At 34.4% G+C, this 72,089-nt stretch overlaps 4 protein-coding genes and 1 non-coding gene across 6 annotated transcripts; 1 reads left to right on the top strand and 4 right to left on the bottom strand.

The window, feature by feature from the left end:
* Positions 1-24,816: 24,816 nt before the first annotated feature.
* On the bottom strand, positions 24,817-30,697 carry LOC127082843 (long chain acyl-CoA synthetase 9, chloroplastic). The gene is made up of 11 exons (XM_051023078.1): positions 30,129-30,697; positions 29,937-30,017; positions 28,889-29,152; positions 28,606-28,737; positions 28,315-28,488; positions 27,980-28,209; positions 27,582-27,699; positions 26,565-26,696; positions 25,785-25,919; positions 25,513-25,719; positions 24,817-25,417 (listed from the first exon to the last, which is right to left on the bottom strand). The coding sequence occupies exons 1-11, from the start codon at positions 30,570-30,572 to the stop codon at positions 25,250-25,252; spliced, it is 2,085 nt and encodes a 694-aa protein (XP_050879035.1). The 5' UTR covers positions 30,573-30,697; the 3' UTR covers positions 24,817-25,249.
* A 10,881-nt stretch (positions 30,698-41,578) lies between these two features.
* On the bottom strand, positions 41,579-42,069 carry LOC127079706 (uncharacterized). The gene is made up of 2 exons (XM_051020085.1): positions 41,921-42,069; positions 41,579-41,804 (listed from the first exon to the last, which is right to left on the bottom strand). Exons 1-2 carry the CDS (start codon positions 42,067-42,069, stop codon positions 41,579-41,581), a joined length of 375 nt encoding a protein of 124 aa, XP_050876042.1.
* A 4,896-nt stretch (positions 42,070-46,965) lies between these two features.
* Positions 46,966-49,938, top strand: LOC127082844 (glutathione hydrolase 1). Its single transcript, XM_051023079.1, has 7 exons — positions 46,966-47,196; positions 47,499-47,833; positions 47,952-48,467; positions 48,537-48,772; positions 48,858-49,122; positions 49,197-49,334; positions 49,463-49,938. Exons 1-7 carry the CDS (start codon positions 47,172-47,174, stop codon positions 49,703-49,705), a joined length of 1,758 nt encoding a protein of 585 aa, XP_050879036.1. The 5' UTR covers positions 46,966-47,171; the 3' UTR covers positions 49,706-49,938.
* Positions 49,860-52,647, bottom strand: LOC127082845 (transcription factor TGA1). 2 transcript variants are annotated; one of them, XM_051023081.1, is made up of 9 exons: positions 52,265-52,647; positions 51,802-52,024; positions 51,631-51,705; positions 51,452-51,511; positions 51,288-51,365; positions 51,122-51,185; positions 50,760-51,022; positions 50,451-50,678; positions 49,860-50,353 (listed from the first exon to the last, which is right to left on the bottom strand). In XM_051023081.1, exons 2-9 carry the CDS (start codon positions 51,955-51,957, stop codon positions 50,201-50,203), a joined length of 1,077 nt encoding a protein of 358 aa, XP_050879038.1. In that variant the 5' UTR covers positions 51,958-52,024; positions 52,265-52,647; the 3' UTR covers positions 49,860-50,200. The 2 variants fall into 2 exon arrangements, with proteins under 2 accessions (XP_050879038.1, XP_050879037.1); XM_051023080.1 differs by having other exon boundaries at positions 50,760-51,031.
* A 16,870-nt stretch (positions 52,648-69,517) lies between these two features.
* Positions 69,518-69,624, bottom strand: LOC127088847 (small nucleolar RNA R71). Its single transcript, XR_007790661.1, has one exon. It is a non-coding gene; the product is annotated as a small nucleolar RNA R71 (small nucleolar RNA).
* Positions 69,625-72,089: the final 2,465 nt, after the last annotated feature.

Genomic DNA, 72,089 nt, shown 5'->3' on the forward strand with positions numbered 1-72,089 from the left:
ATAATATATATATATATATATATATATATATATATATAGGTTGTTTCATCCAAATCCTTCATATGATTTTTTATACGTGTTGCAAGGTATGGGCATCGTTTCCAATGTGTAATATGTCACCTACATATAAATCAGAAAAACAATCATGCTCCCACTAACCTTCTTGTAGACATAAAACTCATCTTTTTTAATGAATCCATATTGTTTCACAGTTTCATGAAAAGGAAGATTCAGCCTTTTAGAAGCTTGCTTCAATCCATAGATTGATCGCTAAAATTTGCATATCTTTTTGGCTTCTTATGGTATGTCAAATAACTATGTTTGTGTCATATACACATCCTCAAGGAGATTCCAGTTAAGGAAAGTATTCTTGACATCTAATATCCATATTTTCACAATCGTGATATGCATCGATAGCAAGTAAAATTCGAATAGATTTGAACATTACAACTGGTGTAAATGTTTCATCATAATCAACCCCGTAAAATTTACTAAAGCCTTAGAAAAAACTTATGCCTTATAGGTCTGTACCTTACCATCCATATCAATATTATTTTTGAATATTCACTTGCATCCTATAGGATTAACACCTACATGAGGCTCTACCAAGGTCTAAATATTTTGACTCACTCTATTGTACAACAACTAAAGACCTTCAATGGCTACTTGTACCTTTGGTAGTTTCAATCTTCAATAGATATATTCCAGAATCTATTTATAGATGAATATTGAAAACATTCAAAGAAGTTTGTTCTGACTAAGATGATTGTGAGTTGAAGAATATATGACTGTGTTCACAAAGATGTGATACCAGTTCACTGTATTGGTTGAGCGAGAGACTGTGTTTTATTCAAAAAACACATATCTAAGAAACACACACTAAATATAAAATATAACAACAAGTGTTAAGTGTGTAAGGGCAGAGCGAAAATGATCAAGGAAAACCATCAGCACGTAAAAGCACAACAAGAGAAAATATATGCAAGGAGAGAAGAAGAATGACCACTTCATTCTTTCACACTCAGGAGTAAATAAGTCACATCCTCTCAAGAGTGTAAACCTTTGTGTATCTGCTTATCCAAGAAGCACGCACATAAACACAAGGTTATTCAAGACTCTTATGGTTAAGAGATTCTAAAGACTCTAGCCATTGTGCTCAGAGTAAAGTCCTAATATGATTAATTAGGAAAAGAAGTCTCTTTATATGTGGTTTAGAAAAACTTCTTAACACGAGCTTAAGGTGGGAAAGTCCTAAGCACGTGCTTTAGGAAAGGAAGTATCAAGCTGGGTGCTTGAGCATTGAAGTCTCATGCTTGCGGGCAGGAAGTCTCGGTTTGGGTGACTGAGCAGAAAGTCCCTAACATGAGGTTAAGGCAAGGAAGTCCTGAACAGAGTGATTAGGCAAGGAAGTCTCGATCAGGTGTGATTAAGCAGGAAGTCTCGAGCTGGGTGCTTGAGCGAGTAAGTCTCGATGAGGTGTGGTAAAGCAGGAAATCTTTAGTTGTTGGCTTAAGCAATTGTAATCAATCTTATTATAGTTAAAAGCTCTTGTGCTGCAAGGGGACTGGACTATTCTCGGTTTGAGAGGAACCAAGATATATTGTGTGTCTATTATTTACTTCTGCATTTATATTCTGTTGTGCAAACAAACTCAGAAGTCATACTTAGTTATGATTCAGCCTCTTACTTGTTTTAAAATATAATTTCATTTAGTGTTCGTCGTATATTATTCGTTCCTGAGAAACAACGTGAAATCTATTGAACTTGTTAACTTCCAATTCCTAGCTCAACTAATTGATTTAATATCATTAACAATTTGATAATATACTATGATTGTAAATCTAACTCTAGTTCTACAAATTGTCTTTTACAAGTGAAATTCTACTAGACTCGTTCATTAGAGTCTGTCACACTGTGTTTTTAGTATTCAATTCTGTTGTTTTTAAGTAATTTTATAATTAAAGCACTTTATTTTATAGTTTTTTAATATAAATTTAACTTGAAAAATATGTTTTATTCTTATTGTTTTGATGACACATGACATGCCTTTATATATAGGCTGATGATCTATCTTTTAGAGCTTGAAAATAGGATCAACCCTAACAAACTAATAACAAACCTAACAAGTCCTAAAAAACTAATAACAAACTATTAAATTCATCTCTACTACCCCCTCAAGTTGGAGGGTGAGTATTATGAACACCCAACTTGAACATGAAGTCTTGAAAAACATTCACGCCTAAGGACTTGGTAAAAATGTCAGCATTTTGTTGTTTGGTGGGTAGGTAGTTGTGCTTATGGCACCTGACTATATCTGTTCCCTGATAAAATGACAGTCAATTTCAATGTGCTTTGTTCTTTCATGGAAGACCGAGTTTGCATCTAAATGAAGACCTACTTGATTGTCACAATGCAGAAGCGTGGGTTTGATGCATGGAACTTACAGAGGTTCTAACAAATTACGTAGCCATAGTATTTCACTTGTGGCATGTGCCATTGCATGATATTCAGCCTCACTTGAAGATCGAGATATTGTGGGTTGTTTCTTTATTTTCCATGATATTTGAGCATTTCCAAGTTTCATTAGATAACCTGAGTGGACTTTCTATTAATGGGACACAATGCCTAATATGAGTCACAGTAGCCAACTAGTTGTAGATCATTATGTTGTGGAAGAATGATACCTTGGCCAGTGGAATATTTGAGATATCGTAAGACTCACATAGCAACATCCCAATGGTCTTGGAGTGGAGTTTACATGAATTGACTTAGAATATGAACCGAGTAGGTTAATTTAGGCCTAATGATAGTTTAGTAAATTAGACGTCTAACTAATCTCCTATACTTTGACGGTTCTAAGAGTGGAGGTCCCTTGGCCAAAACAAGTTTGTGATTTTGTTCCATTGGAAACAAAGAAGGCTTACAACCAAGAATTCCATATTCTTGTAGAATGTCTAAGGTGTATTTTCTTTGACAAAGGGATATCCCTTCTGACCCTTGTGCTAGTTCCAGGCCTAGGAAGTATTTAAGCGAAACAAGATCCTTCATGTGAAAACATTAACTGAGATATTGCTTGAACTGGTCACTGGCCTCAAGGTCATTATTAGTAATGATCAAGTCATCAACATGTATCAAAACAACAAGAAAAATTGATCCATGTGAATAAGTAAATAGGCTATGATCAAAATGGTTATCTTGGAAACCATATTTTATCAAAGATTGAGATAGCTTGTTTCAAGCCATACAATGACTTCTTTAATTTGTATACCAAATATTTGTTTGGAATTTTATATCCCTATGGAGGACTCATATATACTTATTCTATAAATTCTACATGCAAGAATCTATTGCCAACATCCATTTGATGTAATTTACATCCTTTCGCCACTGCAACTGTTAACTAGCATCTGACTGTGGTCATTTTGGCCAATGGTGCAAAAGTTTCATTGAAGTCTTCACCTTCTATTTGTGAGTAGCCTTTGGCAACTAATGTGGCCTTGTACTTTTCAATCTCACATGTAGCTTTATGTTTGATTTTGTACATCCATCTACATCCTATCAATTTCTTCCTTGCGGTAAATGAGTTAGTTCCCATGTCTCATTGTTTTCTAGAGCCTTGATTTCTTGAGCCATGTCCTCCCTCCAAACTGTGTGCTTGACACTTTGGGTATATGATTGAGGTTCTTTGTCATTAGTGATGGCTGCAAGTTAAGCTCTATGCTTTTATGAAAACTTATCATAATTTTAAAAAATTGAGATAGGATATGTGATACTTGAAGAGGATTCTAGAATTGATGCCATGCACTTGAGGTTTATATTTAATTTTCCATAATCATAGTATTTTAGATAATTGGGGGTCGTCTTATGTGTGGCATGTTCTGAGGCTCCCCCTCATTTGAGACTCCTCATTCACTTTCACTTGATGATTCTTTTTTAGAATCATTGGTGACTTCCTCATTCACATCATCTATGGATACATGTTCTTGCTCTATAGGCTCACCCTCAGTTTGACTTGTGTATTTAGGCTTCTTAATGGGTAAACTTTCTATAGGACATAATGTTTGGTAATTATGAGGAACTTTCCCAAGGCTTGGTACTTCCAATTATGCATCATTATAGAGTGAAGATTCATCATTGAGGTTATCACTTGATGATTTATTTCTAAAATATGTTCCCACACGTCCATTCTGATGAGGTGTGGCACCACAAGAAGTTTCATGTGATCCCTTATCTTTTAGTGAAGCACTTGAAATAAGAGTTAGTAAACTTTGTCCCATCATCACTCTTAATCCTCTTGATATGCATATTAAACTGCCTTTTAATTAGATTGCTAAAATTAATCAAATATTATAAAGTCCATGTCTTGTGCTTCATTAAAAATACTCATGTGCCACGAGTTTAGTCATCTACAATGAATAGAGAGTAATGTGATCCATTGTTTGTGGAAGTATGGTATTTCCTCCATAAGTCATACTGAATCAATTCAAAAGGTGTTTCAGCTTAATTAATACTTAAAAGGAAAGGGTTCTACATTGTTTTGCCTTGTGGCATACATCACAACAGTTTGCTATATCAAAATTGCATTTGACTAAATATGAAATATGATGAAGGACTTAATTTGAGGAATGTCCCATTCTGATGTGCCATAAGGCTCTCATGCCCTTCTTAGCTGCACCCATGAAGTCTTATTGATGTTGCTTTGTGAACATATAAACCCCTTCATTCAGGTCACCTAATCCAATCTTCCTCTTCGAGGCTTGGTCATGTATTTATGAAAGAATTTTGATTATAAGTCACATAACAATTTAAATCATATGTTTATTTATAAATTGAAATCAGATTGCACTTAAAGTCGGTGTCATGGTGAAGAATCAGAGATCAAGCTATTGATTAGACTTGACTCATGAATCAAAATATCACCACCGAACTTTAATTTATCCAAGGGAAGGGGAAAAGATTAAAAAAATAACCCAATATGTATATGCAAAGCTAGAAGATTAAACTTAAGCTAAGCAAAAAGGGGGGAGATTCTACGGTATGGGTGTGTGTTATGAAAATGGAAGGTATTAGCACCCTAATCATATGTAATACTCTACAGGAACCTTTTAAATATATGTGTTTGATTTAAAATTGTTTGCTATTTGATTGGGGAGATGAGAAAAATACCATTTTTTTATTCTTTGATGATTTGGAAAGACATTGAGTCTTATGCCTACGTACCCGTGAAGGAGCAAAACCTCGTAGTTCGGGTTCAAAAGTAAGAAGGGATTTATTGGGGTTTATTTTATGAGAACGAGACAAATTGTCATCTTAAGGAGAAAACTCACTTTTAAACCACCACAAACATGTGGAAGATAGATCTTTGCATCAAATTAAAAGAAGGGCTCTCACTTGGATATAGAATCAACAAGTATGCCACATACCTCTTTCAAATGGAAAAGAATCAATATCAATCTCAACAATGTTATGGGGTAGGAGATTTAAATCTCAACTAGGGATGACTCATGTCTAATCCTTTTATAAAAAGGTTTTAAACATGGAAAAGCCAAAGTGGCGAAAGGGGTTGAATTAAATTTTTATTTTTTAGATCTTTCAATATGATTAAGTGTTTTGAAGCATTTGATTAAGAAATAAAAGGTAAAACAATGACCTAAGTCAAACTTTATTATGAAAGTGGTTATAAGAAAGAAAGAGAGAGAGAGAGAGAGAGAGAGAGAGAGAGAGAGAGAGATAAAATCCTAAGGTTTACATTGAGGGGAATCTAATATTGTATCTAGGAGTTTTTGGATTAAGGGGAAGCAAAGTTGTATAGAATGCAGATGAACACACACATGCAAAATGATAAGAATGTCATGATTCCTTTCCCTTGGATATAAACAATAACAAGGTTGAACATGCATTAACATTAAGACGCAAAATATGGCTAAATACAATGACAATCACAAGGTGAGTGAGGTATGGATGCCAATATTAATCATAATTTTTACGCATTGAGTTAAACATAAACAAGACATGACGAAGTTTCACATAACATCATAAGACACAACATATTGATGGTGAAGACAAAATCATATTTGACATGGTAAAAGCATCCATTGGTACATGGTAAACATAACATGAATCAATTTAGGTCAAACATGTATCACATTATAAGTCTTCACAAAATAAATATTAAACTTGAATTAAAGTTCATGATAAGACCAAGCTTAAGTGGAAACCTAATCACCTCCTAACCATTCATTCAAACATGTTTTCAAGGTGAATCAATTGATACATTGTATGAAGATAATCAAGTTCAAACATGTTAAGGATAACAATCAATATTTAAAAGAGTGTGCTTTAATCATACAAACTTTCAACATCAAGAACAAACAAGACATAAGCCAAAAGAATCAATTACAAGCCTTAAAAGAACACTTAAAAGCACATGTTTTCCATCCAATCAAAAGTGGTGAAATAAATAATATTTTTGGGAATTTTTTGGTGTCATCGTAAAATAAACATTATCATGAATACATGGCAAAAAGAATGGGTCAAAAATGTTAAGGGATCATGAAGTTATGGATATTTGAAGTTATGAAGAAAAATGAACATTTAACAAGTGAGAAAAAATAAAAATTACACTGGCCAGGTTCGAACTCACATCAAGAGACTTAACAAACCAGTGAGCCATGAGGATTGATGATTACTTCCCCAATACGATTACCATAAGCATTAACTGCTCCATCAAATATTAAACCTCATTCAGAACCCGGCTATGGCCCTTCATTTGGCAGTGGTTCATTGCAATCTTTGGATTTTAAGTAAATCACATCTTCATCTGGGAATTCAAAATTTATAGACTCATAATCGTCGATTGGCTGATGAGCTAAATCGTCGGCCAAGACACTTCCTTTGATAGCTTTCAGGGTGTGATACTCAATGTCATATTCGGACAAGAGCATCTGCCAACGAGCAATTCTTCCGCTCAATGCAGGCTTTTCAAAGATATACTTAATCGGATCCATCTTGGATATCAACCAAGTTGTGTGGTTCATCATATATTGACGAAGACGCTTGGCAGCCCAAGTTAGAGCACAACAAGTTTTCTCTAGCATGGAATATCGGGACTCACAGTCAATGAATTTCTTGCTCAAATAATAGATGGCATACTTTTTTCTTCATGTTTCATCCTGTTGACCCAAGACACAACCCATAGATTCCTCTAGCACAGTCAGGTACATAATCAATGGTCTTCCCTCAACTGATGGGGACAAGGTAAGAGGTTCTAGCAAATACTCTTTGATACCGTTAGGCTTTTTGACAATCATTCGTCCAAACACAACCCTGATTCTTTCGGATGAGCTTAAAAATGGGAGCACTAGTAGCAGTCATATGAGATATGAACCTTGAAATGTAGTTCAAACGTCCAAGGAATCCCCTCACCTGCTTTTCTGTTTGAGGGGCTGGCATTTCCTGAATGGCTTTAACCTTGTCGGGATCAACTTCAATACCCTTTTGACTGATGATGAAGCCTAAGATCTTTCCTAATCGAACCCCAAAGGTGCATTTGTTTGGGTTCAAGAGGAGTTTGTATTTTCTCAAATGCTGAAACAGTTTCGAAAGATACTCAACATGATCTTCCTCAGTCTTTGATTTTGTTATCATATCATCTACATAGACTTCAATCTCTTTATGCATCATGTCATAAAAAAGAGTAGTCATAGCTCGTTGATAGGTGGCACCAACATTCTTCAAGCCGAAAGGCATTACTTTGTAGCAAAATGTGCCCTAAGGTGTAATAAAAGTTGTTTTCTCCATATCTTTGGGCGCCATTTTGAGTTGATTGTAACCGGAAAATCTATCCATGAAAGAGAAGACCTTGAACTTGGCGGTGTTGTCGACCAACATGTCAATGTGTGGCAGAGGAAAGTCATCCTTAGGACTAGCTTTGTTTAGATCTCTATTGTCAACGCACATGTGAACCTTCCTGTCCTTCTTGGGAACTGGCATAATATTGGCCAACCACTGTGGACACTCTGATATGACAAGGAAGCCTGCATCAATTTGCTTTTGCACTTCCTCTTTGATTTTGATCGCCATATCTGGACGAGTTCTTCTTAACTTTTGCTTGATCGGTGGGAACTCCAGCCTCAACGGTAAACGATGCTCCACAATATCGATGTCCAACCCTGGCATGTCTTGGTATGACCAAGCAAACACATCGATATATTCTCGGAGAAGCTCTATCATCCTCTCTTTGACCTCTGGCACGAGCAGTGCTCCAACTTTGACTTCTTTTCTATCCTCTTCAGACCTCAAGTTGATTACTTCCACAAGCTCTTTGAATGGCTGAATGGTCTTTTCTTAATTTTTGAGCAGTCTAGAGATTTCATCTAGAATTTCTTCCTCTTCTTGTTTATTTTAGATTACCATTTTCCAGGAAAAACAGTAAAACAATAAAAACAACAATATGGAAACAAAATAACATTTTCATTTATTTAATTCTTGAAACACAAGCCCAAACATTGTCACTTTCACCTTAGGCATAACGAAAGGATTTTTTTTGAAAAGAAAACAAACAATAAAATATTACTTTGAAATGTGAACAACAACAGGAACATCAACAGAGATCCAGTTTTGGCGAATCACTCAGCGAGCTATGAAATTGGCCGGAACATCTTTAGGATTGTCTTCCACAACGTCATAGGCTTCAACTGCTTCGTCTTCTGACCCCGGGATATACAAGTTCTCTATGATGAGGAAAGTAGAAAGGCACATATGCATCTTCTGCCTAAAGATCATATTCAGGATCGTCGCAGTAGGGTTCCCATGCTGAATCATCATCCCCAGTGAAGTCGTCATTTCTGTCGTGGTGAAGAATCGGAGATCAAGTATTGATTAGACTTGACTCATGAATCAAAATATCACCACCGAACTTTAATTTACCCAAGGGAAGGGGAAAGTATTAAAAAATAACCCAATATGTATATTCAAAGCTAGAAGATTAAACTTAAGTTAAGCAAGGGGGGAGTCTAAGGTACGGGGGTGTGTTATGAAAAGGGAAGGTATTAACACCATAATCATTTGTAGTACTCTACATGAACCTTTTAAATATAAGTGTTTGATTTAAAATTGTTTGCTATTTGATTGGGGAGATGAATAAAAGAACATATTTTTATTGTTTGATGATTTGGAAAGACATTGAGTCTTATGCATACGTACCCGTGGATAATCAAAACCTCGTAGTTCGGGTTCAAAAGTAAGAAGAGATTTGTTGGGGTTGATTTTATGAGAAAGAGACAAATTGCCATCTTAAGGAGAAAACTCACTTTTAAACCACCACAAACATGTGGAAGATAGATCTTTGCATCAAATTGAAATAAGGACTCTCACTTGGATATAGAATCAACAAGTATGACACATACCTCTTTCAAATGGAAAAGAATCAATATCAATCTCAACAATGTTATGGGGTAGGAGATTTAAATCTCAACTAGGGATGACTCATGTCTAATCCTTTTATAAAAAGGTTTTAAACATGGAAAAGTCAAAGTGGCAAAAGGGGTTGAATTAAGTTTGTGTTCTTTAGGTCTTATGAAAAGATCTTTGAATATACTTAAGTGTTTTGAAGCATTTGATTAAGAAATAAAAGTGAAAACAATGACCTAAGTCAAAGTTTATTATGAAAATGGTTATAAGAAGGAGAGAGAGGGGGAGAGAGAGAGAGAGAGAGAGAGAGAGAGAGAGAGATAAAATCCTAAGGTTTACATTGAGGGGAACCTAAGATTGTATCTAGAAGTTTTTGGATTAAGGGGAAGCAAAGTTGTATAGAATGCAGATGAACACACACATGCAAAATGACAAGAATGTCATAATTCCTTTCCCTTGGATATAAACAATAACAAGGTTGAACATGCATTAACATTAAGGCACAAAATATGGCTAAATACAATGGAAATCACAAGGTGAGTGAGGTATGGATGACAATATTAATCATAGTTTTTAGGCATTGAGATAAACATAAACAAGACATGACGAAGTTTCACATAACATCACAAGACACAACATATTGATGGTGAAGACAAAATCATATTTGACATGGTAAAAGCATTCATTGGTACATGGTAAACATAACATGAATCAATTTAGGTCAAACATGTATCACATTATAAGTCTTCACAAAATAAACATTAAACTTGAATCAAAGTTCATGATAAGAACAAGCTTCAGTGGAAACCTAATCACCTCCTAACCATTCATTCAAACATGTTTTCAAGGTGAATCAATTGATACATTGTATGAAGATAATCAAGTTCAAACATGTTAAGGATAACGATCAACATTTAAAAGAGTGTTCTTTAATCATACAAACTTTCAACATCAAGAACAAGCAAGATATAAGCCAAAAGAGCCTTAAAAAAACACTTAAAAGCACATGCTTTCCATCCAATCAAAAGTGGTGAAATAAATAATATTTTTGGGATTTTTTTGGTGTGATAATAAAATAGACATTCTCATGAACACATGGCAAAAAGAATGGGTCAAAAATGATTAGGGATCATGATGTTATGAAGAAAAATGAACATTTAACAAGTGAGAAAACATAAACATTACACTGACCAGGTTCAAACCCACATCAAGAGACTTAACAAACCAGTGTTTAACCACTAGGGTGAAATGTCAATTCATGTATTAAGTTACATCAATTAACGTATATATTAAAGTCACTTTTAAATTTAAAAATGGCTTCAAACTTCATCTTCCTCATTCATCCCGTAGTCCATAATTTCCACCATTTTCATAACTTCTCAAAACTCTAACTCTCTCAATTATTAACGAAATCAAAAGTTGTAAAGACCAAAATTGCTTAGAATTTAGCAAGGAATCTAATGGTATTAACCAATTTCACTTATTTTTCATAAATCTCTAGAAATAAAAAAAATACATATGAACCCTAAAAATTGAATTTAAAATTAAATTCCAAACATCATCGATTAAGATCAATGATCATAGGGGTTTTGTTCCTCATATATTGGCAAGTGAAATGGTAACAAGAATGATGAAAAATGGTGCCTGAAATCATAAATTGCAGAAATGAATACATACCTCAAAAATGAAAATTGTGTTTTGAAACAGGGGTGTTCCAGATGTGATTTTATGATTTGAACAACTTCCTTACACCTCAAGGAAGGTGTTTGAATGTCTGGCTTGAGCTGAGAGTGCTTGGTTCTTTCTTTCCAAATCAAGTTGCAAGCTATGAAAATGTGATTTGGAAGATGATGGTAGGTCTGTTACAAAAGTTGTTCAAGTATTTGGGCAACTTCTAATGGATGTTTAGAAGTTGTTTGAAGTGTTGGTTTGGAGAAAACACAAGCACAATGGAATTTGGAAGTTTGAGGTTTGGAGAATTTGCTACAATGGAGTTTTTGTGCCAATTCTGGTATGTTGAGTTATGAGGCTTGGCTCTCTATTTATAGAGGCTCCATATGGTTCATGTAACTGCAGAAATCAATCTTGGTTCAATTGGAATGCTAGTTTGGTGACTTGGTTTCATTTTGCACAAAAATGCATAATGGATCATGATGAAAACGTGGAGTGAAAGGAGGAGTTTAGAGGTACTTTTATCGAGGTTTAGGATGTTGCTTTCTAGTTTAAAGGTTAAGTGTGATCAGAAGAAACAAGTTGGAAGCTCAATGCAAGAGTGGCTGGAAAAGTTGGCCTTTATCAAAATGGTTATGAAGCTTTTTGCAAAACCTTCCAAATATGGCATCAAGACTTGGTCAATGGCTCAATCCCTTGGGTAATTCATCAAGGGTTTGTTTAATCTTCTGATTAATGTGATATTTAGAAGCAAGATAACCTGGAAAGTAAGATTATGTAGCTTTGGCTCAAGGTTGCATGATGAACTTGCCATGAAAATGACCAAAAATTCAGATTTGGAGAGTCAACTTCATCTCTTCGAAACTCCTAGCTAAAATATGATAATTTCTTGCTATTGAACTTTTTGGAAAGCTAAGACCATCCTCTACAACTTTCATGTTGGGGGGTTTCCTTGAATCAATATGCATCATGGTGGAAAATGATGATCAAGTAAGTCACTTTTTGAAGGCAGATTTGGTTGAAAAATTTTATGTGTTTCAATTTTATGGTACCAACTTCATGGCTTGATAACTTGAAATCCTTGCATTTTTCGGGAATCAATCATTAAGGAAAAAGTTGAAGTATGAACTAAATCTTGTCCTTTTTGCATGTAACCTCCAATTTCTTGTTTTCTCTTGATCAAATGCATCCATCAACCATATTTTTATGATCCTTGAGTTGAGAAGTCCATGGTTGACCAAAAATGTCAAAAATCAAACTTTGACTTTGCCTCGGTTGACTTTGTATCAGATGAATCCAATTCTTACAATCTTTAATGAATGAGATCTCTTGGACACATTGGATGATTTGAATGGATCACTTATGATGTATTTGAAGTCTTTGAACCATACTTCAAGTTTTGGGATCATGCCTTGGCTAAAAAGTCAATCAGTTGACTTTGGGTCAAAACCCTAGTTGAGGGTATCAGATGAACTCTGGACTTGATGAATTTGAGATGGAATGATCTTGAAATTGATTCTTGTTGATGGAAGTCACTTGATCACTTGGGAAGGATGAGGAGTTTGAAATGTTGAAACTCATGCCAAGTCTTGATTAATCAATCTTTGAAAGCTCTTGGTACAAAACCCTAGCTTAAGACAAACAAAGTAGAAAATCTTTTTGTATTTTCAATAGGTTAGTAATGCAAAGATGCTAGATGTCATACAAATGATACAAATGCTGGTAGTATCTTAGGGTTGAAAATGAGGGTATGACAGTCGGGAACCAATAACACATCTTTTAACGTAAGGGAACTTGATAAATTCACATCTCTCATATTTTCAACTAAGGTTGAAATCCCTGTTGGTGTAGTTATGTAGAAAGGTTTATCTAATTTCTAATTTTCTTCAATATTAAGGTCAAAGGAGTCATATGGTGTGAAGCACCCGTATCAAGTATCCAATTAAAACAATATTCAAATTTACCAGTCATGTTTTCAGGTTTGGGGGTATTTTTCTTCTCCAGTATCTCTTATGAATCAGAACTGCACTCTGATGCCATAATAGAAAGTTAACTTGAAAAATATGTTGTATTCTTATTATTTTTATGACACATGACATACCTTTATATATAGCCTGAAGATCTATCTTTCAGAATTTGAAAATAGAATCAACTCTAAGAAACCCTAGCAAACTAATAACAAACCCTAACAAACTATTACATTTATCTCTAATAATTATACTTTATCATATTCTTTGGAAATGAAAAACAAATTCGAAATCATCCTAACCAGAAATAATTTATAATATTTTATTGTGAAAGTTACATTGACGAAGCAGTGAGAGGACTAGAACACAAAAAACATAAGAAAACAGATAAAAATTACAAATGGAAGTCAATATTGACACACCTATACAACACATCAACGTTTTCCAACTTTAAATTACCAAAGCGATACTTCCAATAGCACAACGACGCCAAACATTCTGCTAGAGAATTAATATTTTTCCAAAATAGAGAAATCGTTGAATAGCATCGGGATTAAGTAGAACACTCGTGCAATCTGCTGTTTTAAAAAAATCTATAAATTGTAAAACGTGTTTAGTCGTTAGGGTTATGATTTTTTTAGAAAGAGATAGACATATTTTGGTACCAAGGAGTACGGAAAATAAAATCTACCATTAGAGATTCATCCCGAATCATTGTAAGTTTTATTTCTTGTATTTCAATTATAATAGCCATGAATTCATTAAGAATGGGTGACTAATTTTATTAGATTAGGTTCCTCTTAGATGATTTTACACTTACAATATGAAACCATATGATCTTTTTTTATTGTTTGTGTAATGAACCTCTGTTTGAAAAATTATACAATTTTAGTTTAGTTTAATTATCTCTCATAAATGGAATTGAGAGAATTGATTTAGATGACAATTGAGACCTAATCGGAGATTATCACTTCTGATTAATAAAATTGTGGAATTTTTATGATTGTTTGAAACTTTACATGAATATTTTCAACCATTAGTCTAGTTTTACGTGCTATAAGACCTTCGTCTGTTGCGATTGTATTCTCCCGTAATTTTTGGGAGGTAGCTTCAGACGAAGCGGGTTACTCAACTGTCGATTCGTTGGGTAGTCATGTTTCGTAAAATAGTCTTCTTATTTATGCACTACAAAACCTTCCTCTACTGCGATTATATTCCCCCAAAACCTCTAAGAGACACTCATATGTTTCTCACGGGAAAACAAACTACTTTGCAACTTATCAATTGTTAAGGTTGTTACATCATTTGATTATCCTATAAAACACACAACATAATTGAATCTTGAGGTCAAAAACTTAAGAATATTTTTAATATGTAATATGGCTACTTGAGTCAAAGTTTCACCAAGGGCATTCATTTTTCCATCAAAGCCAAGTTTCTTGCAAAATACTCATTCACATATATCTAATTTTCATGATGAGACTTTCAAATTCCTTGTATGGCGCATGTACTTTAGCTCACTTTACCTTAGTAGAGCCTTAACATCGCATAAATTCCCAAATATCTTTGGCCTTGTCACGAACAAGAATGGTCTTAGGAACTTATCGAACAATTGCTTGAAACATAAATTTTTTGGTCTTCAATTCCTTCAACTTTTTATATGTAACAACTCTTCGTTGTTCTTAAGTTGCTCCTGCTGTTGATACAAGTAATATTCCTTTCTTGACGAGATTCCAATATTCTTTGAATATTAGGTTTTCCATTGACATGAACCGGCGATCGTAGATACCTTCAAATTTTAAAATTGTTGGTTGTGAAAAATTGCTTGAAATCATCCCTTGTCAACTTTGTCTTTCTTCGGAATTGTAACAAACTTGAAAAACTATACTGCAGATTAAAGTTTGTAACAATTGTGAGAGTAAAAACTCAATTATGTGTTTTCTCATCAGTCACAAGGCCCTTTAATAGATTGCAATGCAATTGTCAAAGTGTAAAGGACAGCAAAAACAAAAAATTAACAACTCTAGTTGTTTTGCTTGCAATACAAGTAATCTGACTAACTAGCTTTGTTAGTTAAGTCCTAACAATAAATTTGGTTAAAATTTTATGTCTATAATATCGTAATTTTGTTGAAAGTTTAAAAAGGTAATATTTGTTAAATTTTGGTGAGTATGATACAATCAAATTCAGTGTATCAATCTAAATACTCAAGTAGACCATTTGCTTCCTCCAACATCACAATATATACACACTAGTATTTTTATATCTAATATTTTTATATCATTATTATTGTACTACTACTATATTAACAAATGAATATAAAACAAAGTTTCAAACTAATCATATTTTTCATTTTCTCCAATAAAATATGTACAAATAATGTAACATGTAGTGGGTAAACAAACGTAACCCTTTTTTATCGATACTTTGTGGAAAGGAGGAAAAAGTATACGCATTAAGTTACATAGAAGAAAAGGGAAAGTAGCATTGGAAAACATTATATGGAGTCTCCATGAAACATCCGAAAAGGCTTAAAGGTGATGGAAACAAACAAACTAATGTTCACATGGGAAGAGGTGGGGACTGTTTCTGATTTGGTTGGCTTCATCTTCAAGTCATACTCACATCATGGACCAAAATTAGATGTCGGTCTCCTTCATTCTTTCATTTGCCTCATTCATTTTAAGTCTAGTCCAATTTGAAAATGTCTCACAACTAACTATAAGGTATAACACTTTGAATTCCAACACTAGTGTGTAAGCATATACTTATCCAAATTGGAAAAAAAAATAGTGAATGATATTATTATGTTTTCTATTTAAAAAGTTAGTTTGAATAGAGAGAATAAAATTAATATTTATTATTAAATTAATGATTTTTTTTTATAAATAAAATAGAAATAAAATAAAAACAAAAAGTTTTTTCGAGAGAGAATCACAATAATCTCAAACACTTTCTGCAAGTTGGTGTATAAATATATATCTTGTTTAATATTTTTTTAATGGTTAAATAATATATTAATAAAGAAAGACAAAAGATCCACACAAAAAGATTATGAACACAAAAAGTATTAGGCTAAGAAACTAAATAAGGAAGTAAGAAAGAAAACAAATATAATAAAACAATCATTATAAGAGAAGGAACAACAACATAAAACAAGAAAGAAAGAAAAAAAGAAAATCAGTAGCTAAACAACCAGCAAACCAACATTGGACAAGCTAGAGCTCTGACATCAATAGAATTTTAAAGTCAATCAATGGAGAAGAGAGAGTTTAACGGGGATTTGTTAATTAACCAACTTCATGCCAAAAAATACTCTTATTTTCTACCTCTTTCACATTTGTTGACAAACTGATAAATTTTTTATCATTAAGAACAAACCGAGTAGTTCACACCATTGCATACCAAATCATAATAAACCTACCTTTAAACTTAGTTCTAGACCCTAGAGAGAGGAAAAACTCAAAAAATGATCTAATATCTCTAGGAAGAGACAAATGAATCCCTACCAAACTGTACAAGACAAAAAAAAATGAGAAGACGATTCGACCATATCCCCATAAAGAGCACATAGGGTCCCCTCTGGAGCAATAATAACTTTCCACTTGAATAAACTTTTCTTTGACTGAAACCTATCTGACAAAAACTGCCAAGAAAAAATCACCACCTTAGCAAGAGTTCGGCTCTCTCAAATCAATGGAAGAGTCGAGAAGAAATTCTCCACATGCCCCTCAAAATGCCCCTCAAAAGGGGGAGAAGACCTACTTGAACTTGATAAGCTGATGCCACGTAAAAGGAGTCATCTCTAGCATGTATCCAAACCCACTTGTCCATCTCCACATTAAGCTGGACCTCTTGGAGAGCAAAGAAGAAGTCTACAACCAGAGGTTCTTCATGCACGAAGAATGGTATATGTCATTTAAGATCTCAAGTCACACTCCCCTTATCAGAACTCCCAATCTCACCTACAATACCTTTAGGAATTTGGGAAATATAGAAAAGATTATGCAACATAATCTCGAGAGGAATCCTACAAGTCAAGGGTCTCCCCAGAAGGAAGTCAAAAGATGACATTCAACTTTCTTAATCAACTCCGACTCAAACCAATTCAGAGGATCATATTTATTGGAACCGGGGAGAGATACTCCTTTCCACCTGGTGGAAACATTACAACTATGCAAGGACCTACCCCTACACCAAGAAGAGACAATACAAGCTCCATAACATGCAAAAAGGAAGTTAAACCAAATACCAAAAGAACCCGTCAAAAGTCTTCATCTCCATTAAACCCATGACTTCTTAGGCTTACGAATATCAGACCATCTAACCCATGGGATTTTAGAAAATCCTTTCACCCACCCCAAAGAAAACTCCTTTAAATCCTATAACTTCCACCACACAGTCATAGATATCTTAAGAAATGAGAGAAAGAAAACAGGAATAACATTAATCACCAAGTTAAGAAGAATAACACTTCCCCCTAAGTTAACATACCTATGTAACCAAGAGTTAATTCTCTTCTAGATCATGTTTAACAAAGGATCACATGTAGACTCCAATTGCACGTTAGCTCCAACTGGAAACCCGGATACTAAAACAGTAGAGACTCAATCTTGCAATGCACATAATCCTAAAAAAACTAGAGAAAATAGGGGTCAACAATTATCCCAATCAAACAACTCTTATCAAAATTAACCCTTAGACTTGAGGCAGGCTCAAACCCCCTTAGGATTGCTCTGATAGCCAATAAATACTTGAATGATGGTTTGACCAAGATTAAGGTATTATCAACATACTAGAGGTTAGATACCTCTTAATTGGAGGGGCCAACTTTAAACCCAAAAAAGAGACTAAGATTAGAGGACCGCTTAATCAAACCACTAAGCCCTTCATCCACAAGGAGAAAAAGGAAATGGGCTAGAGGATATCCCTGCTTCAACCCTCTTTGAATCTTGATTTAAGGAGTTGGAGAGTCATTAACCAATAAAACTAAATTACCATATAAAATGCAAGCTTTGATCCAGGATCTCCATTTTAAATTAAAGCCAAATCTGATAAGCATATAATCTAGGAAGTTATAGCTCATAAAATCATACACTTTCTCAAAATTAACTTTAAATATAACGCAAGGTTTCTTAGATATCTTAGCCAAGTTAATAACCTCATTGAGTGCTACAACACCATCCACCAACATTCTCTCTTTCAGGAAGGCAAACTAGTTAGGACTAATTAGCTTATCCATCACCACTCTCAACCTCTTAGCCATAACTTTAGCTACCAACTTATAGAGAGGTTTTTCCAAGGAAATATGTCGAAAATCACCTAAAGAAGTTGGATTCTTAACCTTTGGAATGAGAGCCACAAAAAATAGGAAAATTTACGGGAAAGAGATGAAAACAGTGGAACTTGCCAAACATAATCCTCAAATTTTCCCTCATAAGAAACCAAAACCTTTTAAAAAAAGAAAAATTGAAACCATCAGACCCCTAAATATTATCCCCATCACATTGATCCACCACATCATCTAATTCCTCAAGCTGGAAAGGAGAAGTTGGGGCTAAGTTATCCTCCTCAGAGAGGGATCTGAAAGCTACCCCATCAAGTCTTGGGCAGGCAATTTCAGGTTCTTTAAACCTCTCAGATGAGTCTTGTTAAACTTTTGGTTAATCTATTTGCAGTTTGTTGACTAGAGATCACAAACCATGGACTTAGATTCCAAAATCTAATTTTTCTTTTATGAAATATCGACCAAATTCAATATACTTACTTCTATCATGTTAAACTAGATTGTGCTTTATGCTTAGGGAAACTTTATTGTCACAATATAACTTTAATAGAAGATCAATTTTTATCTTAAGTTCCTTCGGGGCTCTATAAGTTCATAATCTTTCACAATCTTCTTAGTCATAACCCTAAACTTGACTTCAACACTATTTATTGCAACAACTTCTATTTTATTTCTCCATGTTATAAGATTACTCCAAACATAATACAATGTCTAATGTTGAAGTTTTATTTGTAGTGAATCTAACCACGTTCCATTTGTTTGTCTTTCACTGGTCTTCTTTAAAAGTAGACTTTTTTGAGTTGAATTTCAAATATCTCAGTATTATATTAACTTCCTTAAGATTTTCCTCATAAGGTGAACACATAAACTAACTCGTTACACTATTTGAAAATGTGATGCTAAATCTATCGTCACTGTGTGTCCTTTCCAATACTCACGTCATATTCTTTTCTTTACATGACTCAGTATTTTGTGGAATTTCATTCTGTTCATCATTATTATCATCTTCAAAATTCTCATTGTTTTCTTCATAAAACAATATAGGCATGAATTCACCATGTTCCTTACTCGTAGCATGTGTATGTTCATATAATAAATTATGGCTATTTCTTTATTGATTTAGAAGTACAAGTATTAGAAATTTGTGATATACAAAAATAATTATAAAATCTTATGCCTCCCGTTTCAAATGAATCTTCCTTATGTATTTCCGGAAGATGAGTATCTTTAACAGAAAAAAAATGTTCTTTCCATACTAAAATTCTTTATCAAAAAATTTATACCTTTTATGAATAAGAAAGTATCCAACAAAAATATATTTTATAGCAACAGATTTAATTTTGCCAAGATTATTATGTTCATGAACAAAATTTATGCAATAAAATATTTTAAAAGTCAAATAAATTGAAACATAAGTAATGAGAAAACATTCTTTGAAACAAATGTTGGTTTGATTATGGTTGTATGATGGTTTAGAAGGGGGGTTGAATAGACATTTCTCTAATTAAAAAGTTGCTTTTCAAAATCAGAGTTAAAAGTGTATGAACTTGTGTTTTAAAAGAGTTTTTGAAAGATTACGCGATCGAATAAATGTACAGAGAAAATCAATGATAACAAGATGGTGATGAATTAACTAATCAACAATATAGAAATCAGTCCAATTAGATTCAAAGAGAGATGTTTGAATAAAAAATTTAATTGATTCAACAATTTAATATTATAATTTTCAAGAATATTCATCAGAAAGAATTACTCAACATATTAGATATAATACATGGCTAAGTTTAGCAAGCAGATAAAACCTAAGAGCATGAAAATTAGATAAAGAAAGTAAATTAGATTGGGGAAGAAAAATTATACATTGAGATTTATACTGATTTGGTGCTTTGTCACCGCTTGCACTTAATCCATTATATGAAGATAAATCATCAGAAATTACAGAGTCTTAGACTATTGAAAATTTTACAATATCCTTTTGTATAGATGGTAATCACCGATTAACAAAAATACTTAGAACTAATAACTAAGCTAAACAGATTTAAATCTCGATTCTTCTTCAGTGTAGGCAACTCACTAGGCTATAAAAACCTCCAAGATCCAAGATCCACGATCTTGAATCGATCCACCTTCTCAAAACCAAAGCACCTCAAGATCTCGTACGCAACAAATTTCAATAGATCCTACCAGGACTCTATTTTTAGAGTATCTGAACTATTGATAGGTGTTGGAAACTCCAAGACATCTTAGAGAAGAACTTATTATTTTTCTTCATTAGATGTCAATCTCGATAAATCCACAACTTGATTCTTCTATCTGAAAAACTCTTCTCAAATTATTAGGACCTATAATGAATCTTTTCACAACAAGAACTCACACTCTCTCGTAGAGGTTAACAACACTCATCAATGGTGTTTTCATTTGAGGTTGAAGATGAAATGTTTCAGAACAAATTCACACGACAACTTTGCTAACTCAAAAGTCAACACTCGAAAACAAATTCTTCAAAGTTTATCTGAGAGAGAATATTTATGTGAATGATGAACACCCAAGGTTTACCAAAGGTTTTGAAATACTATGGGAGAATTATGAAAAATAGAGAGAGAAATAATATTTTCTATGTGCTAGAGATAAGACACAAAATAGTGTAAAAAAATATTTTTATTCGAGTCAAGTGCTTAAAATTTTATTCAAGTCAAGAGATGATAATATTCTAATCTAGTAACAAAAATTGGGAAAATTAAGTTGAGTTCGATTCAAATCATGATTTGAATCATGTGATTCAAATCACACCAAAGCTTGATTCGAATCATGTTGAATTTGATTTACAAAAAAAGTGTCCATGATTTGAATCAGATGAGACCAAGATTTGAATCATATTTTTTGAATTCAACAATGAAGAAAGTTGAAAGATTATGATTCAAATCAATTTTTTCATGATTCGAATCATGTTTAGTGAAATTACTTGATTTGGGTCATACACATTCTTGGTTTGAATCAATTTCGTTGACTTTGGTCAAATGCCTATTTTAATGCATGAAAAATGTTTTCGACCTATGAAAGAGTGAGGGACAGCTGTGAGGGACTCAAATATGATAAAACTAAAATATTTAAAAACATCAAAATAAATCAAATTGATACTGTTACCGGCAGATCAATTTCAAATAAGATTTGACATTTGAAAATTGAGAAGTTTGGCGAGCATCTTGTTAATAATATGCAATAGTTAAACACTACTACAGAAAACACATATAATGACGATTGCGAAACACATATAATGAAGGTTGCACATCCGTTTTTAGCTAGCGTGTGATTGTATGAATATTGGTTACCACAATGGGCGTGTGACCTTGGTTATAAACTAGGTAGTGTGCTACCTATCACAACAGTTATATTAAACAACCGTTGTGGTATGTGTAAGAGTTTATTATTAAATATGGGATTGCTTGTTTTTCTCTGCTCCTCATTAACCATATAGAACCATTCAAATAGATTTTCGAGATAATAATCAGAAAAATTAAACTATTCTTGAAAAACAACTTAATCGGTCCAATGTTTTTTTAAACTGCATGCATCTTGTAATTCATGATTTCCACATTAACTCATATAACTTGATTCAATCCCAAATTCTTCAAAGTAATGATGAATGGATGTCTTCCAAGTCTTTCACACAAAACTTGATTTGTTATTCCGTTATTCTAGTTTATTTTGCAAACATCGAATTTTGTATGAAAGACTCATACTGACATTTGTTTATCATCATTGCTTTGAAGAATTTATGGTATTGAACTAAATTCTATGGACTAAAGAGAAAATCAAGATTATAAGATGCATGCAATTCGATAAACATTGGATTGTCTAAGTTGATTTTCAAGAATAATTTAATTTTTCTATTTATTGTCTCAAAAATGTATTTAAATGAATGCATGTACAATGAGGAGTTAGTGAAACAAGCAATCACATATGATATAACATACTCACTAACAACATTTATCAACAAAAAACATCAGTTAATTAACATAGATTGGGAGAACTTGATAACTAACCGTTCCTAGAATTTATTGGATGCATGAAGGATAGTCTTCAATCTTCATGTCTAGTTGAATTCGTGCAGTTCTCAAGGTCTTCATCTGATTCATAATCAGTTGCATCCAGATTCATTAGGTCTTTCACAATAGCCTCTACCTTCCGTATCTTTTCACGGTTAAGATTCTTGATAAGAATCTTCTATAGCTTGTTCCACCATACAGTTCAACAATAGTAATCTATCCCTAACAGCTTCAGCTTCCTTTGCTTTATTCAACCATAACTCCAGCATATCAATAACCTCTTTTGAAGCCTCAATCTCTTGGACAACTTTGCTCTCACTAGCTTGATCTTGATTCATGTTGAGAGAAGGATCTGAAATCTGAGAGAAGGATCTAAAATCTGGGAGAAGGATCTGAAATCTGAGAGAATACCCAAACCAAAACATATCCAAACCAACAACAAAACATGTGAAATCGAAGTAAATAATATGAAAATATACAACAACAAAAACCCATAAACTCTCAAACAAGAAGAAAATCATGTGAAACATAACAACAACATACAACAACAACAACAATAAAAACCCATAAATTCTTGAACAAGAAGAAAATCATGTGAAACATAACAACAACATACACGAAAACAAGAGAATAAGGAAGAAGAAGAATATATTTATGTATGAATAACAAGATTGAGGTTATACTATAGAATAGGAAAGCTAATGACAAATAAGAAGAGAAAAAATGTGTGATAGGGTTTTGTTGTGAGAGATACGACGATATTGTCAAGAAGCGAGAGTTTATTCGCTTATATATGAGTAAACAATTTCACCACAGTCGTATTCAAAAACCGTGAAGAAATGTGATGTATTTCACAACGGTTGACATTATCAATCGTAGTGATAGGTATTCTATATATATATATATATATATATATATATATATATATATATATATATATATATATATATATATATATATATATATATATATATATATATATATATATATATATATATATATATATATATATATATATAATATATATAGAATATATATATAAAATAGAAAAATATTGGAGTTGGGATTCGAACCACATCATTCCATGAATGTATAATCACGATTAATTATTTTGACTATAATACAATGTCTTTTTGTAAATATAAAAACAAAACAAAGCGCGTCTAAAAATGAGATAGGGAGTAATTCTAAAAAAACATAGTGAGAATGAAAAAAAAAATAGTTTGACATTTTTTATCTTGGAATAGTTTACAACTACTAGATTACATGATAGGTTTAAAACATGTAGATCATCTTTAAAAGATGACATTGGAAAGAACACAATTTAACATTGACTTACAATGGTTTAAAAAGAGTCCTCCGTCGTTTTTTTTTTTTACTTATATGGATTATATCAAGAAAATATAGTAGATTTATCTGTCATTGTTGTGTGATGAATAGTACTTGAACCTACTATTCAAGTAGGTTGGAACTGCCACTAAAAAGGCCACATTTACCATTTTATGCTAGAGTAATAAGGAATTTGAAATCCAAGGAGTTTGAAAAAATATTTAAATGTTCTGTCATGATTGAAATTTGAGTTGAAGAAGATTGAGGCTATTGATCATAATTCTTGGTTCGAATCAATTTCGTTGACTTTAGTCGAATATCCATTTTAATACATCAAAATTAATTTTCAACTTATGAAAGAGTGAAGCACAATTGTGAGGGACTCAAATATTATAAAACTAAAATATTGCAAAACATCAAAACAAAGCAAATTGATACCGTTCATGACATATCAATTTCAAATAAGATTTGACGAGAACTTTAACGAACATCTTACTAATAATATGCAGCAATTAAAATTGTTCACTCTACAAATATTTATGTACTTCATTTGAAAAAAGTGAAATGTTAACGATGTTTAACATTGTGTTAAACTTTGTTGGGGAGTAATCCTAAAAAATATAGTGAGAATGAAAAAAAAAATAGTTTGACATTTTTTATCTTGGATTAGTTTAAAAACATATTATGGATTATATGGTAGAATTAAATCATGTAAATCATCATCAAAAGATGACACCGGAGACAATACAATTTAACATTCACGTACAATGGTTGAAAAAGAGTTATCTATAAAAAAAAATTATTATTATCTGTAGGAAGTATATGAAGAAAATATAGTAGATTCATGTGTCATGCGATGAGTTAATATATTAGATACATGCAGTAAATAATCTGGACAGTTAATATTATTGAACGATTCAGATTACACTAACAAAATCAATTTTAAATAACCATGGTTGTTAATCTGAAATTGGATATTTGATATTTAAAACTGTGACAGAACTGGTCAACAAAATTCAAATCCTCCTAAACTGTTGATTAAATAACTTGTCATACTCCCAAAGGACAAACATAATACAGACAACTACTATATGATGGGTGTGTATTCATCACATCTAATCAGCATCCCTTCATTGATATAATCACAGTCAAGGAAACTGGGCTAAATAATAAATGGGATAAGAATTATACATCCAATCAAATTTCAGTAGACATTATTTAATTAACTACTAAAACTAAAAGTAATTATTCATAACTGTGATTAGTAGTCATGCAAAAAATTTATTCCTGAGATAAATTTACAAAGGAAAAATTGATAAACTTGTAGTAAAAAGCTTTGGTTAAGTTCACTGATATGCATATGCAAACTCAAAGTTATTACTCATTTGGTAACCTACTAAATTGGTGTCACTTTGCATGATAAATAAAATTATAAATAGAAAAAAATCCGGCAAAAATGCAGATCCATCCTAGAGGAAAAGAGTAAAAGAAGTATCTTCTTTTGCTGCAATGAGTAACCATTCCAAGTTTGATCTTGTCTACTTGCCATATAACTTTGAGAGCTCTTCTTGAAAAGTCTTTCTAATGATATCTCTCTTGATCTTAAGGGCTCCAGTGACTAGGCCAGTCTCTGGAGTCCAGGGATCAGAAAGCAATTTAACTTTTGCAGGAGTCTCGAATTTTTCCAGACGAGCCTTCTTTGCTTCCTGCAAATATTTTCATAAAATATTTGCTGTTATTTTAACACAAATTTACCTTCTAATATCAAAGTTCTAAACGGACTTCAATATAAAAAGCATACCTTTAGAAGTGATGCATGCACCTCCTTCACTGCTTCTTCTTTCTGGCACAGTTCTGAAAGATCAGAATAAGCAATCCCTTGCTTGGAAGCCCATTCACTCAATGCAGAATGAGAAACATCCACAAGTGCCACAGTGTAAGTTTGAAAAGAATCAGCATACAACATAATGTTGTCTACAAAGGGGCTGACAAGAAGAGCTGCCTCAACCTGTGTTTAACTTGATTAGTCTTTAGGTATTGAGAATGGAAAATACCACAAACTAAAGTTGATACCTTTCCTAAGGACACATATTCTCCATGCTGCAATTTAACTATGTCCTTTTTCCTATCAATGATCTCAAGGACCCCGTCTGCATGAAATCTCCCTACGTCACCGGTGTAGAACCACCTTACTCCTCGTTCATCAACCTTTTCATTTTTATCATCATATAAACAGCATTTATCAGACTCATATTATGTAAGTATCCTCTTTCTATTTTAATTTTCTTGATCATCTATATTAATTTCCTAACTCTATTTTGATTTCTGATGTAAATAATGAAAGACGGTTTCTGGTATACTTTTTTGTTAAATGTTATATTTGTGAAAGACATCTCTTTCTATGTTAACATACCAGTACCTTAGTTTTTCTAAAAGTCTTGTATCCCGCGCTCATATATGGTATCAGTACCGTAACCATATCCATGGAACATAGGTATTTATAACCCAAATACATTATACTCATCCAGAGAGCTTGTGTAAGAAGACCTTAATATTTTCTCATAATATGACCAAAAAAACAAAGAAAGTTGAAATGATTGGCTGCTATTAAAATTAATGCAGTGATTAGAGCATAGGGGTGAGACTGAGAACCAAAAAATTTGGATGGAACATATAAGTGAGTCAAAATTAATCTTTGATATCAATTTTTGGATGCATTTATGAAAATAGCTTATGACATTTCTATAAGTTACTCTCACCTTATTTCAATAAGCTCCCTAGGATTGCTTAAAGGAATCTAAGGGTACTTCTCTTACCAAGACGTAAAGCAATCTAAGGAACATGCAGCTATACCTTGTAAGATTCTCTTGTCTTTTCTTCATTTTTGAAATATCCAGGAGTGACATTTGCACCACCAATTACTATTTCACCACGAGGCATTGGTGAGTCAGTAGTTGAGTATCCACCTTCAGGCCAGTCAACTAGCTGAGAAAAGAGTACAAAATCCTTGCATAAGAAATCTTTTTTCTAAATGCCGATAAGGAAAGTAAACCACCATTATAAAATATCATAGTAGAGTTTATGATCTTGAGGTGTTTATCATATTGCACTATTATATACAGAAACAAGACAGCAAGCATTGTTTGGTGATAAGCATAACTTTGAAGGATCAAGAGGAAGAGGATAGGTGCCTGGTCATTTCTATCATTTCAAAGAAATATTATCAACACTTTTTAAACACATATTTCACAGGTGTTTATGATTACTCCAACAAACACATTTGCCACATAAATTGATCACTCTTTATGTAGTGCCTTCTTCATAAATTGAACAATTGTGTGTTGTAAAATCTTAATATTTTAAGATCTAGATATCTTTATGCAAAATCTCAGTTTTGATAACCTTGCTCATTTGGAGGATAGCTTATTCTTCACTCTACAACTTATTTCTATAGATGGAGAGAATTGTAGCCAAGTGACAGTTAAAAATGATCCAAAAGCTGTTAAAAATGACAATCAATTTAGGATTTGCATGAGAATGTAAAAAACGAAATTATAATAAATAAATTCAGGAATAAGGAGTAGACGTTTATTAATGATACTAGTAGCTATTCCAAAAGCCTAAATAAAAGAGAGCACTGCATTTTTTGTAATTAATCAGGGTAAGTTCATGGAATATTTTTAGTGGGAAATGTATATTAATTGTGCCTATAAGTGCAATGATATAAACTGCGAGGAACAACTACTCCATATCTACTGAAGGACTGTGATTCCTCCATTAAACAGCAAAAAGTAGATAAAATAAGTAGCACTTGTGTTTGAAAAATAATACTTGAATTTAAAATGTGAGGTGAAATAGATCAATTACTACCTTGATATATGAGCAAGGAATAGGTGGTCCAACACGGCCAGCAGATGTATCGTCAAAATCAGAGAATGCCCCACCAGCGCAAGTCTCCGTGAGACCATATCCTTGACTTATTGGAGCACTGAAAATGAGAAATAGATATAAATGTGAAGGGAAAAATAATACATGGCATCTGAAAGTAAAATAGAAAAACAAGCACATGAAATAAGCAAACCCATAGAACTGAATTTACTAGCATGTTTTGACTCCATAGAACTGAATTTACTAGCATGTTTCGACTCCTACTCTTCCCTGATGATGATATTTTTTTCTTTATTATTTTACTATAATGAATATTAAGTAAAAGATAAAGGACCAAAAACATATTTTATCTTTAAAAAAAAAAGATTTTCATTACTTACCCAAGACAAATATTGATGAATCTTTGTGTGTCAGCAGAAAGAGGTGCACCACCACATAGTATATAACGAATACGACCACCCATAATTGCTTGGACTTTTTTGAACACAAAAAAATTCCATAGAACTTTTTCCAATCCCCAAGCACCAAACCAGCTACCATTAATTGCCCGCAACCTTCGTGCATAGGCTAAATCAAACAACTTCTTTGATAATCCTCCCTTTGCATTTACCTATATGACCAGAGAACTTCATTCAACAAGCTCATTCACGCTTGCGCATTTATGCACAATATGTAGGTACACATTTTTTAAATGTAACGGGAAAAAATCAAATACCTTCTTGAAAACTCCATCACGTACACGATCAAGAATTGCTGGTACAGATGCCATCAGAGTTGGCATTAATGCACTGGCATCCCCCTTTGTCCCCTTCTTTACCTTGTTCGATGTATCGGTTAGAGTCAAAGGAGTTCCGTATCCTATAGAGCCTCCAACAGCTGGAAGTAAATTCTAAAACAAGTAGTTGAATTTGTCAAAAACATGTAAGATAAGAAACAGAGGTAAATAAAGTGCAACCAAAGTGCCCTATATGCTAATCAGTTCATTTGTGTTACTGGATACATATACCTCGGCTATTAATTCAAGGATATGAGCCATTGGTAAGTATGCTAGATATACATCATTTTTCCCAATGTTAGGAATAATTGTCATTACAGCAGACACTGTTGATACAATATTTCCATGTGTCATCATCACACCCTGCGCAAAAGAAAAGAGATTCAAGAAACAGTTTAATGAGAAAAAAAGGATTGTGAAAAAGAAGGAAAATGCATCACAGTCCCGTCTAGACTCTAAGATAGAAAGAAAAGTTTCTACTAGAATAATTGCATCACTCAAAGATGCTTCTAACCTTAGGCAAGCCTGTACTTCCACTTGTGTACATTATAACTGCAACATCAGCTGAAAGGGGTAAATCAGCCGCAACAGGGTTTTCTCTACCAAGCTTCTCAACATCAGAAAAGGAAGTGATTGTCCATCCATGCTGAGCAGATGAGGCATCAGATGGAACATCGTTGTCAATACATATCACACGTTTCACGAAGTCAAGCTGTCCGGAAATATGCACTAGTGATTTCAATTCTTTGCGCCCACAAATCACAGTTGTAACCTCTGTCTGCCATAGATTTCACAAGTTAGATTATAAAACATATAAGAATAATAACAACAAGAGCAGAGGAACTAAATTACAAAACATGGTGAAGAAGAAGATGATACAATTATTGTGTTTCAAACCATAAACACAAATCTGAAAGCAAATCTCAAAACTACTAGAAATTTACAGGTAAACTAAAAACCATATGAAATAGAATTGACTTTCTTGCCAGCAAATAAAATTTAAACATCAGAAATTGCATGTTGAGCAGTTAAGTAATGCTCTGCAAACATTTAAATAATAAAAATGAAAAGAGAAAGGAAATGATTATGACTAAAATCAAGAACTTGTTAAAGAGAAAATGGAAAAGAGATAAAGCATTAGTGTACCTATGAACAATATCACTTGTTATCTTATAATGTCATCTTAAGAGGTGTCCATAAAAACTATTTTCGAAAGTACATGAAAGGAAAATGTATAACATTAGAATATTAATTTCATCTTCGTCTTTTCATCATAACAATAGGATATGTATATTTTTAGAGGAATGTTAGGAATGCTCTCTTTTCAACCCTCTCTCTAAAATACACTCTTTTATTCTGTAAAATATAAGTGGGTCCTAGGGAATCATTTCCAAAGTGAGAACCTACATAAGAGAGAGAGTGTTAAAAAGAGGGTATTACAGGCAGTCCTGTATTTTTATGTTCACTGTGTTTTGAATTGCTAGTTTCTTCTCCCTTTTGTGTTAATAACATTCACAAAACAGTTCTCTGTTTGGGAAGAGTGATATACACAGAGAGCGAACCTCGTTCAATGAGTGGCACAAAGCCTCCTCTCCCAACGAAGCATACATTGTCACAACCGTCACATTTCTCCTGAAACAAGCCTGAAGATACAAAACACACACAACAAGAAAAATGAGTAAATAAATTCATTCTGTTCCATCTATATTAAAAAAAAGTTTCAAAAAATGAATAAGAAGCGTAAAAACAAACACCTGCAATGCAATAAACCACTCTTCTCTAGTCTCAGCATAAATCGCAGCACGTTCTTCTCTAACGTGCCCAATATTGGCTAAACCAGAAGCAAAATTAGAAACAGATTCAAAAACAGCTCCATAGGTAACCCATTTATACTCCCCATGATGAAGCTTCTCAAACGTTCTTCCATCAGAAGAAATCTCCATTTCTCTAGAAATGAATTCACGCGTCCCGAGTAACAGTTTACCATGATGCGCCCTGCATGAATGCTCAAACATCTCCGCGAGAGTGGTGACGTCTTCCCAAGCGGAACTAAGCACGGAAGCGAAGCGGTGGTTGCGGACAGTGTATCCGGGATCGCCTCCGACATCGGTAGGTGAGCCACGGCGTTTGCGGTTGGTGGAGTTTCTGAAGAGGAGTATGACGAGGGGAACAATGAGGCCGACAATGTAGGCGTTCATCGTTGATCTGAATGAGTTTCCGTTCAGAGCAATGTACGTAACGATTATTTTTGTAGTAGTAAGAAAAGGAGGAGGGTGATTGGGTTTTGATTAGAATGTGGAAAGACGAGGAGTGTTGTGTGTTGTGCTGGCCTATCAATATGGGGCGGAAAGACCAAGAGAGTCAGTTATGGAATTTCAGAACTTCAAAGTAACCAACCCATAAATAAAGTCATACACTTTGTTTACGCTAACCAAAAAAATAAAATGATTTTAAGAGAATTCATTTTGAAGGTCACCCTCTATAGCACTTGAATTTAGTTTGGTATTTGTATCACATGTGTTAAAAACCGAATCAATTTAATACTATCTCTAAATCTTAATATACGAGAAATATATGGGTTAGATTTATAGAAGGATAGATGTATTTGGTTTATATATATATGAAAGAGATATATTAATTATTGAATTAATTTAATTTTTTTTCTTATAATAAAAATCAGAGGGAGTAGAAATCGTAAATCAAATCAAACAAAATAGAAAATCGTAAAAAATCATAGTTAGTTCTGATGTCTTTTAGTCATATTTTATAAAAACTATGTGGTTTGATTCGGTTTTTAGTTTGTATTTTGTAAACTGAATCAAGCTGAATCAAATCGTATTATATTCCAATCCAAATTTTATTTAACCCACATTGAACTCCAACCTAAACCTATTATGTCTTAGTCTTACAAATACGAACGATTTTCTCTTCCTCACACTTAGGATTTCAGTCTCAATTTTCTCAAATCTCTTCTAGCACAATTGTGTTTTCTTCGCCATATATTATTTGCCTTTTATTCTATAATATATGATTTCAGATAGCTCCAATTATGATCATAGGGTTTTTTAGGTCTATCTTGTAAGTCACGTCACCTTATAGGTTTATTAGACACTATGCAAAAATTCTAAAATATCCTATAATTTTTGGAGATGTATTTTCGGACGCACTCAATACACACTCAGCGTAGGTCATTCCGAGTGACGCCTTATAAGTTGTTTTTTTTTTAATTCTGGAGATTCATTTCCGAGATATTTCCGTTAATATTTTCGAAATGTTTGCACACCAATACCAGAGGCAGACACCAACAACATGTAATTTGACAAAATAAAATTAACATTCTTAACATAAAATTAGCATTACATATATGATTTTAACATAAAATGAAACATTACACTTCAATATTCAGGTGGACGCTTCAACATCTTCATAATATCTTCGAGCAATCTTGGAATCGTCGTTTTCAACTCGAGTTGAACTTTTATTTCGAAATAGGAAAATGTATTCCACATAGCCCTTACATATGCATCTGTCTTGAGCTCGAAGTTATTGAACTCAATCCTTCCTCCGTTGTCAAACGAAGGTGAACGGTACTCGAGCTTCACAATTCTTCGATTGTCTCTGTAAGGTATGAGATGATGAATTTCATCTTTAATATTTGCAAGAGATGTGTAATATGTTAGCTTAAAATTTTTCCTGGGAGTTGCGTTGGAAAAAGGAACATTTGTGACATAACAATTGATTTTTATTTGTGACATTTGAGACATTTTTAATTTGTGTGAAATAAGAAACAATGGCACCTTCATTTATAGAAGCTCTAGAAAATTATGGACCATTAAAAACCTCGCATGTTGATTCCAGAGATATATCTTCGGTTTTGCACCCTATTCTTGTTTCGGATATGCATCTCCGGAACCTCTCTTAAACAGGTTTGAAAACATAACTTTTTTTTGCAAATGAACAAATGTTGTCATGGGAAAGATTAAAAATGTATTAAGATACAATATGACAAATTGAATAAAATACACTTCATTAATATTGAGACACAATTACATACACTTATTGGTCGGGCTAAACACGAGATTAAAATGAATCGAAAGATTTATCACCGGCTAAATCTATGGGTGGTACCCTCTTTGACTTTTGTGCATTTGATTCTCTTTCAATATTGTTCAATTTCTGGAACTCTTGCATCATTTCCATAAAATGGTATGGCTAAGTCTCGACTGTTGTTGTTGGATGAGTCGTCCACTCCGGTGATGTAAGTGGTATAATGCATCTCAGTTTCAAATAAACTTGAACAAAATATCCTGATTTTGAAAGCCACTCAATACACATAATATGATCATTTGAATTTTGAGGTGGGGCGGTACACAATGGGAAGAAGGTTTCCGAAAAACTGTATCGTGTAAGATCAACACATACCCTATCATACACACATATTATGAGGTGAACCATTTCAGTGAAACGCATCCCTTTTGCCCCCGGTGTCGGTCCATTAAGACAAGGAATAAGAGACTCATAAAATTCATCCAGGTGTCCTTTCTTTATGTATAGTCGTGTGTATGATTTTTTATGAGTCCTCAACTCTTGGATAAGTTGATGGCGGACAATTGTATGATTATCTTCTCATTTACCAAGTAAATTTGAAAAAACTCGATATCCATAATTACCATCTCCCTCAACATTGACGATCCACTCAATGTATTTATGCATAAAAAACGACATTTCGTCAATGAATGAAATCTTTGGTGGAGGCGGCATAGGAGGTGGTTTGCTAATGCGAGCTCCTTTTGAAACACTTTTTTTGAAATTTTGGAGTTGGTGAGTCCGGAAAAACTTTGTCAACATGTTCAAAATACGAAGGATATTGCACCGTTGAGTTGTCATTTAGTGTAGGCTTGAGCTTCTTCGGAGCACCTTTTGTTTTTATCGATTGAGAGGGTGGTTTCAAGTAGGCGGCTTTCAGATAAGCAATCTTCCTTAGTTGTTATTTGATGTGGAGTTTTATGTTGTCATTGGCTTTCAAAAATCTCTCGGTATCACTTCCCACTCAGTCAAAATAGAGATATTTGATTTATCGTCTTTCATGTCACCATCATCATCAAACATAAACCTCTTCCAATGAGTGTAAACCTCATCCAATCTTATAAGACTACCAAGTTTCACCTTTTTTGCAATAACACAAGCACATGGGAGACTATATGTTTTCACAATTATGCATCCATACTTTGCGCTATCGGAGCCTACATTATCAGCTCGTTTAGCCTTGTGAAAAATATAATTCAAACCTGCTCGAGATATGTTATCGGCCAACTGAGAATAAAGATTTTTATCTTTAAATCGGTGTTCCAAAACTGTGATGCTCTGATCAAATGATGTATGTATCTCATTATGCTGATTCTGAATCATTTGGTTCACAGAGTCTCAATCTCTATACAAATCACCATTACCATTTCCAAACCAATTATTCAATGTAGCATGGGCATACTCAACTCGGTTAGTTTTTGTATTTCTAAGGTGTCTGACCTTATCAGTCCAAGCACAAAAAATATTCTCCTTCACCTGGTTAAGAATTGTGCTTTCAACATATTTCAACAAATCAGGATATTTTTCACACACTTTCCTGAAATGCATAACAAAAACGGCATATAATTCTTTTGTGGAAGAATTTACTATACGATTCCATGCATCAGTTATTTTTTCCACAACCACACTCGCCTTCACCATTTTTCCATCTTCGGACTCTATTTATTTCGTCCTAATCACGGGTTTAACCCGACTTCTCACATTTTTTGTTATGTGATACCTACAAAGTAAAGCGTAAGAATTATGAAATACCTTTGCAACCGAATTCATCAAGGCAGTGTCGCAGTCGGTCACTATGACTTTAGGCATCTCAACTTGGTCCTTCAACATTGCCTGACACACCTCTAAGGCCCAAGTAACATTCTTCTCTTTCTCTCTCTCTAGAAATGCAAACCCGACATAATATGTCTTCTCAATTGAGGTAACAACAACCATCTCCAATAATGGAAGTCTATACTTGTTGGTCTTGTACATTGAATCAAGTATGAGCATCGTAGGAAACGTGTTGAACAACTTTATAGAATCAAGATGAGTCTAAAATATATCTCTAACAGTGACTCCATCCTCGCATGTTCGGTACCTAGACACATAACTATTATCATCCAACCGTTTTAAGAGTATTTTCGTTTCACTTTTATCCCCACATAAGCGCCTTGTTAGTTTGGTACCAAATATTATACACTTGCTTGATATTTGATATAATTTCGGGTCTTTTCCGCTTCAATATTGCAAGCATATTTTTTGGTTGACCAAATTCAATGTCATGTCAGCAACACATTCATTCACTTTCGGCATGAGCCGACACACAATTGTATGCCATACTACCTTATCACACAAATCATGGTTATGCAAACCACATATGACATTAAATCTCCAATTTTTGTTTGCCAACATATACCACGCACCTTAAAGGAACACTCATATTTTCTTGAAATTAGTGTCGTCTCTTTTAAAATTCTGGAGTAGAGGTCTATATTTCCCGCTTCTTTTGTACGTCACTGTCACAAAAGCACATCTTTTATCCGAACCAATATCATACCTTTCAATAACCACACTGAATCCCTATTTTGAGGCCTCCATATGAATCCACTGAAGCATTTGATCAGGAGATTCAAACTCTTGCTCGTTTTTAAATTGGTTGCCTATATCTACCGCATTCACAACAACACCTTGAACATTTGGAGACACAACTTGTTAGGGAAAAAATCGGGGTGCACTATATCTAATGAAAACAATTACCATAAAACAGTAAATTAGCGTTATTGCTGAATACATAGCCAAAAAATGAACACCGACTGATATCAAAAATGCATTTCCGAAATAGTTCATACATGTTCTGGAGATACATTTCCGGAAAAAGCGCTCATTTTCACACAAAAAAACATGATTAATGTGAGCAATGCAACTTGAAATAAATGATCTTTACCTAAAATTCTAACTTCTTTTTCTACCATTGGTGTGATGAACCACACGATTGAAGATTTGGAGTGAAAAAATGGATTGAGAATGGAAGGGTTTTTGGTTAGGGTTTCCAAATAAAAACAACAATGGTTGTGTGATCATGTTGTTGTGTGTTTTATCTGATTTTTCCAGAGATGCATCTTCGGAAATATTTGACATGCAAAAGGTGATAAAACATTTCAAAATCCCGCCCAAACTTCCAAAGATGCATCTCTGGAATTTCCACTGAGTCGATCAATTATGAATATTTTCTTGAAATATCCTGGAGATGCAACTCCGGAATAAAAAAAACCTATAGGGCGTCACTCATAATGGTCTAGGTTGAGTGTGCATTGGATGAGTCCGGAAATTCATCTCCGGAAACTTGGGAGCATTTTAGAATTTTTGCATGGTGCCTAAGAAACCTACAGGTTGCGTTAATAAATTCCCCAATCATTACATGTCCCTCTTCTTTGTAAGAATATGCTTTGGAAAGGCCCAATAATGACTATAATCTTAGTGACCACTTTATAAATTATGTTGTATAAGTTTAGAGGATTTCTTATCCCATCCTATATGGTAGAAAAGCATGCTATGAAAATCTGAAAATACTTCTCAGATTTTGGAGATGCATCTTCGGACCCACCCTTTTCTTAAGTCAAAATGTTAAAACTAAGTCACACCAACATATTTTGTAAAAAGTAATTCGGAGATACATTTTTGAAATATTTCAATACACACCTCATGAACCCCCCTGTCTGAAAGGGCCCTTTTAAGCATAGATTGACCCGAAGATGCATCTCCGTATACACATAAGATGTATAGGGAGATGCATCTTTGTAACCAGACAAGATAGTAAATGTTAAGTTTATTTTATTAATACTCAGATGAAATTGATGATATAGTAAATGTATATTATGATGACCATTAAACCATACAATCGATATGAAAAAAGGACATATTGTATACGTGCGTTTTCGACGCCATGAGATTTGGTGTAAGAAATGATTTTTTCGACAGATGGTGACATGGGTTGAAACGATTTGATTAATAAGTATGGTTCGACACTTCGACAAAATGGAAGTTTCGTCATTTCGACAAAGATATTTGCACCTAGGAAAAGCACTTTTGACAGATAGGGAGAACATTGCAGTATGTTGATAATTCGACAAAAATCCTGAAGGAAGACGTCATTTCGACTTAAAAGTAAATTTGAATTTAAAAGGGTGTGACGTTTGGCAGAAGACGCGTGGAAGCATCTGGCGAAAGGAGGAGAGCCATGTGTCATAGTTTTAGGATTTAGTCGTTAATAACAGTTATGTTATTTGTGTATATATAGGGTAGTTATTATCTAAAAAAGGGTGTGAAGAATTACTTATACAAAATTCCTGAAAACACTCAAAGTACCCGTGTGAGAGAAAAGAGTCATATTTGGAAAATGTATGTGTAAACAAACACCAATTCCTTCAAAGTTTATTTTATAAAGTTCAAAGTTCTTTACAAATCTCTTTTATGTTTTCCAGTCATTTATCTTTCTGCACTTTATCCTTTTCGACACTTTACATTTCGTCAGTTATTTTCCGCCATTTACTTTATCTTGTTAAATTTACATCCACTTAACATTGTAATCAACATATTTCGACGTAAAACACTTAGAGAACAGAAATGAAAGATATGAAAGTGATTTTAGACATCTTCAAGACCATCTAGATTTTGCACATGTCCTAGGATTTGTGTGGTTGATCCTGCAAGTAACCCAATTCTACAAGTTTTGGTAAACCAGAGGTTGTTCGCCAAAATTCACAGCGAACACATATATAAATATAGATGGTTAAAACAAGTCATCGATCGATACACAATGCAGTCGAAATATACAATGAAGTCGAAATAAATCAAAATACAATACAATCAACAATAAATTCAAACTACAAATACTAAATATTATTGTGTACAACAGGCTCGAGCTCATCGGCCCCCGTGTTCCGACGTTGTCTCTTGGACATCAGTGTCTCTCGTGGCTCCGTCATCATGGCATTTAGAACGTCCCTCACCTTAGAGCCATCTGGAAAGAGAGATATGTCAATACATATCTTCCCACTCTCCACAATACGACGACATTTAAGCAACACATCATGAGCATGATCTGCCCTAGTTTGCTCCTACTCTAGTATCTCCTGATGAGCTGGTCTCGGTGGATCTCTTAGAACATCTTGTACCATACAAGGATGTGACACCTTGGAGAATCACCAGGTGTATTTATCTATGTAGCTCAAGTCGCTCTCATCTAAGATACTTCGTGCCTCCTCTTGTACCAGATGATTAAGATAATCATCAAACATAACATCCATATCTCTATGTGTCATAGAGGAAGGAACAAATACAACATGGTGTATGGGAATAACCTGCATGTAGTTAAATTGTCGCATGACGCACTAAAGCAGATGAGGAAACTTCATACATGAATTACAAGCCAACCATCTCGAGTATAAGAATATGTCGTCAAAGCATTGGGTGTCACAGTGATCGACATATATATGAAAGTGTATATACTATGCGACCAAGCAGTCAAGATACACTTTGAATGGATATATCATTTGGTTCCCTTTGAGCGGGGCGAATGTGTAACACCCTGGAATTTGATTAAATTGTTTAATCAAATCATTTCATATTTTATTCTATTAATTGGTATTTAATGTGCTTTTAATTAAATATGTAAATGTGAATTGTATGTGTATGCGGGGAATTGGTGGGGTGTAGTGAGAACCTTGGTATGGTGGTAGAAGGAATATAAGGATTAGAATAATTAGAACTATAGTTATTTTAATTACTTTAAATAAATTAGAAGAAAAAAGGTTTTTGGGTGGAAAGTGGGAAATTAGAGAATATGAGGGAAGTGGTGAGAGTTACGATATAAGTTGGGCCTTAGTGTAATTACCAAAAGATTAAATTAGGTTTATGAGATAAAAAAAGGGGATTAGAGAGCTATGAGTGTCCGTACGTGAAAATAGATTTTTGGAGAAAATAGGCAAGGGCAAGGCTAGGACTTGAAGAGGGAAGAACAACCTTGACCAATTCTGAATTTGCTTGCAAGGAACCTAAGATAAGGGGGGAGAAATGGATCTTATATGGGTGTTTAGCATGAAGGGTAGAGAAGAGATACCATTACTCTCTTTAGGGATTGTGTGAATTGTTCATAAATTATTGTTGATTATGTGTGGTTGTGAAAATTGGTGAATTGAGGTGTGATTATTCAATTTTCATCACTGGAATATATGCATAATATTTTGTTTCTTTACATATGTGTTTATACCATTGATGAATTTGTTGAAGGTTTGAACATAATCATGATTTTGATGAACTTGAATGACTACTTGGTGTAATTTTGAGATTTGGCATGTTGTTATGATGTTATAACCCGTGATTTAGTTTTATGGGCGTGTTTGGGTGATTGGGGATCGAATTTGGAGTTTTAGGGGACTCTCATGGCTTAAAATTGTATTTTTGCCTTCTAGTGCAGGGTGACTGACGTCACCCAGATGGCGGGTTACCAGTCATGCACCTTGAGACGCTGACGGGCGTCAACGCTATGACGGGGAGGCCGTCATGGTCTCCAGGATTATTTTCCAAGATGATCGTCAACATGATGACTGTCTAGGATTTTTGGGAAGGTGACGGATGTTACCAGGTTGACGGGTTACCCGTCAGGCTATTATAAGGGGCATTCTTGCCCCTATTTATGTAGTTTGAGTTGTCAGTTCATATTTTTGATGTTATACTGTTGTTCAGGTGATAATTGGTGATTGTTTGGCTATGTTGAGGTGTTAATTAATTATTATTAATTTAATTAATTTTGTAGAATTATCTTTGTTGAATGATAATTGATTTACTCACATGTTAATGTTATATTATGTGAATATGACTGGTTTGTTGATGAAAATGCATGATTATATGGTGATTAATTATATATTGTTGTTGTGCATATGTTGTTACTATTGATGGATAATAATTCAGAAAGGTGGATTACTATTGTGTGTCACTGCATATTTTTTATGGTTAGAGGGGGGCCGTAAAGATTATTATTGTTGTTGCAATGATTTGTATGTACATGCATCATAATGTCGTGAGCGTTGAAATAGGCATGTTCGCTAGTTCAAAATGGGGACTAGTGGTTTGTCCCAAGCTTAGAAGGGGGGCTTATGGGTTCAAAAGGGGGGGGGGACTCAATTCCAGAGAAAACCAAATGTTGAGTTGTGAATGAGTGTAAGATTGTAGTGATGTTGATTGTATATTGGATGTATGATATGTTGTGTATTTCTCTACCTTCGCATTCTTTTCAATGATCATATTGAAGTTGTTTCTCACCTTTTTGCTTAATGTTATCCACCATGGATATCTTGCAGATACTCGAGAATAAAGTTGTTGTTGTTTGTGGAAGGTGGCTTGTTGGAGCTATTCTTCATTTTTCGTTTTTGTTTTATCGTTATTTAGTAGTTTAGTGCTCTGATCTTGTAACATCGGTAATGAGGCATTTGTTATGTTTCAAGTTATTATTGATTTTGGTGTTTAAAAGTTTAATACTTTATTTATGAAGATGTTATGAAGTGATTTTCCGTTGCATGTTGATAATTTCCTGATAAGTTGTTATTGGGTCATCGTTGGTGACACCTTAAATTGTCGAATAATTATTTTCATATAAGTTTCGGGGGTTTAGGGTGTTACAGAGTTCATAAGCATGTGGCATATCCTCAATATAGGTCAGTACACACGACCAACCAGAGATGCGTGGGAAGTGTTGGAGGGTCCAAGCTTGAAAAGTGTTGGAACACACAAATAATTAGTAAGGGTGTTGCACTGACAAGTCTAACGAGCATCCTTAAAACATTGGGGGTGCCTCTGTTATCTCTTCGGCCTAAGGTGCCTCAGGTACCTCTAATGCCTCGAGCGCCTCAGGCACCTCAGGTGCCTCATGTACCTTTAGTGACTGAGGTACCTCTGGTGACTCGGGTACCTTTGCTGCCTAAGTAGGTGAGACATGTCGCCTACGGGAAGATGGAGGTAGTGATGCAGGACCAGGCGACACCCCTCTCCTACAGGAAGAAGAAGAGGAAGACATATGAGCCCCATAAGCCGACGCCTTCGCATCAACCGGGCTAGAGGTAATAGGAGCCTACGATGGTTGAATCCTTTCCCTCTGTACAAATGAATGTTATGTAATCCTGTCATACTTCAATATGTCTTCCATATCATCCATAATGTCTGTAAGTAAACCATACAAGCGTCACACGATAACTACAAGCAAGAAAAGCCAAAAAAATGCAGATTGGTAAATCACATAGATGCATCTTTGGTTCCTGGGAATAAAAAAGTTGGAAAACTATGAAGATGCATCTCCAGATTTTCCTACAACTCACACATTCGTCAATGACACTAATGTTGACCACCAACTCCTTCTCAAAATTCTATCATCTTTTATTTCAATAATTTATTTTTCTGAACTATTGTGCATTCCTTTAGAAAAGTAACAAATTAGAAAAAATGCATTAATTCTTCCTGCCATAAATCAATTCATCAAGCTGCAGCACGACATCAATTCTTTTATGGATATAAGTCAACGAGTGCTTCTAAATAAGCCTTCTCACACAAAATACATAAAGGCAAATGGATATGAAAACTAACAGAGCTAAACTGGAAATTAGCATAATCAATAAATTCATGGAATTTATAGAGCTCTCTTGAAAGGAGTTGAGGAATTAGAGGAAGAACAAATAGTTCAGTGAGAATAATCTAAATGATAACACCATTTCTAATGTGAAATTGATCAGTACATGACTATATAAACATGATTTATGTATGATATGATTAACATCTAAATCTTTTATTAATACTATAATGCGTGTGTAATGTGTTTGCATCTTCATCCTTTAAAAGATTGTAAGCATAAAGATTTTATCAATGGTAAGGAAAATATACCTTGTGGTCTCATAGCATGAAGTTTATTCAATGACACATACAACTTCTTAATAATGACAAGAATTTGAGAGTGAACAAAAGGACATCTCTTGGAATTTTATTAATGTTAACCAACACAGAAAACTGACGAATTTCCTAATATCCAATAAACTACTTAATCTCTGGGCGAAGTCCATTCTCAAACTTAATTCACTTGGACATTTTCATCTCATATCCCATCATAGTGAGGGAAGAACCTAGACAATTCCTGAAACTTGGCAGCATAATCCACAATAGTCATATTCCCTTGCTTAAGTCCAAGGAATTCAACCTCTTTCTTGCTACGCACATCAGTTGGGAAATATTTCTCCAAGAATTCTCCCATGAAAATAACCCAAGTGATCATTGTACCATTAGCCTCAAATATTTGTCTAGCATTACCCACCATTACTTTGCTTATTCATGCAGCATGTAAGCACCATACAAAATATTATGAGCGTCTTCACAAGCCACCACTCAGAAGATTTTCTCGATCTGTTGCAACCAAACCTGAATGACTTATGGATCATACCTTCCTTTGAAGGTTGGTGGATTTTTCCTTATAAACATGTCCAGTCCATGGGATTCGGCACCTTCAACCTGTGGATTTTGTTGAGCTTGCAAAACTTGAGTCAAAGCTTCCAAGGCATCAATAATAGCATGATCATTTCTTCCAGCCATTTCTCTGTTACAACAACAAACAACTATTAAAAGAAACATTGTATCAATAATATTCACACACTTGTCGTACACTAGGAAACAATTAAAATCACAAAAACCTGGTCGGACTGACCGACCTGCTCTGATACCACTATGTAACACCTTAATCCCTGACTCGACATTAATAAGATAACTCAAATAAAATTTCACAATTAGAGTGTCACACATGCTTCACCATAGCATAAAACATCAACCACAAAATTGTCATATGAAAATAAGTAGCGGAAATCATAAGGTTCGACATATAAGTCTCAACAACAAAAACTCTAACATAAGGAAAAACATAACACAAATAAAAAATGACATCCCATCCCCAGTGATACATATTAGAGTGACTCCTCTAAGATCCAATGATAATAGATAAAGAGGTATCAACACCATCCTCTAAATCAAGAGACTACTTCTATATCTGATTGTATGTACTCCCAAAGAACACAGACGCCACAACAACAAAAAAGGGGTGGGAATACATCTAACAAATGTTAACGGTGAAATACAACATCAGGATAGTAATGCCAATTTATAACATGCAACAATAACACTCAAAACACAATCAAATATATAACAATGCAAATGAAATGTTATGTCACCAACTCTTTCTCAAAATACATGTGGTACCAAAATCTCTAGGATTAGAGGTATGTTACTGATTAGAGGATACAAGCATGGCCATCCTCTCCAACGACGAACAAGCCTCGAGAATTAGCATGTTTTTATCTTCTAAAGAGGAAACCTCTACTTCTGATCGAAAAATGGAGGATCTGATCATTAGAAATGTAACAAAGACCAATATCTTCGACGTTATTGGAAAAGACAGAGGGGGTATCCAATATCTCTTTGTTCCTAAGAAAACATTAAGATAAAAAGAAATCACCACCACCATCGCAATCGTCAAAGGGGGAAACTATGACCCTTAAAACCTACGATCTTACACTAACCTAAGCCCTATTTTTAATTTTCTTTCATAAACCCTACTCACTACAGAAAAAAGAGAGATAAGGGAAAATTCATATTTGGAGGGAAATTTGAAAAGAAGCATTTGGGATGATAGGGAGCTAGGTAGTTTAGATGAGCTTGTAGAAATAGGGAAAGAATATAGTAAATGAAGTGGAAGGAGAAAATCTTTTACAGAGGAATTATAAGAGACACTTTATACTACCCGTAACTTTGAAAAACTCAACACATTTACGACACGTGCCACTAGCGTTTAAGGTTTTGAAAACCTGCCATCATTTCTTATAATAAATAAAAGTAAGTGTGACAATCTAAATGATTAATTGACATTCCCCGTTAACATTTTTAGCTAATTTGAAGACATCTGGAAGAGAAAGGTGCATTTTTAGCTAATTTGAAGACATCTGGAAGAGAAAGGTGCATTTTAAGCTAATTTGAAGACATCTGGAAGAGAAAGATGACTCACCCCTCAACTAGGGACTCATCTAGGTTGAGGGACCCTCATCTTATTAGAAGGTCACCTTCAGCTGAGGCACTCATCGCTTATTAAAAAAGTCACCTTCAGCTAAGGGACTCGACTCTCATGAAAAAGGTCCTACTTAAGTGGGAGCCCCCCCCCCCCCCCCCCCCCCCCCAAGTTGAGGTACCTCACTAAGGAAAGAAACCTTGAAAAAACTTCCCTCTTTACAAAGCAATCATGCTTTAGAGATTGTGTAATGTTATATTTGTGAGGGTCCCCTAACAAGGGCGACTCTCGGGTCTCCGCTTGGAGGGAATGTCACCTAGGTAACATCTCCATAAAACATGGGGCCTCTCATTGGGATATCTGACATGTATTTTGTCGTTATTGAAGGAGAATAACGATCCAAAATGCAGCGAAAAATAAAAATTTCTCCTTTAGTGATTCTTATGAATGGGCATGATCAGTGATAGAATCGTTACCTCTTGTGGCGATTGAAACCCTTGATGCAGATCGAAGGAGTGATCACGAACGTTGAATGGTGACAACGCCTCTACTCAGTCCACACGAATGGATTCCTTCAGTCTCAGTGCTAGCTGCTACGAATGAAGGCTTTAAGTGTGTGAGAGAGAGAAACAAAATTTTCATCTGTTCATATGCTTCTACACAAGGGTTCTATTTATAGAACCACTTGTGTGGGTTGTAAGCTAAAAAAGCTCAATTAAGTGTATGTGGCCCATATCTTATGATATACCAAAATCACTTAAGCGTGTGGTACTTTACCATATTTCGTACCTTACAATGTTCTACAATTCACTTAAGTGCATCGTACCTTACGGTGTTCCTTATTTACTCTATCTCTCATCAATCTGTCCTTTTGTGTGTGACCCTGTAGGTTTTTGAGACATTGACAATTATATTAAATTACGTATTTAACATAATAAATAGTGAGCGGTATCTAGCAACACATCACTGCTACCCAAGACACGAAAATTTCATGTGATCTGACAAATCCTTTTGTGATAATACTTATGTGTATAATTACCCATTTTGCCCTTATGTCTATATTGAACACAATGCATAGATCATGTCATCCTTGTTCAGTTCAATATTGGGCCCGTAGACATTTATCCTGTTACGCAGGATGAGCAAATTCCATCTAGATCACTCATGTCCCTCAACATGCTTCGTGGAGTACCCATCAACTATCTTTATGGTCATCCAGTTGCGGACAATGTTTGATCAGCAATAAGACACTCGACTCTACATTTAGGGTCCATAGTGGTTTCAGGTCGAAGGGTGGTATATACCACTATCACCATGAGAATAACTTATGACACTTTGCATAATATTCTATATAGTATTCTCATAGCGGGTCAATCCAGTATAAATATTACTCCTAATATTCATACATATGTTTAAGACTTGATAACTCCTTATCCATGACCCATGAGATGTGATCATCAGTATATATACATAATAGTCTTAATGCTTTAATGTTATCCCACTTCACAATAACGCTCAACCACGGATACTTTAAGAATATTGTCCTTATGTTTAATGGAATCTCATGATTAAGTCACCACTTGATACATTAAACGGACTAGCTATTCTAGGGACTTTATTAAACAAATATAATAAAGAAAAAAATCTTTTATTATTAATAAATAATTCGATACAAGTACCAAAAGTATTGGCCTCTAGAGCTTACACCAACAGTTATCTCCCGTTATTTATGTAAGGTGGAGTCTCACCATGACTCCATGAGAAATAGGTAGTCAACACGGGGGAGTTGTTACCGCCCCTAAGGGTCCCAAACCCTAGGCCCCAAAAAGGCATCTATAAATACTTCTCCACCTAGATATAGATCATAATTTTCATACACTTACACAAAAGCATCAAACACGGTCACAAAGCCTCTCACCTCACCTGAGTAAGTCCTCTAAACCGCCATAAAACACCACCATACAGGGCTGCCGGGGACAAGCCCTAACCATCATACATCGTAATATACATACTAAGGCCTTTGAGTATCCATGCCATTTATTTACTGGTATTTTTAGTAAACAATCACGAGTTTAGTTTACTTAAAAGATTAACTCGAAAAATCTCAAAGACGATTTGTGTAAAGAAAAATATAGTTATCTAGTCATTCTCTTAAATGAATCTTATACTCAAAATATGTTAAGTCCTTAGCATCTAATAAACGTATCGACTTCGACACCAATATCTCCCAGTCGATATGCTAATTTGGTGTAACCGTTCTGTGCATGTTTAGAAGAGAGAGTGATCACAATCTCATGGTTTCATTCTTGAGATTCTTCTAAATCATGCTTACTATACTAGTCGAGACCTCTCAGTCGAACTACATTGACCAAGTGTTTTCATACTTAGTCATTTTTTGCAAGGTTGCTATCATCCTTTGTTGAATCCTTCGGCTCACATTTTCATACTAACACCCTTGCATGGGTAACACATACATGTACTTGTTTACCCGGACAACAATAATTCAATATAAAATATTTATTTATAATTATTTAGACTTTTTTACAAAATTTATAATTGAGATTTTATTACTAATTCTTGAGCATTTTGCTAAATGACTATTATTTTTTTTTAAATAACAATAAATAACTAATTCTACTTTTTTGAAAACAAATTATAACACTAAATAAGAATTAAGATATTTTGAAAGTAATAAATTCTTACGGTATAATTATAGCAAGTAATTATTTCCTCTCTCTCAAATTAAGACGCTTTGGAAAAAAATTATCTTAAATTATAAATTATTTTACAACTCTAATATATATATATATATATATATATATATATATATATATATATATATATATATATATATATATATATATATATATATATATATATATATATATATATATATATATATATATAAATATTTATTATTATTAATTCTATCAACTCTTTTAAATTTTTTATTATATAATTATAAAGAATACTATTGTAAAATCGTATATAATTTGTTTTCTTCGTATATCCAAAGCGTTTTATAATTTAAGACGGATGGAATACGATATTATCTTTACTAATAATTATAAAATATTTCTTTAAAATGGTATATATATATATATATATATATATATATATATATATATATATATATATATATATATATATATATATATATATATATATATATATATATATATATTCTATTTAAAAAAAATATATTATCGTTAAGCCAGCAGTCAAAATCCAACAAAAACCATGGTGGTCATTTCATTGAAGGACCCAAGTTAAATGCCACCTTTGTAGTGTGTCTGGTTGTGGAACCGAAAATGCTCACCATTCATTTGTTTTCGTTGTCCACTCTTTTAGTCGGGTGTGGATGATGGATATTGTTGGTGTGTTACCATATGCTCATAAATTTATTACTTTGATCTCTCTCGAGATAGAGTTATAAATTTTGTTAATGAAGGTTACTAATATATCTTTTTCATTAAAATCTCTTCAACCTTAGTATCTATTGAAAAGTCTAATAATTTGAAAATTATTATTCTTAATTAAACTTAATGAGTATATTAGTCTCTACTGTCTCTATGTTCCAACATATAGTCCATTCTGGCGTCCTAACTCTTTTGATATTCCACCAACACTCTTCACTACAATCATGTCTCACCCTTCTCCATTAACAGGTCTCAAATCCTACTTTCATTTTCTATATCAAATACATCTTCATCTCTTCTTTCTACTATGTAATTTGCATCTTCTTTATTTCTATAACTCAATCATGTTTAAGGTTTTAATGTTACCGCAAAAACATTCGCGACAAAACAGTATCGAAAGGTATTGTTGCCGCAAAGCGTAATTTATAATAAAAACTTCATGTTAAATATATTTTTCTTCAAATTGTATTCTATTCTGTTATTACTATTTTCTCTAATGAGACTGAAATTTTTGCTATAATTCAATGCTGTGAATGTTAATATGGCTGCAGATATGTTATTATGGCATGTCATTGCATGCCTTCTATTTGTTTCAAATTTGGCTTCTGTTTCAAGCCTTAATCATACAAAAGCAAGAAATGAAGTAATCATTGCTCATCATGGAGCTGTTGCGACTGACGACCGTCGATGCTCTAAGATCGGGATGGATGCTATTGTTGAAGGGGGACATGCAGTGGATGCAGCTGTGGCTGCTGCCCTTTGTTTGGGGGTTGTTAGTCCAGCTTCAAGTGGGATTGGTGGTGGTAGCTTTATGCTTCTAACTTTAGCTAGTGGAGTCGCAAAGGCTTTTGATATGAGAGAAACTGCTCCTCTTCTTGCTTCTAAGGTACCTCTTCTGTGTGTTCGTGTGTTCGTGTCAGTGTCTGTTTTTTTTATATCTTTACTTTTGAACCGAGTCGTTGAAATCACTCTTTTATGTGGTATGATACATTCACTTCTTCAAGGACATGTATGGTGGCAATACTACTCTGAAGGCAAAAGGTGGCCTCTCGGTAGCAGTTCCGGGAGAGCTTGCAGGCCTTCACAAGGCATGGAAACAACACGGGAAGCTTCCGTGGGAGAGACTTGTTAAACCAGCTGAGATTCTTGCTCTTAGAGGGTTTAAAATATCGCCATACCTTCGCATGCAAATGGAAAAATCCGAGTCGGATATATTAAATGACAATGGTCTTCGTAGTGTTTTCGCACCACATGGAAAACTCTTGAAGGTAGGTGAAATATGCTACAACAAGAAACTAGCAGAGACTCTCAGAGCAATTTCGAAGTTCGGTCCACAAGTTTTGTATGGCGGAATGATCGGCGTTAAGTTAGTTAAAGATGTTCGAAAAGCTGGAGGGATATTAGGTATAAAAGATCTCAGAAGTTACACTGTTAAACAAAAGGAACCTATATCTATAGATTTTCTCGGATTAAAGATCCTTGGCATGCCTCCTCCTTCTGGTGGACATCCAATGATGCTGGTAAGTCTATTTGTTGTTTTCTTTTTATCGACGAAAAAGGACTTGGCCAATACAATTTTTCTGTTACAGCTGTTGAACATTCTAGCACAATATGAACTTCCTTCAGGACTTTCTGGAGCGTTAGGGATCCATAGAGAAATCGAGGCTTTGAAACATGTATTTGCTGTGAGAATGAGTCTCGGCGATCCCGATTTTGTAAATATAACTGAAGTTCTTTCTGATATGCTTTCTACTAAGTTCGCTCGAATGTTGAGAAAAGACATCAATGATAATAGGACTTATAATTCAAGTCATTATGGTGGCAAGTAAGCTTCTTCTGCACTCACTTAATTAACTACAAATTAGTTACAATAATCACGTTTAGCAGATTAATTCCTTCTTTATTCATAGGTGGAATCAGATAAATGATCATGGTACAAGTCATTTAAGCATAATAGACTTTGATAGAAATGCTGTTTCCATGACTTCTACTGTAAATGAGTATTTTGGTGCAAAGATTCTTTCACCAAGTACAGGAATAGTGTTAAACAATGAGATGAATGATTTTTCCATGCCTATGAATGTTTCCAAAGATGTTCCACCACCAGCTCCTGCTAATTTCGTCGAGCCGGGGAAGCGACCATTATCGTCCATGTCACCAACTATTGCCCTCAAGGTTCACATTTTAAAATAATTGATCATGAACTTCTATGGTCATTGTTTTTAAGGTATTTAGTTTTTATATTACAGGATGAAAAAGTGAAAGCAGTAGTTGGTGCAAGTGGAGGAATTATGATTATTGCTGCAACTTCAGAAGTTCTTTTGAATCATTTTGTCAAAGGAATGGATCCGTTTTCTTCTGTCACGGCTCCAAGGGTCTATCATCAGGTATAGAATCTTACATTTGCCTCTATTCTGGTAAGCTACGAAACACGGATACCTCTAGAAGTAGGCGTATCGCGGTGTCTGACACGTGTCGAAAAAGTCACTTCTCACAATATGGCTAATTTGTGCAGCTGATACCTAACGTGGTTGATTACGAGAATTGGACAACTGTGAATGGCGACCACTTCGAACTTTCTGCTGATATCAGAGCATCCCTTAGAAGTAAGGGCCATGTCCTACAGGGCCTTGCTGGTGGGACAATATGCCAACTTATAGTTTCAGACGTTTCCGAGCATTCAGGAATAAACAAAGGTATCGGAAAACTTGTCGCAGTAAGTGATCCTAGAAAGGGTGGTTTTCCTGCAGGCTTTTGAGACAATTCATAGACATTTTGCAATGAAAATGGATGGCATATAGCTGCAGCACCATGCAACAGCGACGGAAACGGCTAGATTTACAGATTAGATTTAACAGTTGTCGCTTTTTTTCCTTCATATTCAAGTATTTATCAAAGAAAGGAAAATAAACTATCCACGAAGAGACTCGGTTTATTTCTAAAAATACAACTTTCATATTATATGCATTTTACAAGACAAACTTTCACAGACTCAGATTGCGTATTCTAAACATTTCATTTTGTGACAATCCAATATTCATGGATCCAAAATTAATTTATTTACAAACTCCTATGCGTAAAATGCGCAGTCATATTCACAGATTCTCCATAACACAAGACTGCAGGAAAAATTTGAGCAGCCTAAACCACAGATTGTACATGGTTCAACACTCGCGGCCAATGAAAATGACGATACTCATCACATCATTGTTTCATATTACAAACTTTACATGATTGTAGTCATGTTGCAAGACTAAGCTGGTTCGCGTGGTCGATTAGACCATAGTGAGCTCAAAGCTCTCAGGCGTTGGAAATATTCTCCCAAAGCCAGCAAGCACCGAGCTGACTGACGGGTTGTAAGTATTCGCGACATTTGCTGTAGGGTTTCCTGCCGAAGATGGTCGGCCTGTTGTACATGAGTCACGGTTAAACCTACGACTCTTCTAAAAGGGGAAAATTTTTATTAAAATGAGAATGGCCATCAAGAATACTAGGTACAATACCTGATTCACAAAGCTTACGAGAGCGTCTAACCTCTCCATAGCAGAAGCCATTTGTGGAATATAAGTTCCTTCCATGAATTGTCCAGCTGCTACGCTATCCGCGAGTGTTTGCCGGAGTTTCTCCATGCCTTGCGAAAGGGCGTCTTCCGCTTGTTGACACGATTGTCCAAGGTTGTCGATATCCAACCGTTGTTGCTCTGTCAATGGTTCAATCATTGGACCAAGAATCTGAAATTAAATCAAGTTATAGACTTCAATCATCATACATATTACACATTTTTCATGCCATAACTGAATACGAACAATCACCTTGAGAAGCTCAGAAGGGCGAAAGCCACCGATCCACAAGAAAAACCTTTCTGCTGTTGTTTTCCACATTCCGGACATCACATAAAAAACATCAGCTTTTGCGGCCGCGGATTTCATGCGATAGATTTCAGTATAGTGGTTCATCATACCATCTACCAGTATCCTGAGCTCTATGTCACTAATATGCGCGTTTAAAGCAATTCTCATTTCTGAGATTTGCCGGTTTTGCTCATCAACCCAATGTCCATACTCCATCTCAAAGGCTGCAATTCCTACATATAAGGGCGTGTCCTTAGAATGCAATGCAAAAACTAATTGAAAAAACTAAAAGCAATACAAATAAAAACATATCACAAACCAACCTGAATTCATAGGCCCAACAAAACACATACTATTCGAATCCAACCCGCCACCCATATACATTCCCTGCAGTTTCATTACCTCGAGGTATTAGAAAGACAGGAAAACGAAAGAAGACGGCAGTGACGTAAAATGATCAGAAATAATAATAAACTCATCTTCCCGCACCTGCTGTCTTACACGTTCGAGCTCTTGCTCCAACTGCACCAACTTCAAACGGCTTGATTCTAACTGTTGCACATAAGCCTGTAAGAAAATACCAGAGATGTCTTGATCAGTATATCTATTCAAATTAGCAATTACTCGCACGACATATTCATCCATTCTCAAACCTTTTTCCGCAAACGACTCTTGCGAGCAGCCTCTCGATTCTGTGCAAGACGCCTTTGTATCTGCATATTTAATCATATCAGAAACAAAATTCACATATACACAAACATAAAAAAGTAACGATTACGCCTACGACATCCAAAACTCGGAAGCACCGAATACAGATTATTCAAGCTCTTACCTTATCAATCGGCCTACTAGCTTCTTGATCATACTTGTTAGATGTTCCAAGTATACTATGAGAAACATCCTCTGACTAACCATTACACAACATCAATGCAATTTGGTTAGTAAGCAGAATACACAAACAATCAAATTTCATTTGACACAACTTTCATAACCATTAATTTACCTGACTACTATCAAATTTCAAATCCGCCTCATCGATCAACGGCATGGACGCGCTTAAATTCCCGTTACTTTTGAATCCTTCTCCCCACATATTAATCTGATGGATAGGATCATACACACTCATCCTCCTCGACGAAACAAACTGCGGCGAATTCATACTCAATCAACTTACTCTTATCCCCGCAGCAATTCAATCAGCCTCCAACACACCTTTATAGCAGAAACTGCAGTTAAGTAATAAAAAAAACACATTAAAGGAATCATAACATTTTTTCAATCAGAAAATAAGCATGATTCTATTAAGTAACCTATGAAACAGCATGAAATTAAGAAACAAAGCAAGAAATGAATTATAGTCCATATATAGGAAAAAATAGAAAAGAGAAAGGTATCTATGATTGATGTCATGATAATAGATAGAATTATGGGATTAAGTAAAAGGGAAATTTAAAAAGAGGAGGAACCTTTATAAATGAGAAGGGTTATGTATTATTGGAAAGATGGAGGAAAAATGAAGAAATAATGAGTGTTGTTTGTTTCATGTTGTTGAGGGAGAGAGTCATGGTTAAATTAGAATTGATGAAATATAAAAAGGAGTGTGTTGTATTATTATAATTATAGAACTAAAAAAGAGGGAATGGGGAAGAGTGTTATTGGTTTGTTATTGGAGATTGGAGAGTGGTGGTTTGTAATGGATTTTTGTGCTTGCTTGTGTTGAGCTACAGAGAGTCAAATCAAATATAGTTTTCTTCCACTACTTCCACTAATGTGCGCACTAGGTACACTATCATGCTTTTTTATTCATTATTAATCTAGTCTAGTGAGGTAACTAACATAGGCAATACTAATATTGGAAACTCTGTGAATCACTTGTCGTTGTACAAGAGGAAACAATAGTCAATTCTCAATTATTTATTCATGTCTTATATTACTTACACAACACTAATTTAGCTGTAATTCAGTCTCACCAATTATTTATTCAAAATATTGTTTCAGAATTTTAAATGGGGTAAGTATTGTGTAAAATATGTTTGGTGGCTGTACGTGATAGAATAGAGATGTGATAAATATCTTATTAAATAGTTACATAATAAAAATATATTTTATTATGTGTTTGATATACATATGATAAACAACATAATCTATTATTTGTTAGATTATGCATTTTGATAAATATTTGATAATAATATCTAAAATATATATTATATTTAAATTATAAAGTTATTTAAAAAAACATTATGAAATTAATTTTGAACAATTTTAAATTTTAATAAATAAATAGAATTAACAAAAAAAAAATATCTTATTGATACTGGTAATTGCCCAATTTTATTTAAAAAATGTTAATAAAAAATTGACTTAAATATGATAAAAGAAATTCACAAAAATATTTTTTGTCTAAATAAAAAAAGTATTTTTATTTTAAATTTAAATAGTTTTCATCGCTTTGTTATATTTTTCACTCAAAATTGATGGTACGTCTATTTATAAATGACACATCACTTATAAAAATTGATAAATTATCTTTATAGAATTTTAAAAGAAAATCATGTAATTTATACGTCATTAAAAAATGGACATTTTATTAATTTTTCAGTATAAAAAAAATAGAAACCAAAAGATTTACCTTTAAATATAAAAAATATAGGTTGCATCTCATTATCGAAATGGAACATAACCAATTTTGAGGACAAAAATGAGAGGATGATGAAAATTGTTTGAATATAAAAGAAAAGAATTATTTTTATAAATGAAATAAAATAAGAAGATTAAAATTATAATTTAATCTGAATAATTATATTATATATGATAGTTAAACTAAATAAATATAAAATGTAACTGAAAATATTAGTTGTGCAAGAAAATTAAATTAATATTAATATTTTTAAAAAATTTATAAAAAATTTATTTTAAATTATTATTCAATAATTAATTAATAATTTTGTAAATTAATGTAAAATTATTATTTTTGTTTATTTTTTTCTTTGTATTATAATAAATTAAATTTTTTTATGTTTTAAATTATATTTTATAAATGTTACATCAATAAATTTTATTTTATTTTTTAAATTTCAAACGCAACTCATTTTTAAATAAGACTTCACTTATTAAAACATAATATGACATTTTAAATTAATTTATCATTTTATAGTCTCATTGAAGATTAAATTCAAATCAGATATGATACAACTCAGATTTAGAATATGAGTTTCATTTTAAAAAAATAAGGATGTAAAAAATAATAATTAATTTATCATTTTGTTGTCTCATCAAATATTAATTAAAAACTTAATATATTTATTCTATCATGTGTTTAATATAAGCATCAAAATAAAGTATTGAAGTAAGCAACAAGCATAAAATTTGGATCATGGAGAACTTTGTTGCTACTACATATCTTTTCAATGTAATAGACCGATAGAAACACAAATTCTTAAATCTTACTTTTTAAGGGTTGTTAAACAATATCTCAAGAAACTAGTACTTTCTATATATTTTTGATGTCATTTTTATATTTTTTATTTTGAAAATTTTCATAGGATGTATGGGGTAACTTAATATTTGTTAATACAGTTAAATGAGTGTGATTTGTATTTACATTTCTTTGTATTTTTTTATAATATTTTATTTTAAATTATTTTTCATTATATTTCATGTAAAATATTATTATTTTATTTTATTTTATTTATTGTATTTTATCATTTTAATACATATAATTATTTGTATTAATAAAATTAATTTTATAATATTTTTAAGAAACACAATCAAGCGAAATAAAATATTTTTTATGAAAAAGATGAATTATTAGGTGGTTAAATATTATTAAAATAAAGTAGTTTGCGTAGATTGTTACGATAACAAGTGGCAGTTCCTTACGTCTCTTGGTTAGATTAGGATAGGGAATTGGAATAAAGAAGAAAAAGATTAGGAAATTATGCAGATTATTATTATGGTAGTGATTCGGTGCATCCAACTTCACTACTACTCTTTTAACTATTGATCTGACCTCCACCATAATTATAATACCAAAAGCATTTCTGCCTAACCTATCAAACCATCAAATAACTAAAATCAAATATTCATCAAAATTGATTCTGAGCAATGTTATTCTTATATACAGTGAAAAAATAACATCAACAATGAATAGTAACATGAAAATAACATGAGAGTGACATGAATAGTAATCATATGAACAGTGAAATAATATGTAGTATAGTATTTTGTTGTAAGAATATATTTTTCTTATGATTTTTATATGAATATTTAAGCTCTCGAATACGTCACGTACCATTTGTTTCTTTTGTCTTTCATATGATATTTTAATTATGTAACCCTACAAACCACAGCCTTTAGTATGATATGTTTATGGCCTTTCAGATCATGTTGGGACGAGGATACCCATCCTCAATATTATTTATAATAATAAAAAACATCATCCATATTTTTAGTTCCTTTCTCATTCCATGTTTTTTCTTCTGTGCATCCTTAGCTGTGTAAATTAGTATAGTCAACCATGAAACCAGAAAGAAAGAAAGAAAAGAAGATGCACGTGCAAATCCTAAAGAGCCAAAAAAGGACAGAAGGAAAAAAAATAAATATATTGTGTTGCTTTCGTGTATTGGCAAGATTCCATTCCAACACTAATCCATACAAGTTTTCGTTATGATTTTGATTTCAACAATGTTTTCATAACTTTTTAGTATAGAAAAAGTAGTAAAGGTGATAAAGGAAATGATGTCTCTAACTTAAAAACAAAAATAATAACAATGTCATGCTCAATTTTCATGAGTTTCCTTATAAAAAAAGTAAACATTAGTTTCTTGTTAACTAAGGTTCTTTATGAGTTTTGGTAAGTTTACCTTTGCCTAACACTTTAAAGTGTTGCCCCTTTTCTAACTTTGGAATCCAAATCTACTTTCACACTCTTTTTGGTTTAGCAATATCTGAATATATATAAATCGAATAGATCAACTCGCTAACCAAACATTCTCCACTAATATAATTCACATTTCTCTTTCTTTCTTTGTGCATTTTGATTTTTGCTATTGTTCTCTTTGTTGTTGAGTTTCTAATGTCTAGTGACAAGACAGGTTGTCTAATCATACTTTTCTATTCTTCCGATAAGTCAACTATTAACTTTTTTTTACTCAAACTATTAGCTAAATAAAGAACGTTATGGTGGTGATTGAATTAGCATGGAGAAAAATGAAAAGTATTTGCATTATTCATTCAATCATATAATATACGCATGTATAATGGAGTTATTTTTACACTAGAAGACGAGAAAATACTATTCATAAGCATGCTAATGGCCCATAAGGGACACTTGTCACCTAGTCTTTGAAAATGAGTTCATGAGATGGGGACATGTTCTGATCGGATAAGTTTTCATCAGAAAAGCAATCTCCTTAACGTGATGACTCCTGTTGCCAGATGTCATCCATCATGTAAGTGTGATCCATCAATTTTCTATTAGCTTCTTCCACTTGTCCTTCTGAGAATTCAGCTTCCATTGGAGAATCTGAATTCTGTTGTATGGCTTGAGTCGAGCTTTCTCCAACTTATGGTCTTCTGAATTTTCCATGACTTATACAAGTTGTACTATCATCAAAGTTTTTTGGATCATAAAGATTGATGCAGTTGACATATTTCATTAATTCCCTTGTGATTTTTAGACTGGGAGGATAATCATCAATTGTTTCCCATAAATGAACATAACTCTTACAATTAAGTAACTTTGTTTCGGGATCTGTCTAATAAGGCCTGTGTAGAAAGAAAACAGACTTGAGCTTGTTAATAGCTTCTAAGTCTAATCTTCTCTCTTTGACCTCGTTTATGACTGGTTTTAATTGATTCCTCCACCATTGCAATGGAGAATACCATTCAAGAGTAGTCCAAATCAAGGACTTGTGATTTTTGGAATCCATCAGGTGTTGATACATGGCTTCGGTGGGAACAAGAACGGGCATATAATATAATACTGTGGCACACCAGATATACCATAAATGGTTTTTTGTGAATTTGACATTTGGGTTTATTAAAATTGGTAGGAGGAAAGGTGTGTCAGGGAAATAAGGAGTATGATTCGGGAGTTTATTCCTTATGATTTTTGTCATGTAATAGAAGAGATTGTTCCTGGCATACTGTTTGAGCTGAGATGGTGAAGAGGAGACTGTTATTCCTGGAGAGAGATTTCTGGTTGTGCATGCATGAACTGGTAGTGGTTTGACCATAAGAATCAAAGGGAAAGTGTGTTTGGCTGTGATGATCTGGACAGGTTTCATAGGTCGGAATAGTAGATCCAGAATCACATTTTGGGTTCCTTTGATGTGCTTTACCGAGAAATCATATCTGGAAAACCAATCTTTGAGGCGAAGGGTTTGAGGATCCGGTGGCATCTTATTTTTAAATTCAAGGATCTTGGGAAAAGATGAATTATCCATCTGTACTTCAAACTGGTAGCCTCTTAGGTGGAAGTCAAACTTTTGAATTTCCATTTTTACGGCAAGAGCTTCTTTGTAAGTGGTGTGATAGTGTTTTTCAGCTTCTTTAAATTGGCCGCTAGCATGACCACAGTAGTATCTTTTCCCTTCAAGTTCCTCTATCAAAACTGCTCCCCAATAGTGATCACTGGCATCAGTCTGCAGGATTCTTTTCCCATTTCCAGGGATTTTTAGGGCAGGTGGAGTTTGTGCGATCTTCTTCAAGGCTTTTACTACTTCGGTTTGCATTGTTCCCCACGGTGGGGGGTTTTTCTTTAACATTTATGATAGAGGGCTTGTGTATTTCGCCAGTCTTGGAAGGAAATCTCTGATATAATTAATTATACCAAGAAATTGTTGGATTTGTTTGACTGTGAGATTTTCATCAGGAAAGTTTAACAGTTCTCGGGCAATATGGGGTTGAGGTTGATATTTCCCTTGGGAGAAATGCATCCCTAAAAAATCAATCTCTGTTTGGCCCAATTGACTTTTCCTTTCAGAGAGCATTATTCCATGTTGTTGGGCTATTTGAAGGAATCAACCCAATAATTGTTTATGGGTCTTCTCATCTTTTGAGAACAATAGCACATCATCAATATAAATGAGAATACTATTGAGATTGGGTTCAAAAATTCTTGTCATGGCCTTTTGAAAGAGTGACGGAGCAACTTTAAGCCTAAAGGGTAACACAGTCCATTGGTACTGGGTGTTAGGAATGCAAAATGCCGTTTTGTAACGATCCTCTGGGTTGATACCCAATTGCCAAAATCCTGACTTAAGATCAAACTTAGAATAGATTTGGGCATCTTTGATGAAAACATTTAAGGACGAGGCCTTTGGAATAGGAAATTTATCATCTTTGAGAAAATAATTTAGAGGTTTGTAATCAATTACTAGCCTCTTTTTCCCTATTAACTTTTCAGATCTTTTCTCCACATAAAATGCTTGACAAGCCCATTCTGATTTAGTGGGCTCTATCAGACCTTGCTTCAGCAACTGGTGGCATTCCTCCCTCACCAATGAATAATCTGATGGACTCATTCCTGGATGAGTGGCCTTGGTTGGATTAATATCCTCATTTAGCTTAAAAGGAAGTTGAACAAAAAAGTCCTTATTTTTCCATAGGGGTTTCGGATGGCGGAATTCTTCATGGCTGTCTGCGCAGAGTTTGAGTAGGTTGGACTTGATTTCTTCATAACTAGCAGGGATCTTAGACAAGGAATATAGTTTCAATATTCCAGAATAAGACTTGAATTCTCTTTTGAACTTGATTCCTGTGGGGAGAATTTGAAGTCTGCTTGCTGCTGAATAGACATCCATTCCTACTACAATATCTTTGTTTGGAAGATTACTGCCAATGACCCTGGTCCAGACGATGCAGTCGGGGAAGAATTTAATTCCTATTTTCTCCTTGGTCATTAGATTTGTCTTAAAAACCTTCCCATCAGCTGCTACAAAGTATGCGGCATGTGTTACCCATGATTCGGCTGGGAGAATGCTAGGGTTCATCATTGTAATTTGGGCCCCAGTGTCTATGTAAGTTATAACTTTCTTTGGACGTGAAAACTTCGTCGTGAGGACATGAACTTCAACACAAGGGAGAGGTGGAGTAGGAAGAGAACTTCCTATCTCTTTGAAGGAGTAAACAGGGAGATATCTGCCATCTTCCGACTCCGAAGATGATGCTTCATCAGGAGAAGAGTCTTGGAGGGAAAAAATTGTTTCTTCGTCAGCAGAGCTTTGCTCAGAATACAGCGATTCTAAGTCTCCTTCTAAAGGTTGAAGAGAGTTGATCAGTTTTGCGGCTTTATGAGTATTATTAGGACATTCTTTAGAGAAATGTCCCTTCTTCCCACAAATAAAGCATATCTCATTTTTCCCTTTTCCTCTGAAAGGTTTTCTTCTTAAGAACTTCATATTCTTCCTTTTCTTTCCCTTGAAGGTCCTATGAGATTTGGTGTATTTTTGTTGATGGTGTTTCTTTTTTGTTGTACATCTACACCTTTTGTCTTTACACTTAATCTCCAAGTAGGGTTTTCTACACGCGTGGGTGAATTTTGACTTTTGTTCTATAACTTCTGAAAATTGGTGATGAAAACTGCAAAGCTTTTCAAGTGCTTCTATTGTCACCTGGTGAATTTGTCAAAGACTCATGGTTTTGATATCTCTTTGAGTTGTGGCTAACATCCTATGGATTTCTGGCTGGAGTTCTTGTGGTAGAGAGGAAAGATAGGTATTACTAGGGTCATTATATCCATTAAGGACATAATATCTTTGTGTCATCCTGTGATAGTGTCTGTCGAGATCCTTTGTTTTGAGGGAACAACACTTTATCTCAAAGAATTCTTGTTTGTTTTTCCTATCAAACATCTCCATATCACCGATAAATTCACGATGAAGCACACCAAGAATATTAGCTGTAGTTTCTAAATGGTGTAACTCATCTTGTTTGAAGGTTCCAAGATTGTGATACCATTCTTTCATCGTGCCTGTCATCCTACAACAAAATTCTTCAATGATCTTATAGCTATCTTCACTTGTTTTCATCATCTGGGTGTCAAGCCAAACTCCAAATTCAAGTAGTCTTTTCCTCCAGCGACTGGGTGGAATATCATCAAAGGTGAACCAAGGACCGCCATTTGGTTTAATCCTTTCAGGGATTAGAGTTTCTTCAGGGGACTCTTCTTCAAAAAAGGAATCTTCCTCTTTTATATTTGCCATGAAGAGTCTTAGGATATAGTTGTCTTCATATTCTGATTTTGAGGAAACAGATCCTGGTGTTTCATCAGTAGATGTTTCCTGATCAGAGTTATTATCACTATCTATCAAGGACTCATCTTTCTTGCGTGCCGATGTTTCAGCAGGGTGGTGATTTTCCTGGGAAGATTCATACCTTCTAGTGATCGCCATGGCTTGGAAACCTTTATCTGGAGTTTCTTCTTCTTTTTGGATTTTTGGAGGAGGTGTTTCAGGGATATCCTGAGAGTCTGAGGATGAGGCGCTTAGGCAAGAAGCTTTGCCTTTTGTCTTGGAGGTCGAGGGAGTTGAAGTTTTAGTAGATTTTGGCCTATAAGCTGTAGGTATGTATCTAACCTGATTTGGTGGTGATGAGACATAGGTAGGGTAGAAAGGAGAAGGCCTTTCTGGTTGTTTGAAATATGTAGGAAAAGTAGGAGGGTCAAAGAAAGAGTTTTCAACGGGCTTGGGCTTTCTTTCATGAGAGGCTCTTAAGAAATCATCTATCTCTTTTACTTGGCCTTGTAGATTTCTGATCTCTCTTTCCTTTTGGTCAAAAGTTTTGCCAAAAGTTCTCTCCTCTAGCATCTACCGCAAATCACGATCCAGCTGAGATACTTGGGCTTTTAAGCTCCTGTAGTGCTTCTGCATTTTTTGGGATAAAACCTTGAGATTGTCATCTGTCTCATCAACTTTCTCAGCAATCTTATCTACCCTTTTGTCAAGGCTTTGGAGAATCTCATTTTGAGAAATCATGTTTTCAGATTGCCAGTTTAACACTTCTTCAGCTTGAGTTAAAGGCTTAAGTTTCCCATCGGGCTAGACTTCACTAGGATGAATGAAGGGTTTAGATGTTCTGCCTGTGATTGGATCCATTTTCCTTTCCAAGGAAGGAAATTGCCGCTCGTACTCTGGAGTTGCAGCTGAGTACATAAAACAAGGAATTGGTTGGACAATAGTTGGAGGATGTAGTGACTTACAATGGTCTGATGGTGACCATGTAACAAGAGTTGGATCATCAGGTGGTAACAATCCTTCTTTCCTGAGGATTTTTAGTCCTTCCTCATACATAGAGAGGGGTTTCTTTTTCCCATGGATTCCTACCCATGGACCATTGTCTGGATCAATTCTTCTTTGAGGAGGTGAAGAGGGTTTACACCTCCCTTTTTTATTTGTTTTGGGAAGAATGATATCTCGGTCAATATCATTGTCGTGCATCCAGCAGTCACAGTCTGGGTCACATCTTGTAGGATCAACATCCCAGATGAAGTGAGTTGAAAAGTAGTAAAAAGGTCGACGGAGAATGTCGGAACCAAGATGGCAGCGGTTTGGCTATCGTCGGTGCATAGAGCGGCCTAAGGCAGAGTCGCAGTGGTGATGCCAATGGTCCAAGGTGCAACGATAATAAATCTGCTACAGCGGACGATGATGAGCGGATCGAATCTGGCCAATGTAGGGCATCGGGCATCGGATCCGATTCAGGCGATTCATGGATATCGGGCTTGCTCGGTTCACGAATCCATTTATTAATGGATTGTATTTTGATTCAAAAATATGTTAGATTTCGGTCGTTATAAATATGTATCTATGTTATTCTTGTCTTCATAACCTTCGCAATGTAGTAGTCTGAAAGATAGAGCGAGAAGGTGATAATTCTATAGGTAACTTAAAGAGATAAGAGTGACAATTCATATGATTGAGTTCTTCGAATTTAGAAAATATATAGAGTTATCTAAGGGGATTGGGAAATTATACTTGGAGAGATTGAGAAACATTTGGATAGAAAATAGAATTTGTTTTTACGAACTTAAATGATTATTTTCTTATAACTCTATTCGTGAGTCTATAGTTTCTTGTAACGTTGACAATAATATTAAATCACTTATTTAATATTATAAACAATGAATGATATCTAGTAAAACATCACCTCTATCAAAGTGACAAAAATATCATGTGATCTGACATAATATTTCTATGATAAGTATCATGTGTGCAATTATCCTTTTGGTCTTATATCTATATTGAATATAAGACATATATCACCCTTGTATAGTCCAATACTATATTCCTTTATACTCGAGTATACTTGATAACAACAAATATACTCAATATTTTATATTGACTTATTTGATCACGGTCATGCATTTTATAGTCATACTTGATTAATGAGTCATTGATATTACTCTCGTATATGTAGGAGGAAAAATCTTGTTTAGGCCACTCATGTCTCTCAACATGATTTGTGGAGTACCCATCAACCATATTTATAGTCATCATGTTATAGGCAATACTTGAAAGAAAATAATGTACTCGAATCCACATCTAAGATACATAATGGTTTCAGGTTGAATGGTGGTATACACTGTTAGATACCCAAAAGTGCTTATTTGAGTTATCAATTAAGGGTATTTTTCACTCTATTTCCTTGCTCTTTTGTCAAAACCACCTTTGTTCTAACATGAAATGCAATACATTGATAAACGATCTTGGTACCTTTGATTTGTGTGTTATTGTGCAGGTAGAAGGCATGAAACAATAGAAAATGAAAGACACAAGAAGTTGGCAAAGGAACCAAAAGAGAATTTGCATTCATCAGCTTGCTCGCTAGGCAAGAGCTGAAGCGAAGGCCTCGCTAGGCGAGTTTCCAGCGAAAAGCTCCAGTAAAATGCCAATAAATTCGCCAGGCGAGATCCTAGCGAAGGTGGTAGCGAGTTCGTTCAGTTTTGGTGAAAAGCGCAGCCAGCACTCACTCGCTAGGCGAGGCTCTAGCGAGTCCCCAGCGAGCATTCCAGTAGCAAAACCTCTCAACCTCGCTGGGGCGAAGGTTGGAGCGTGTCCTTCGCTAGGCGAAGGTTTGTTCGCTATGCGAACATGACAGTTCAACAGACCTTGTTTCTCTGGGCACAGGTGCCTTGTATGCCACAATTAGACCCTCGCTAGGCGAGCCTTTCTGCTCGCCTAGCGAGCATGACAGCCCAGCACAGGTCTATAAGTAGCAAGTGCCACTTTTGAGAGCCATACCTAGTTTTTACCTCATTTTTCCACTTTTGTACTTTTGTTAGATATTTTTACAGCATTGTTCTTGGGAGCTTTTATGCCCTAGATTTCATTTCTCTTCATCTTGTAACCATCTTCTACAAAAAGAAGGTGGATTCCCATCCAATCTCGATTATCCGACTTGGATGTTGATCAACCTTCTTCCGAAACTTGCCGACCAAGCTACCATGAAAATGAGTAGCTAAGTCATCCATTTGTCAAGGTTAGATGTAGGTGATTACTAGCTTTGTGTGTAAATGTAAGGATCTTCATGTGTAAACTCTTTAATGGTGAATATATGATGAAAACTTTGTTTCTATTTAAAACTCTTTGTGTTGGTTTATGATCGAGAGATGTTTACCAACTCTTGACCTAGGTTTTCATCCAATCTTGTTTGTTAGCTAGAGATAGTAATGAATGATTTTGTTCACCATAAGGTTGAACCAAAAAGTTGTCATTTTGATAGATTGTGTTCGAGAGAAACAATGGATCAAAATGGGAAAACTCACAATGTGTGTTCGAGAGAAACATATTGGGAGGACTTTGTGAAATGATTTATCATCTAAAGGAGTTTATAAGATTGTTGACCGAACAAATACATGCAAAGTGATCATCGAACCCTAACTTTGGCAATATTTCTCATTTATTCAAACCAAAACTTTTACCGCAATTTATTACCTTTTTATGCAAGATAACGTGACAACCAACCAAAACCTTATTGTTACATTGAGCTAAGATTAATACAACCATCGAACGGCGGTGATATCTTACAATCCCTGTGGATACGATAACAAAAACCCGACACGTAAATTTACAACTAACATACACCAATATCACTATAAGAAAAAATTATGACACTTACATAACATACTATGTAGTATTCTCATGGCGAGTCAATTCAGTATAAATATTACTCCTAAAATGTTTATACCTATGAGAAAACTTGATATCTCATATCAGTGATCTGTGAGATACGTTCATATGTTTACTCACATATTAGTTAATATGCATCATTGTTATCCTATGGGACAGTGAAGCTTGACTACAAATACTTTAATACTAACATGTTTATGTTTCACACGGTCTTACAATTAAGTCACACTTAATGTTCCTTTAATAGACTAATTATTCTAAGAATTTTATTTTATCATATAAAAATAACACAATAAATACAATGCATATAAACCAATACTATATATCCAGGTCATGGTACAAAAATAAATACAATCAACCTAAATTGTTTATTAGGGCTTACTCCAACAATCTCCCACTAGCACTAGAACTAATCATACATTTACTTAATATTTATTTACTCAATGTGAGTATCAAGCATCATCTAAGAAAGATATTCTATTAGGGTATATGAAACTCTTTTCTATGTTGGTACTACAAACCTCTTCTAATTTCAAATTTTGATCTTCTATCGAGAATAAATACAAGTGTCAAAATACAAATACATGGATCGCTAAGGAGATCTAATTTTTTGAACTTGCAAAATCAACCCATTATCATCGTAAATAGGATCAATGATATTTACAACAAAAGAAACACAAATTTCCTCTCAATTACGAGAAAAGCAATCCAAATCATATATTCAACCTTTGTACTAGAATCAACAACTACATGAAGCCTTGACATCTAAGCATAACATTTATTTTAGATTTTGAAGTGGATATATTTCTCATCGATTTTGGAATAACATCATTGTAACTCCTTTACAATAGTTCTTCCTACATCCTCTTAAGAAAGGACTATCTTGTCTTTTAAGGCATCCATAACCTTCTTGATAGTGATTTAATGATGAAAACATTTTTCTACTTAGTGTTTATGCTAATAGCATATTGTAACAACCCAATTAAAATGTGCATCTAGAATCACATGTGTTAAGCTATCAAATTAGGTACTAAAACATATAGCAATAACAATAAAAACACATAGTACATCAATCTCGCAAACATGGGAAAAACAGTACATACACTAAAAGAAAACTACATTTTAGCGTCTGCCAAAAGCCCTCGCTAAAAGGCCAAAATCCATGGCCTTTTGAGGAACATACCAATTAGACGTGGAAGCCAACATCTTAGCTGAGATAGATAGTCTGGATTCAAAAGCTCCCTCATAAATGGGTTGGTTTGCAGAGATCAATCCATCATAAAATTATTGAGCTTCTTCATTTAGTACCCCGACCTCACTAACTGTTTCATTTTCCATATTAGCATTCACATTGAGGACATTAAAAAGTGGCCTAATATCATGATATACCATTTCATTCATTGCATCAAATTGTTCTTCATCACTCGGATTATCCCCACCAACATTCTCGTCAGTACTAGAATGACCTTCAGTCATATTCTCTTCTCCATAATCAGTCCATGTATAATAATTGGGCACACCCATCATTGGGCTCTGGCGTGTTGACGGTTAGCCTGTCAATAAGATTAAGGTCTTCATCATTGCATGGGGTATGAAGGACATCCCCTCAGAGTAGTGACAACCGTCCTGGCGCACCAGGTGCATTTTCTACTATAAAAATGTAGAACAACCCAAAATTGTCCCAAAATTGACTCCTTACTCTAATCAACCATTTTCCGGAATCACATACAATTTAAAACACATATATGCATCTAACTCAGCAACACAAGCATCATGTAAGACATCAAACATGCATAAATTAATATCAAAGCATGCATTTCATGAAAAGAGAAAAACCCTAAAAAACCTAATTTTCTCCCTTCATGCTTAAGATCCCTAAATTGTAAGAAACCCCTCTAATTTGAGAACCTCGCCTTATATAGAACCTGAAAATCAAAATCAAAGCAAGAATGGAGTTGATTGATGGGCCTTCAAGGTTGAGTTGCATGCAAAGCTCTTCCTCTATTTCTCATCTCTTTTCCTGTTTCTTTCTCTTTTTTATCTTTTAGTTTTCCCTTTCAAATCTCACTAATGAGGAAAAATAAGGAGTGAGAGTTAGTAAGAGGTATCTATGAAAAGGACAAACTACCCCTCTATAAGGTCCAATTTTCCAAAACATGCCCTCTTATCCCCAAAATACCATTTAATTCCTAATGACCATTTTTATTTCTTTTAAATAATGAAATTAGGTTCTAAATTTAATATTTGGTATTACACATATGGTGCATCCAGTGTAACACATATAAAGGTGTATATGATGTATCTAATCACTAAATCATATTGATGTTCTTCATGTGTCCTTTTTCTCATCTAATGAGGTAAGACATTTGACATCTAACAAAACATAATGTGATATATGAAATAATTTTAATGAGAGATCATGCATATTAGGTGTCTCAACACTTTGTCAGTATATGTACATAAGCGAATATCAAGGTGCATTAACAAAATGAGCATAAATTAAATCCTCTTTGTTGATAATCATTAGATCTTTTGTAAACCAAATAAGTACTTCATTGTATATGATTTCTACAATATTTACATGCTTGGTTGGTATATGATTTAATTATAATATCCTTTTTGCGGAGAGTTATAATCATAAAATGATTTTGTTTCATAACAGGCACAAGCTTTAACTTTTGTATCTCACCTGATATTGGCAACTGCATTTTTTTGAATGGATTACCTAGACAAGTATTGAGAATACTTAATTCAATAGGTAAGTGAAGGCATATCTTGAGGAAACAATGTGAGACTTATGGTTGTTTGGAGAGGCATTGAGAATACATAACTTAAAAGGCGACTGGATTCATATCTTGAGGAGTCTAAAAGAGATACTTAGAAAAAACACATGAAGTTGTAGTTATAGTGGATTAAGTCCTAAGTGAATGGGTAAAATCTCTCATAGGAACAAAATAGATGTAGCATTAGGTGTAGGTTGTGAACTAGTATCAAGAACGTTGTTTATTTTGGTGTAAACCTAATGCAAAAAACAACATTTCATTTTTAACGGTAAATATTTAAATTGTTGATTGTATTGTATGAATAATTGTGAAACACTTTCCATACTCATATTTGGGTACTAAGTACGATTCATTAGAAATGAAAATTTTATTAGTAAAAAGATGAAAATAGAAAAGGTAAAAGGGAATTAGGCTCTAGCCAGACTGATAACATGAAATAATATCACATTCTAGGACTCGATTTAATTAAATTATATTATTATTCACTTCAATTTATTTCATTTTATTCGATACTACTTGGTATTTTGCTTTCTATTTATCTCAGGTAGTTTATTTGAAGCACAAGTGAAAAAGGAAGAAAAGGAGGTGCAAAAAGAAATGAAAAGAAGCAAATTCCACCAAGCCAAGGCCCAGCCCAAAAGCACAGGCGCTGCGCCTGTGACGAGCGCCACACAAGGTGTGACGAGCGTCACGCCCTGCCTACTTGTGTTACGAGCGTAACACATGGTGTGACGGACGTCACACCATTCTCCTATATTTTTGGCTTCAGAAGCGCAACAGAGGCACGTTGAAGCCTATTGTTACGCTTGACTATTGGAACGTGAGGATTTTTACACGGAAAGCCTTTGGAAACCGTTACAAAAAGTGAGCAATATAAATAGTGGCTTTTGGCAAACCCTGCAGCGGGCTCCGCCGTCTCTCTGCTTCGTTCAATTTTTCTCTTCCAGCCGTGCAAGCATACCTTACAACATTATTTTTACAGTTTTTGCTCTATTTGCAATTTTTTATTTTCTTTTCCAGCAATTCCTTTAAGCACTTAATTAATTTTTCACACAATAGTTTCTACACCGGAAACTATTGTGTATCTTTTACCGGATCTAACCTTACGTTAGACCCTAGGTTTTTTTTATTCCTTCACTTTTTATTTTCCTGTCCGATTGAAGAATTCAAGAACAAATCCAACCGGTCTGTGGTGGAGTGTTCAAGACTGCTATTAATTACTCAGGTTCTTTAATTATTGTTTGAATTTATATATGCCTTGCTTTATTGTTTATTTATATTATTTGCCTGAGATGAATTTATTTATGCATTGTTTAGGTCTGTTTAACATGTCCGGCTAATTTATTTAGGTATCGGTATGTAAAGTAAGCGGAATGAAGGAATCAAAACTAAGTTGGTTAAATTACGTTTAAAAATAATGTCACTCTTTTTATGGTCTCAATTTACAGGTTTAATAACAAAGTTTTTGTACGAGAGTAAAAGACATAAAGAAGTTAAATTCAAGAGAACGAGAGTTTGAGTTTTTAACTGGACATAGTAAATTGAGCATTAATTCTAAATCAGGGCGAAAGCAATTTTTAGAGTTAATTAAATTCTAATCTTTTTCAAAAAGTATTTTTAAAAGTTAAATGTGAGGAGGAGAGTTAAGCATTTGAATTTAATTATATAATCTAAGTCAACAGAGCGAGAGTTTGAGACGAGGGTGTTTAAACGATTAGTGTTTTCTTAAAAAGAGTTTCTATGGATTCTATTGTTTTCAAAAAGTGATTTTGGACTTAACTAATAAGTGACAGCTACGTTAATATAAAGTCATAGTCTATTCAACAGAGCGAGAGTTTGAGAAAAGATTTTTAATCAATAGTATCTACTGAAAAGATTTATTTTAAAACCAAGAAACCAACGAAGATTTGATTCCCTAATTACGACGATCTACATACCGATATCCGCTTAATTGATATTTAATCTAGATCTTATTTTAGTTTTAACTTTTCCCCCGAACAATCAAAGTATCATCCGCCTTAGCTTTACGAAGTAACCTTAGAAAACGGTATATCGATTCATAAGTCCCTGTGGGATCGATATCTTTTAAAACTACGCGATAGAACTGTGCACTTGCAGTTTGTACCCCAAATTCGACTCATAAAGTCGCGATCAAGTTTTTGGCGTCGTTGCCGGGGACTTTTATTTAGTCGATATCGTAACTCTTCTGTTACGCTGTAGAGACTAAGGCTTATTTTTATTTTTATTTCTTTCGTTGATTTGTATGCCACACACTCGCTCACAAGGCGAGCCGTTCTACTTACGAATCAACGACATCGAACTATATCTCCGAGTCTTATGACGAATTCGGGAATATCGTGCTGCAAACAATATCCCTCCTATTGAAATTCCTGATCTCAAAAATCTTCTTCCTTCGCCGATACCCGAGATGGCAGAACCAGCTCGTGCTCTTCGAGATTACGCCGCTCCATCGCAAGATGAGCCGCATTCGAGTATTGCTCCACCCGCAATCGAAGCAAACAACTTCGAACTTAAACCTTCACTGTTGCAAGCAGTGCAACAGAACCAATTCTCTGGAAATCCTACCGAGGATCCAAACCTTCATTTATCCATATTTGTCCAATACGCTGATACTGTTAAAGCTAATGGTGTCACTTCAGAGGCAATTCGACTTCGTCTCTTTCCTTTCTCGTTAAGAGATAGCGCTAGAAGATGGCTTCAGTCTCTTCCTTCCAACTCAGTCACCACATGGAACGAGTTGAAGAAAGTCTTCCTTGCCCGATATTTTCCGCCGAGCAAAACAGCTATGTTAAGAGCCCAGATAAATGGATTCAAACAGAAAGATAACGAGTCTCTTTTCGAAGCATGGGAAAGATACAAAGACATGATGAGACTTTGTCCACACCATGGTTTAGAGGACTGGTTAGTGATTCATACCTTCTATAATGGTCTCTTGTACAACACGAGGTTAACAATAGACGCCGCCGCAGGTGGTGCACTTATGAACAAACCTTACGCTGATGCTTATTAACTTATCGAGAGCATGGCCCAAAACCACTATCAGTGGGGAAGTGAAAGAACAATGGTAGAAAAACCTCAGGCGAAAAGTGGCATGTACGAGATAAGTAACCTTGATCATGTTAATGCAAAAGTGGATGCTCTGGTCCAGAAAATTGAAAGTTTAAATGTATCACCTCCAGCCACCGTGGTTGCCATAACTCAGAATTGCGAAGTCTGTGGAATCCAAGGTCACACTCCTGCAGATTGTCAGCTCCTAACAGGAATCCAAGCAGAGCAAGTAAACTATGCTCAAGGAAATCCCTACTCGCATACCTATAACTCCAACTGGAAGAATCATCCTAATTTTTCGTATAAGAGTAATAATGCCTTATACGCGTCTGGACAAGCTCCAAATCAAGCCCCAACTATACCTCCTGGATATCAAAAGCCGATCCCATCTACACCTAACAATAACGTTCCTAGGAAATCCAACTTGGAAATCATGATGGAGAACTTCATAGCTTCTCAACAGCAAACCAATAAAGATTTCTTAAACCAGAATGTACACACTGGCGAACAAATTAAACAACTAGCAAGTAAAGTAGATGCCCTGACTACCCATAACAAAATGCTGGAAACACAAATATCACAAGTAGCTCAACGACAAGCGCCTACTGCTGCCCCAACTGGTACATTTCCTGGACAGCCCCAACCTAACCAGAGAAGCCACGCTCATGCAATCATACTAAGAAGTGGAACGGAAGTGGAAGGACCGTCTGATCCAAGGATAGAAAACCAAAACTCTAAAAAGTCAACTGAGGAAGAAAATAAACCTAAGGAAAAGGAGGAGAGTAATAAGGAAACCGTAGAAAAGAAAGAACCTTATGTACCTCCACCACCTTATAAACCACCTATCCCTTACCCTCAAAGGCTTATTAAAACCAAAGATGCGGGCCAATTTAAAAAATTTGTTTACCTACTGAAACAATTAAACGTCACAATTCCTTTTATAGAAGCTATTACGCAGATGCCCTCATATGCTAAGTTCTTAAAAGAAATTCTTTCTAATAAAAGGAAACTTGAAGATAGCGAAACCGTTACACTCACTGCTGAATGTAGCGCTATAATCCAGAATATGCCTCCTAAACTTAAAGATCCAGGTAGTTTCTCTATACCCTGTCACATAGGAAAATTTGTCATAGATAAATCCTTATGCGATTTAGGATCCGGTATTAGTGTTATGCCTTTATCCATATGCAAGAAACTTGAAATGGGAGAATTAAGACCAACTAAAATGTCTGTGTAACTAGCAGATCGTTCCGTTAGATATCCTGTAGGAATTCTTGAAAACGTTCCCGTGCGCATAGGTCAATTCTACATTCCAACCGATTTTATAATTATGGACATTAAAGAAGATGAAGTTACACCCATTATACTGGGAAGACCGTTCTTAGCAACTGCCGGTGCAATCATAGACGTAAAATGAGGACGACTCACTTTCGAAGTAGGAGAAGAGAAAATTGAGTTCATTCTTTCCCAATTTTTGAAAGCACCTGCAATAGAAGACACATGTTACTTCATGGATATCATCGATGAATGTGTCATACGGTGAACTGACTTGGGGTGTTTTGCTTTTTATCGCAATGTCGCGGATAGCAAGAGTCGCCACCGACTTTTCTTTTATCCAATAAGGAAAGGTGGAAAAGAACAGGAAAGACCTCAATAGATTTTGGGTTCGGGAGGTACATTATACAAAGGGAAGGTGTTAGCACCCTTTGTATCCATGGTTATCCATGGGCTCTTAATTGCTGGATCACTTATATTTTTGTCTGAAAAGTGTTCGTGAATTGTTTAAAAAATGTTTCGAAAAGAGAGTTTAACTTTGTAATGATTCTCGTATGAATGTATACAAAGTATTTATCTCGTTTGATTTTGAAAACGGTTTAGAAAAATGTAACTTGGTAATGATTCTAGTATGAATGTATACCAAGTGGTGATTTTCTAGGATTTGCAAAGTGTGAGGGGTGGGAAATGTTTTAGGTTATGATCCAGCAATTGAGAGTTATACCTTCCTAAGGTCGTTATGAACGTTTCTTATCCTTATGAGGGTAAAACTGTCCTTACTATTGAGAAGTAAGTAATTTTACCCTTTGGATGTTTAAGGGTCATCGTAGGGTCATCGATAGGTCATTGAAGGCAACAGTTGCAAGGATACCTTAGCATTCGAAGGGACGATCATCATTTAACCGTAGGCTACACCGAAGGGTCATCGAGGGACGAAATCATATATTCGAAGCAACATCCGAGGGTCCATGATTTATTTTATGATGATTTAACCGAAGGGTCTTTGCTAAGTGTATCCCTACATTCGCGGGACA

Source organism: Lathyrus oleraceus, chromosome 5 (assembly GCF_024323335.1).
Source record: "Lathyrus oleraceus cultivar Zhongwan6 chromosome 5, CAAS_Psat_ZW6_1.0, whole genome shotgun sequence".
NCBI classification, from domain to species: Eukaryota; Viridiplantae; Streptophyta; class Magnoliopsida; order Fabales; family Fabaceae; genus Lathyrus; species Lathyrus oleraceus.

Excerpts from the sequence above, each read along its gene's own strand:
- LOC127082845 (XM_051023080.1), bottom strand. The coding sequence starts at position 51,957 with ATGAATTCGCCGCAGTTTGTTTCGTCGAGGAGGATGAGTGTGTATGAT. Across the intron at positions 51,186-51,287 it reads TCGAACGTGTAAGACAGCAG|GGAATGTATATGGGTGGCGG; the intron begins GTGCGGGAAGAT and ends ATGAAACTGCAG. Across the intron at positions 50,679-50,759 it reads GCCCTTCTGAGCTTCTCAAG|ATTCTTGGTCCAATGATTGA; the intron begins GTGATTGTTCGT and ends ATTTAATTTCAG.
- LOC127082843 (XM_051023078.1), bottom strand. The coding sequence starts at position 30,572 with ATGAACGCCTACATTGTCGGCCTCATTGTTCCCCTCGTCATACTCCTC. Across the intron at positions 30,018-30,128 it reads AGTGGTTTATTGCATTGCAG|GCTTGTTTCAGGAGAAATGT; the intron begins GTGTTTGTTTTT and ends TTGTATCTTCAG. Across the intron at positions 26,697-27,581 it reads TTCCTTGCTCATATATCAAG|CTAGTTGACTGGCCTGAAGG; the intron begins GTAGTAATTGAT and ends CTCTTTTCTCAG.
- LOC127082844 (XM_051023079.1), top strand. The coding sequence starts at position 47,172 with ATGTCTCACCCTTCTCCATTAACAG. Across the intron at positions 47,197-47,498 it reads TCACCCTTCTCCATTAACAG|ATATGTTATTATGGCATGTC; the intron begins GTCTCAAATCCT and ends ATATGGCTGCAG. Across the intron at positions 48,773-48,857 it reads TCAAGTCATTATGGTGGCAA|GTGGAATCAGATAAATGATC; the intron begins GTAAGCTTCTTC and ends CTTTATTCATAG.
- LOC127079706 (XM_051020085.1), bottom strand. The coding sequence starts at position 42,069 with ATGGCTGGAAGAAATGATCATGCTATTATTGATGCCTTGGAAGCTTTG. Across the intron at positions 41,805-41,920 it reads CCACCAACCTTCAAAGGAAG|CAAAGTAATGGTGGGTAATG; the intron begins GTATGATCCATA and ends TGCATGAATAAG.